We start from the raw sequence: 72089 nt of genomic DNA on the forward strand, positions 1-72089 counted from the left end.
ACAACCCCAGTGGTTGTACTTTATGCCTTGTTACACAGCAGAGGATACACTTCCAAATAAACTCTGTAAGAGCGCTGGGCCTCTCAACCTGCTCTGAACTTTACATTCTCTGGAATGAAATCAATCAGGTCTCTCTGGTGGCTTACGTGGTCCTTCATGTGAATGCTTTTACGGCCAAACACAGAAAAGAGGGAGCCAGATCAAACTGAAAAATACCTCTTTATTTCAATCTGCCCTCAGCTACACTGGCATTTTAGCTTGAATAAGATCAGAGGAGTGAGTGAAGTTATCCCTCTTAACAGAAATGCATTTATGGAATCAAGACAGTCATCTTCCACAACTGCCGTAAAGGACCTGTGATTATAGCTCAACAGCTCAGCCTCGCATACACACAAATCACTCTAAATCTAGCAAAGAAATAAATAAATTATGTACACTTCAAGTACAAAACCTTGTGGTTTATTCTTCTACCTTGTTACCAATTGTATGAACTTTGCTTGATTCACTCCGGTCCCACTGATCGAGGGCACCGTTATATATCTTATGTCTGTCATTTAATCTGCCATTATCACGTCAATCACACTTGGCGAAGGAGGCTTCAAGTTCTTTCTTCCCAGCCCCAGAATTTTATCAGGGAGTTAGTTCCTCTGTGTGTGTGTGTGTGTGTGTGTGTGTGTGTGTGTGTGTGTGTGTGTAGAGGGGCCTATGAAGGAACTTTTCTTGAAATAGCCTTTCTGAATAAATTGCAATTAGCATGGGCAAAGACAGCAACAACCTCTGGAACACACAGCAAATTGTACCAGGACATATATACTTAAATTAACTTGGTAGCGGTTTGTACTACATTTCCACAAGATGTTCCATGATAAAAGAAACACCATAGAGTCTAGTTGTTGAGTGGTTGTTGTTGTTGACCGGGTCCAGGAAACCTCACAGAGACTGCCCCTCCTCCACGGCGCTGTCTCTCCTGCCTCCGCCCAGCCACTCTTCCTCTGAGGGAGCCTGCAGTGACCCGAGCTGGGGGGCTCTGAAGGTACTGAAAGGCACTCTGCCTCCCTACCTGCCTCTCTGCACAGTTAAAGGTGAGAGCGACCCCCACATTGCTCTTCATGACTCGGGAGGAACCATCAGATGTGCCGTCAAAACACCTGCCTAGGGCTATCTCCTTAGCTGTCCGAGGGTCCTGGTCTGTGACAGTGTAGATGCCATAGTTGTGCCCAAGTGGGTCTAATGGTGCCAGCATGGTGTACTCACTGGTATCATTGTTAACTGCTAAGGGGAGGTGGTTGACCAGGTACTCATGTAGCATGCTGTTCACACTGGCCCGGTAGCAGCTGCCCTGGGGGGTAATCTTGACCAGTGTGCGATCTACCCTGTCCTGGTCATAAAGCATCCCACTACATTTGAATTCTAGACAGGCAGATGAGACATTGGGTTGGTCCCTGTCTCGGGTGCTCCTCACATCCCGGATGCCATAGAGTTTCCCGACTGTCTGCCGATGTGTACCACCCATATTTCGTGACCTCACATTTACCTCCATAGGCCCCACAATCTTAACTTTGATGTAGCATGCCCGGAACTCCATGGGCTTGGGCCACCATGTCAGGTAGTCCTCTGTCCAACTCATAGGGTCATCTTCATTGAAGGGGACAGTGTTGTAGTCATACCTGTCTCCCTCTACTCTATAGAACCGGAAATGGGGTGCACTGTACGGGGCTTCTTCACACTCCTGGAGGTTCTCAAAGGCATAGATAGGACCATTGCTTTCCTCAGGTGTATTTGGTCTTGGTTTGGCCATGTTGATCTGGAAGGCCGTTTTCTTGACTCTGGGATCGTCATGGTCTGTCCTTCTGTACTTGAGCTTGTTGAGATAGGGCTGGGGGACTCCAATGGCATTGGGGTTGAATTTGGGGGAAGACTCCACAGCTTCCAGCTCTTCTCCACTCAGGCTTGCCAAAACATAGGCAGAATAGGCATCTGGGGACTGATCATCACAGAATGCAGGCAAACAGGCACCATTGGGACCTGTGATGACACTGTCAAAGCGGCCCCAGGCTCTGGGATTGGATGAGAAGCCACTTTGTGGCTCCAGATTAATTACAGAGACCACAACCCCTTGGACCTGCTCACTGGGAAGGAACCTCTCGCTCCGGTAAGCCCTCACCTTGATGTAGCACCTCCTGTTCTCAGGAACATCAAGATTGAAGAGTCTCCTCTCACGGATCTCCATGTTTCCCACCAGGAAGGTTCGCTCCTCCCTTTTGTTTCTCCTCTTGTTCTCAAACTTGAAATCTCCTTCCTCCTCCCACAACCCTGTGTCAGGGTTCAGTGACCATAGTTTCATCACAGGTACATGCTCGGGCATCTTGACCTGAGCAGAGTCAAGATGTACTTTCACTTGGCCTGCATTGAGCGATTCGGTGGCAGCTTCATCTGTGAAGTCTACAGAAAACATGCCATATGTCCGGAGTGGGAACATGTCCCCTTCATTGTTGATGAAATTCAAATCGCTTTGGGTGGCTGTGGCTGTGGAAATGTTCCGTGGGTCCAGGAAAGTCACACTGGCCTTGACTTTGCCCCTGTAGAGATCCCCATTCTGCCTGTAAAAACTGTTGGAAGGGATTTCTAGCTCTGCCATGGGATCTTCTCCATCCACCTCCCCCAGGGGGATGATGTTGGTCTCTGTAGACTCCAAGGTAACTGGTGCTTTCTTCCTGAGCATCTTAATCTCATGGAATACCGCACTGCCCTTCTTATTGAATGGAAGCACTTTGGTGGTGTTCACAAACTTCTGTAGCCGGTCCACAAAGGTGAGTACCAGCCTCTCAGTGTCCTGGGGCACATGGAGGGTGAAGGTCCCCTTGTAGCCAGTCATGCTAACTCTGTGGTTGCCCATGTAAATGTGGCCAAACCTCATGGGCTCCCCATTATCTGCTGCACTGACTCGGCCCCTGACTATGCTCCTTGTCTCTGTACACTTTTGGCAGCTGCATGCTGTGGCCACCTTTGTAGGGAGTGTGTATCCACTACACTCAATCTCCCGCTCTTCCATCTTGGACGTTCCACAACAGCTTTCTGTAGCATCTTTGCATCTGAGCCCATTGTCATGCTGCCCGGCACACGTCTTGATTGGGCACCTCCCCACATCATAGTAGAAGGAGTTGGTGGCATTCTGGAAGCAATCATGAGGCAGCTGGATGAAGTAACTCTCAGGTGTCGGGTTGCAAGGAGGCTCATTTGGCGCTGTGAAGGTAAATAATGCAAATACCGTAAAAGATTATTTCGTATTCATATACATAGTGCTGGGGTGGAAATTTCCATTTCCCATATCCCAGCACCCTGGACAGAGACAGTACCTAGACTAAACACTAGCTGGGGGGCCCAGGACCTCCTCCTCCTCTGCAGACAGAACTGTATTCTGCAGGTTTAAGGCTAAGGTGGCTCAATAGTGTCTCAGGAGTTTCGCTTTGATTCCCAGTCAAAGGGACCTAGGACTTAAAGTTAAAAAAAGCACTAAAGGGGCAGCTAGGTGGCGCCGTAAGTAGAGCACCAGCCCTGGAGTCAGGAGGATCTGAGTTCAAATCTGGCCTCAGACACATAATACTGACTAGCTGTGTGACTCTGGGCAAGTCACTTAACCCCAACTGCCTCACCAGGAAAAAAAAAAGCACTATGGACAGCCTTAATTTACCTATATTAGACAGACATCATTAGAGAATCTTGGCAACTGAGAGAAAGGAGACTGATATCAATTATCTGCTTAGGACTGTTTTGTTTTTATGAACGTGACAATGGAAAGCTTGAGTGAGTAACCCATATTTAAAGCTTGCCCCCTTCCCTCCCACCCAAAAACAAAAGGACATATGACAGGATTGGTGGGGGGGGGAGAGGAGTGGTAAACTGTACTGTTTGTCACTTTCCAAGGTGTAAAGGGACTGATAATGACCAGAAATCCTGGAATCCCCTACCTGCTGATCTGACAACAAGGAGGTTTTCTGCTTTGGGCAGCTTATTCTATTTTTATACATTCCCCAAGTCAGGGAGGACTCAGTAGTGTCTTAGATGGTGTGACTGGCTACTGTTTCCTCTCTGCCCTTCTCCCAACACCCAAACTAGGAGAATGGACCCTAGGATTTTGAGACAGCATTTACTCTTTCAGGGACCTCAGGCTTATTTGATAAATAAATGCCTCCCTCAAACCACTGAAAGCCAGCACACTGGAAGCAATTGCATTCCCAAAAAGAAAACCCAAGTTAGCAGCAAACTCATGATTTACTATTCTCTGATTTTAATATCTATCACAGCATTTGTTCTGTGAGAATGGGCACTGGGTTCTATGTCAGGAACAATCCCTACAGAATATCCTTGGAATTTATTATATTCATTGTATTTCTTTCTGTGTATGTATGCATATATGTATCTCTATATATTTATATTATTATGTGTGTATGTATATATATGTGTGTACATATATGTATGTATATATATATAGTGCTTTTTTATGTGTGAGGCAATTGAGGTTAAGTGACTTGCCCAGAATCACACAGCTAGTGAGTATTATGTGTCTGAGGTCAGATTTGAACTCAGGTCCTCCTAACTACAGGGCTGGTGCTCTATCTACTACACTACCTAACTGTCTCTATAGTGCTTTTTAAACTTATATTATATTATATTGTATTGTATTGTATTATATTATATTATTCATCTATATTCCCATCCTTCACCTCAGAATGTGCCTCTGTTGGTAACATTTGCTTTTTATTACTATAAAAACTGCTATACTGGCTTATAACCAGTGTTTCATCCAGTCTCCATATTCTGCCCCCTTATGGTGGCACTGAATAATGCATTGTGAGAGAACATGGTTGCCCTCCATTTTGCTGACTTCAAGGAGCCAGGGATATGCCCCCAACTTCTCTGTAGCTGAAGGAGTACTGGACTCAGCATCATTAGACCTGGGCTCAAGGTTCAGCTCTGCTTCTCGTTAGCTGTGTAACTTAGACAAGTCACTTCACCTCTCAATCTCAGTTTCCTCAACCATAGAAATTCAAGTAATATGAATTGCACAGCCTCCTTCATATCTTAGTTGTGAGGATCAAGTATATAGAAGATTGGTTTGCAAACTGAGTGCTTTATGAATATGTGATTCTGCTATTTTTTTTGTATTTCCTAATTCATTAAGAAGCAGAAATAGATAGTGGCCTAACTTCAGTGTCAAGAAAACCTGGATTCATGTCCCATCTCTGGCACATGTTGGCTCAAAGACCCAGGGCAAGTTATTTACCCTCTCGGTGCCTTAGGGAACTCTCTGAGACTAGAAGTTGCAAGGAAAGGTGTCCATCAGCACTGACAAAAAAAATTCCTCACTGGGAATTCACTACACCAATGAACTTACAAGACTGCTCCTAATAATAGTAATGTCATGATGACCTATCTTCCCTGATACCCTTCTTGAACCTCCTTTTATTGTCTTAAAACTACTTCTTTTGAGAGTTAATAAGCTTTGCCTACTTCTAGTATCCCATGATTTAGTGAATGAGTTGACCCCTGCAGGGTCAAGACTGATTGGGTAGAGCCTGTCTTTTTAAGACATAGCACGGACTATTTCCCTCTAGGTGTTATTAGCTGACATTAGCCCTCATTGCATCTTGTCTGGCTCCTTTCCCCCTACCCACTAACAGGCCTCCCCTCCTATGAGCATAATGAAGCATATTTGTCCTCTCAGCTTGACACTTCGGCATGAAGAAAACCAGAGCATCATCTTAGACATCAAAGCTTAATGTAAAATGTGTGCGAATGACTTCCCATGTATAATCTACATCAAACTGCTTACCTTCTCAAGGGGAAAGGAGGGGGAGGGAGGGGGGAGAGAGAGAGAGAGAGAGAGAGAGAGAGAGAGAGAGAGAGAGGAGAGAGAGAGAGAGAGAGAGAATTTGGAACTCAAAATTTTTAAAAACAAATGTTAAAAAAAATTTTTACACGTAATTGAGAAAAAAAAATGTAAATGGAGATCCACTGCCATGAGTGTGCTCAGAGAGTTCAGAACCATTCTTGGCCTTACCTATAATAGAGAGCCGAGCAATCTGTGACTTCACAGCTCCCGCATCACTTTGGGCCTTGCAGAAATATTCCCCAGCCTGCACCTTCTGCAGATTTTTCAATATCAGGTTGCTCTCATGCTTATATAATGAAGGGTCCAGCAGGGTATTGTTGTGGTACCTACAGAGGGTGGAGACGCTGAACTAATCTGGTCCTCCTTTTCCAACCCATTCACCTTTCTTGAAGCAGATGGCTTGACCATGTGGCAGCCACTATGCCCCTGGAAATACTGGAAGGACCAAAGAGGGGGCAGCTACTCAATAAAACAGCCCTGGAAGCAGGGTAAGAGATAACCCCCCTGGTCCCTACAGCCAATTTTAAGACCATTCTTGAACCACATCAAGGGAGGTGCTGGTTTCCCTGGGGAAGTGAATAAGAATCAGTTGGAAGGGGAGGCTATGGAGCTGAATGATCCTTCTTACCAGAAATACTTCTCTGGGCTGGGCTTCCCTGTGGCTTTACAGCAGAAAGACACACTCTGTCCAGTTTTCCTTGCCTTGGTCTCTGGATTCTTCACAATGTAAGGTAGCTCTGAGAGGAGAAATGAACCTTTACAGTTGTAAAATAAGTGTGGTTTTGCCTTTACTCACACTCAGCCAAACACAAGTTACAGAATAATCAGTGAAGATCTCCTAGGCTATGCCTGGGTTACCTGGAGCTCCTAGCCCAAAGGACTGTGTCCTGTAGCTCCACTCCCAACTCCTCCTTAAGCCATTAATCCCCTAGCCTGGGACAGCATCCATATTTGCCACACCCTCCTCCCATCCTAGGTCCCACATCCTCCTACTTGGTACAAAAGCAGAGGCTCTTATGAATGGTTTTTGTGTGTCCTGGGCCTCTTTGGCAGCCAGGTGAGGCCTAGAATGTTTTTAAATGTATAAAATAAAACACACAATTGCAAAGCAAACCAATTCTACTGAAACACAGTTATCAAAAGATGTTGTTTTAAACCAAGTTCATGAACCCCAGGTTAAGAACTCTTACACTGACTTGTATGGTCTGATGCTGAGTGAAGTGAGCAGAACCAAGAGAACTTTGTACACAATAGCAGCCACGTTGTGTGATGACTAATATTGATAAACTTAACCCTTCTCAGCATTACAAGGATCTAAGACATCTCCAGAGGCCTCGTGATAGAAAATGCTGTCCACATCCAAAGAAAGAACTATGGAAGTTGAATCGCTATCATTTTTTTTCTCTTCTGTTGAGTTTTGTTTCCTCTTTCTGATGGTTCCTCCTATTGGTTTTAATATTTACTTACAACTTCACTAATGTGAAAATATGTTTAATAGGAATGTAAATGTATAGCCTATATCAGATTGTGCGCCATCTTGGGGAGGGTGGTGGGGAGGAAGGGGGGAGAAAAATTTTAAACTCAAAAGCATATAGAAGTGATTGTTGATAAATCAAAGTAAACTAATAAAATTGGAAAAAAAAAAAGAACTCTTACACTACAGGTGCTAGAGAAGCTTGTAGGATTCCCAGTGGGCTGGGGTAACCATCTTGGGCAGGGACAGGGTTGTCTCTTTCTCCTCTGGCCCTTGGAGGCCCTTGGAGAAGGAAAATGAGGAGAAAGGGGAATCCTGTGAGGACAGGAGCTTCTTGGGAATTCCCTGGGATCTCTACACATGCTTTTGGCCTATCGCAACTTCCCAGGCTGGTCTATCATAGGACAGCCTCTGTGACCTTATTACATCATTTCTTTGGGGTTAAGAGGAACCTAAATCCCTTCCAACAAGACTGACTACCCTCTGGTCCAGAGATGAACATTTTTTGGTGCAGTCTGATGAGGCTTATAAAGACCTCTCAACCTCAGAATCAGGTTTTTAAAAGCATAAAAATACCTAGAAAACCAGTTATATTGAAATATAGCCATCAAAAATATATTATTTTAAAAAACAATTTCATGTGTCCTAGGCTAAGAATTCTTGTTTTAGACTCATTCCCAACCCAAGAGGGACCAGAGACGTACCTGCTCGTGCAAACTCAGCACTAACAGTGGCCGTCCTCTTGTTAGTCTTGGGCATTGTCAGGACAATGGGTACAAACTTGGCTTTGGTGATTTTCAGAACAGTTTCGCCATCAGGACACAAGCCAGGGATTCGGAACCTTCCATTTCTATCAGTCTGGGTCAGGGGCTTCACTGTCTTGGTCAGCAAATGGACAGTGGCTCCAGAGGCGGGGCCACCTCCAGGAAGAGAAATGGTGCCATGCAGTATGAAATCCTCACACATGCAGGCATCGCAGTCAGCATTCACCTGGCCCATGGTGCATGACATGTCACAAGCTGGAAAAAAAAAAACCCAGTGACCATGGACAGATGGACTGATGGCCCTTGTCATGTCATGCCTGGATTACTGCAATAGCCTGTTGGTGGGTCTGCCTGCCTCAAGTCTCTCCTCACCCTCTTTTTCAGCCACTAAAGTGATTTCCTAAAACTCAGGCTGATCATGTCACTGCACACCACCCCACTCAATAAAAGATGATTTCCTATTGCCTTCAGGAGCAAATATACAAAATCCTCTGTCTGGCATTCAAAGCCCTTCATAACCTAGTCCCCTCCTACCTTTTCAATCTTCATATACCCTACTCTTAGATCCAGTGACACCTCTTGCTGTCCCGTGAACAAGACTGTCTCGGGTTGGGGCATTCTCTCTGGCTGTCGTGCCCCTGCCTGGAATTCTCTCCCTCCTCCACTATGACTACTGACCTCCCTGGCTTCCTTTAAGTCCCAACTAAAATCTCACCTTCTACAGGAAGCGTTCTTCAACCTCCCTTAATTTCAACGCCTTCCTGCTATTAACTATTTCCTGTATGTAGCTTTTTTGGTATATATTTGTTTGCATGTTATCTCCCCATTAGATTGTAAGCTCCTTGAAGGCAGGGACTCTTTTTATTAATTGTATCCCCAGTGCTTAGCACAGTACCTGGTACATAGTAGGCACTTAATATTGATTGATTGACTTTTCCTTCTACCTAGAAGGGAAGAAGTGAGGTGGGATGGGAAGAGATGAGTGAAGAAGGGAAATGGAATTGGGGCAACTGGAACATCTCCATTTCTTTCCACCAATCAGTGCTCTTCCCCTCCTTCAATCCTTTGTTGGAACTTGTGAGGACTTTAGAAATCATCTGATACAAATGACTTATTTTACAGAAAAGGAAACTGAGGCCCAGAAAGTAGTGGCAAAACGAGGTCTAGAACTCGGGTTTTCTGACCCTTGTATTCTTTTTCCTACCCCAAGCTGCCTCTCTGGGAGAGCTGCCCTGATTTCATCTCACCCCAGTGAGATCTTTCTTTTACTTCTCATCTTCCCAGCTCTTATGGATTGGTTTTGTGCTGCCTGCATTTGCACTTAACATTGGACTTGAAGTAAAAAAAACCCTGTGTTTGAATCCTGGTCATTTAATCTCTTGAGCCTCAGTTTTCTCATCTATAAAATGGGGGTAATGTTACTTATATTACTGGCTTCATAGGGTTGTGCAGAAAACAGTTTTAAAATCTTGAATTTTAAACCTTAGAGCTATCATCACTATCATCATCATCACTACAGAGTAATCCTTTTTTTTTTTTTAATATGTAAGCATCCTGTCTCATCGACCTGACTTAAATTTCCTTTGAAGAGGGACCATGTCTCCTCTGTTAGATCAGAAACTGCCTTGGGAGGCAGTAAACAGTTCTTGTTACTGGACGTGTTCAGGAAGAGGCTGAATGACCCCTAGAATACTATACAGAGAATTCTTGTTTCAAGTGGCAGTTAGACATGCTCTGTTCTGACTCTGAGATTCGAGGATTCTAAGAGCCTCTGAGCCTACACACTTACACACACAGAAATTTGGGATTGAAGAAGACTTTAGAAGCTATCTGGTCTAACCCATCCTTGAGTAGCAATCAGCTCTACGGTACCTCTAAGAAGTGGCCATGAAGATTCCCCTTGAAGATTTCCTGTGACAGAGAATATATAGTCTCCTGAGATAATTTATTCTGCTTTTGAACAGTTCTCTAATTGTTAGGAAGTTTCTCCTTGCATCAAGCCTAAATTTACCTCTCTCTATCTTCTGCCAGTGGGTCCTTGCTCCTTCCTCTTCATTCCAAGCAGAACAAGTCTTCCCTCTTTCACACAATAAGTCTACAAATACTTGAAGGCTACTATCTCCACCTTCCTTAGTACATGCCTTTGTACATAGTGGGTACTCAGAATAAAAAGGATTGATGGGCAGGTTCAGGTAATAGGAATGACCCACATAGCCATCACCCAGGGAAACAACTCCCAAGGAGAAGGGTCCAGCCATCCTCATCAGCTGCCAAACAATTGCAACCCACAGGTCAAGCATGGCACCCCGAGGGAAAGACAGGAGGCAGCATGGGCTGGGCAGGTCCAACCACAGTCACCACTTTGATCACCATCTACCCTCAGACCCCTACGGAGAGTGTTCTGAGAGCCTTGGGAAAGGCAATACTTCTAGTCCAGTGCCCATAGGCATCATCCTGGGAGGCAACCACTGTGGAGATGCAGGCTGGTAACTAACAGCTCCTGTAGGTGCTGCAGCCACAGCTACTGAAGACCCAGGAAAGAAAATCCTTGTCACCAAAGTCCTTGACATTGTCAAATGGTTCAACATCAGAAATTGATGTTATTTTCTTGGTGGAAATGACATTAAAGAAGAGGCATGACCATCTGCATTGCCGCTGTACCCTAAGGATCATGGGACCTTTCCATCTGACTTAGAACTGAAACTTTCCCTATGTGTTGTCTCCCCCATTAATTAAAATGTGAGCTCCTTGAGAGCAGGGACTGCCTTCCTTTTTAAAAAAAATTTATTTATTTTTTAAAAATTAATTGTCTGCCTTTTGTACGTGTATCTTCTGTGTGTAACACAGTTTTGTATTTAGTAAGTGCTTAATAAAGGTATTATTCATCCATTCACAGTAACTAACATTTATATAGTGCATTAAGGTATGCAAAGCTCTTTACATTTGTTACCTGATTTGAGCCTTACAGCAGTGCTGTGAGGTAAGTGTCATTAATATCTCCATTTTGCACATGAGGAAACTGAGGCTGGGAGTTGAGTGATTTCTCCAGGTGTCATGCAGCTAATCATTGTCAGAAGCAATATTTGAACTTGGGTCCCCTTGACAGTAAGTGCAGTGATTTATCCACTAAACTACCTAGCTGCAGACAACCTCAAATTGGGTTATTTACGTCAGTCAGTCAACAAGAATTTGTTAGACTCTTACTATGTTTCAGGCACTGTGCTAAGTGGTGGGGACACAAAGAAAGGCAAAAAATACAAATTCTGCCCTCAAGAAGCTTACATTCTAATGGTGAGGACAACATGCAAACAACGATGTACATACAAGACATATAAGAAAGGAAATCTCCGAGGGAAGGCACTAGCAAAGGGGGAGGGGAGGGAGTGACAAGGAAAGCCCTTACAGAAGCTGAGACCTGAGCTGAGCCTTGAAGGGTGAGATCTCATGTTGCCTTCCCTTTCTCTGGAGAGAAGCTTGAGGATTTCCCTTCTTAACCCTCATCCTTCTAGGCTTTTTTGTTGGCCCTCCCTCCCTCTGGACATCCCACCCCATTCCCACCCATTAGCTTCTCATCTCTGTCTCTGTTGGGGGAGGAGAGGGGAAGGAGGCAGAGAAAGATGAGAGGTGTTAGGGGAGCTTGTTTCTCAACCTTGTGTTGATTTTCATACCTAAGGTATGACAGAGCTAAGTAGGAGCATTTCCACCTGGGATAGAGTGCTGGGATGGGCAGGGGAAGGAGTGGCCAAGCTGCTGGTACCTGCACAAGCAGGGCTCACACAGAGCCGGCCCTCCTCTGTGGCTTCGCTGCAGAGCCAGGGTGTCTCTACTATACAATTCCGAGTGCGGGTTTGGACACCAGTGTGACCACAGGAGGCTGAGCAGTCACTCCATTGAGACCAAGGACTCCAGATCCTCTCATTCTCTCGGCGTAAAGATCCTGTGAGATGGCCCAGGTGGAATCAGTAGGGTGCTCTGTTCAGACTCCCCATGTCCCATTTCCCTCATCTCCAAAGGTTAACTGCCCAAAGTCACCCTCAGCCTTTTTTTTTTTTAGGCAATTGGGGTTAAGTGACTTGCCCAGGGTCACACAGCTAGTAAGTGTCAAGTGTTTGGTCTGAGGCCGGATTTGAACTCAGGTACTCCTGACTTCAGGGCCGGTGTTCTATCCGCTGCGCCACCAAGCTGCCCCACCCGCAGCCTTTTAAAGGACATCTGCCAAAGGTCCCCAGTTGGCAGACAGCCAGTTCTCACCATGCAACTCTTCCCCAAGAATTCTCCAGGAGAATTGTCCATGAGAGCTACTACCAAGAAGACAAAAGACCCAGGGGTCTTGTTTAAAGTTGGGAGGCAGTGCGAAGTTTGCAGTGACTTGCATAGAGTGCATGATGTGGTTGAAGAAATTCTTGCTCAGATACAAGTTGAACTAGGTGTACCTCTGAGGTTTTGTGAATCCACAGATCTCTTCTTATGGACTATTTCTACACTTGCAAAGAGTAAGGGATTATTTGCTGAACACAATATCACTTTTAAAAATAGTACATTAGAAAAATAGGCACACTAATGCAGCATTGGTGGAGCTGGGAATTGGTCTAGCCATTCTGAAAAGCAATTTGGAACTATGCCCCTAAAAGCTACTAAACTGCATGCCCACTGACCCAGCAATACCACTAGTAGGCCTGTGCCCTAAGGAGATCAAATAAGGAGGGAAAGGACTCATGTACAAAAATATTTAAGGCAACTTTTTTGCAGGGACAACGAAGTAAGAACTAAAGAAGTGCCCATCAGTTGGGGAATGGCTAAGCAAATTATTATATGTGAATGTAAAGGAATATTATCAGAGCCATGAGAAATAATGAAAGAGAAAGTCTTAGAGAATTCTGGAATGACTTATATGAACAGAGCAGAACCAGGAGTACAGTTCGTACGTTGACAGCATCATAAAGACAAACAACTTTGAAAGGCTTGAGAACTCTGAGCAACTAAATGATTAACAGGGATTCCAGGGGTGAGTAATGCAATCTACCACCCACCCCTGTACAGAATGATGATGGACTAAGGTTGCACAATGAAACATACATTTTTTGGGACACAGGCAATGTAGGCATTACTTCTGCTATATTATGCATATTTGTTACAAGGCTTTTGTTGTTATTTTCCCCAGTGATGGGGTTGGCAGGCCCTGGACCTCCTAACCCAGAGAGCTGAGACACAGAAATAATCATCAATTACAGTGGGGCTTGGAATTGAGACCCCATTTATTCCCCCATCACCAAAGTCTTGGTGAGTGAAGGTCACTGGCCTTCACCAGAAGACCACATGAAGACAATAATAATCTATTCTCATCAATCCAACATTAGGCTGTGTAGCATGGGCAGTCTGGATTTCTGAAACAAGAATTGGAATAAATTGCCCAGAGAAGAGGAAGGCCTACAAGAGGAGCAGCACTGGGCATGGGGGTGGGGTATGTGTAGGCTCCATCTACCAGTGTTATTATCTTCACTCTAAGTGACCTAAGGGGCTAACTCCTTTCTTCACTCAATGACTGCAAAATATTGTGATCCTTGGGGGAAAAGGGCCCCAGTGGTCTGCTGACCAGGGGCTCAAGCTGGGAAGAAGTGGAACAAAAATTAAGTTGATCATATGAACTAGAGGTTAAGGTACTAGACACCTAGGTGCTAGACCTTTACCAGGTTCCCCCGTCAGTAAAACTGAGAGAATGAGTCTTAATTCTGGTGCTCCATTATGGAAACGGCATATGGGTAAATGAGAGAACACAGAGCAGAACCATGTTTCCAAAAAACCCGCAGGACACACTTTTAAATTTAATCTGCATTATTTTCTCCATCCCTTTCTGAATCTAGACAATAAACCAGGCCATAATTTGTAACATTTACAGATTTCTGAAGTGTGAGTACCTGCCTTGAAAAGTTTAAGCAGGGCAAAGGCTTTGAAGAACTCTAGAGACCCACTGACTTGCAGCCAGCCACTCTCAGTTACTCACAAGCTGGTTTCTCCAACCCCTCAGCATTCTCCAGCGTCACTTGGTATACATTCAAAGCATGAGGAAGGCAAATCTGCACTCCAGAGCAAGGCTTTTGGATTATAGGATTTAGAGCTGGAAGGCTCATAGGATCTTATCTTTAAAGCTTGAGAGGACTCTAGAAATCATCTCCAGTGTTGGGAAACCTGCCACATGTGGCCTTCTAGGTCCTTGGGTGCAGCCTTTTGACTGAGACCAAGTTTTACAGAACAAATCCTTTTATTAAGGGAATTTGTTTTGTGAAATTTAGATTCAGTCAAAGGGCTGCACTTGAGGACCTAAAGGGCCACATGTGGCCTCGAGGCCAAAGGTTCCCCACCCCTGATCCTAGTCCAACACTGTATTTTGACAAAAGAGGAAACTGAAGCCTAATGGAGTATAGGACTAGTCCAAGACGACCCAGGAAGTAAGTCGGTAGAGTTAGCATTCAAGGCCCAGTCATCTGACTCCAGATCCAATATACCAGACTGCCTCTGGATGATTGCCCCTTTTCAATTGATAATGCTATCACTGACTATTATGAGAGGGTCAGGGAGGAGTGTGGGAGTATTGCTGTCCCCTTGTGCCATCCAGACCCTCACGTTTTTGCTACCATTGTCTCAGGGCAATGATCTTCTTTCTCTGTCTCATAATATGTGTGTGTGTGTGTGTCTGTGTGTGTTGGAGGGCAATGGACTGCATATCCCTTACTCACCTGGGGGGCAGAAGAATCTGACAGTGTAGTTGGAACAGTTTTTGCCTGGCAGCTGCTCCTTGTTTATGCACCAGAAGCCCTCCTGAGGGCTGCTGTGAACCCTCTGGCCAGTTCTAGCCATGGGTATCCAGTCAGTGGTCCGGGCCTCAAGCCGCAGAGGCCTTGAGCACACTCGATCCCCATAGTAAAAGCGTATGGCATCCAGCCGCTCGTAGTCACCCTGTCCACCAGGGTGGTCAATGTTGAACCATGTTGTCCACTCCCCAGGACCTGAGTAACCGAGACACAGGGCAGGTTTACAACTGGGGGTCATGGAACCTCTGGGAGCAGCCTGTCTTGTTTGGGGTAGGGATAGGGGGTGGGTGGGCAGGAGAAGGAAGAAGATGAAACAATATGGCCCTGAGCCCATAGAAACTGCTTGGTGGCCTGAGAATCTGCCTCTCCTGATTTGAGAGATCACCCAGTCTTGTCAAGAAGAAATAGTAGGGTTGGCTGCTTTTGCTGCTAGATTAATCTTTCTAAACCATGATTCTTATCGAGTCAGCCCTCTGCACAAAAACTTTTAACAGTTCCCTAATACCTGAATAAAATACAAACTCCTGAACCTGGCATCCAAACCACTTCATAATCCATCCCAAACTTACCTTTTTAGCCCTACCTCCTATTCCATACTCCCTAAATACCGCTGAAGCGTCCCACCCCGTGCCTTTGCTTATGCTGTGTCTTCTGCCTAGGGCACCTTTGCCTCCCGCCTCTCCTGCTTGCTCTGCCCAATTCCTAAAAAGCTCAACTTAAAGGCTGCCTCTCTCCTGAAGCCTTCCATGAGTCCCTCCATCTAGAAGTAATCCCTCCTTTCTCTGAACCCTGTAGCACTTTGTAGTTCATTCATGGCACTTCCTTGTCCTACCTTGTGTATGTCTCATTTCTCCTAATAGACAGTAAACTTCATGAGGGCAAGGAATGTGTCTTGTACCACTTTTTGTCGCCCCATAAGGCTGTGGAGAAATGCCTCATAAATACTTTTTTGGTTTTGTAGAGAAAGTGCTTTAAAAAGTACAAAAATACAATAATAATTCATGGTGCCTTTATAATTTCCACTGGACTAAATTCACTCCAGTGCAGGTATGTTCTGGCTTTTCTGATTTTCTGGTCATCTCAACCTTTCCACTTATAGGATGTGGTTGGGGCTCTTAGTAGCTACTGAACCAGTCTTCTCCCCTGCCCTGCCCACTTTTATCCCCCTTCTTCCAGACTCCCACTACCCAGGGGCTGAGGGCCCAGAGAGGTCAGTGACTCACTGTCTTCGGGATCAGCAGGCTTGGCAAAATTGTTGAGGTTCCTTTTCCCTGGCTGCACTCTCCGAACAGACTGGGAAAGCATCATCTGCCTCATCCCAGGACCTGCAGCGGACACTAGATTGGGGATTAGGAGGGCAAAGACACAACTTCTGTAGGAAGAGAGCCTGACCAACGTGCCAGGCACCTGGATGACCATGAGGGTCTGGGTGGGTCCTCCTTCCCAGACACCCTGGCCATTTGTTCTGGGGAGCCCAACACGTCACCCTGAACAAAACTGTGAAGTCTATAAAGTTAAAAGTCTTTGGTAGCCCCAACCTTTCCTTTCTCTACCCTCTCCCTCTCTTATCCCCCGACCATTATTAAACACCCAGTATCTGCATGCTATCTTCTTGTATGGGGGAAAGTAATTAAAGAAACTCCTTCATACTAAAGCATTAGTGGCTTCATATATTCTACCTCCTAGAGGGATTTGCATTTTTAAAATAAGTTTGATCTTGACATTCTTTAGACCTTTCTTTTAGTAAATGAAGACATTATAAGGGTCCTGCCTATAGTTAGGTAGCAAGTCAGTAGCAGAGCTGGGATTAGAACTCAGATCTCCTGGCCTGTCCCCATCCGATGTTCTTTCTACTATACCCTGTTGAATAAAACTAATGGCAGGATTTCAGGGACCCTCAAACCCCATCTATACATGGGACCCCTGAGACACCTTATGTGGGCCTCTAGGGATGTGGACAGACTTTCCTTTAGCACCAGCACAAGTGCCCAGGAGCCCAGGGTATAGAGATGGGAATTTACCAGCTCAGGAAAAGGCCCCTGACCCTACCCCAGCATATCTATTATTCCTTCCCATCTTTCCACACTGCCTTAAGGCCCCTTGACAATACACAGTGACACAGGGAGACAGTGAGATTATAGTGCTGGCCTGAGTCAGGGCACTTGGATTTTAGGCTTAGCTGTGACCCTGGGCAAGTCATTTCACCATTCTAGGCACCCTTTCCCCATATGTAAAATGAGTAGAGGAGAAGCGTTTAGATGGTCTTTAAGTCCTCTCCCAGCTCTGAAAACCTGATTTTTTTTTTTTGGCTAGACAATGGTATTAAGTGACTTGCCCAAGGTCACACAGCTAGTAAGTGTTAAGTATATGAGGCCACATTTGAACTCGGGTCCTCCTGACTCCAGGGCCAGTATTCTATCCACTGTGTCACCTAGCTGCCCCTGAAAACCTGATTCTTTAACAAGTATTGATGAGTCCTACACCACCAGCATGTGAAACACAAGGACATCAATGCTCACACTAGACTTTTCCTGGTCATTAAAAGCTCTCTTATTTCTCTATAGCCTCCCTGGGGAATGGTTAGATAATGACTCTGATGATAATGGATATTTATATAGTGTTTTAAATTTTGCAAAGTACTTTATATACATTATTTCATTTGATCCTCACAGTAAGTTTGTGAGAAAAGGATTATTACTATCCCCATTTTACAGAAAAGGACCTTAAGGGTCAGGAATCAAAGTCACTAATAATAAGAGAAAGAGATTGGGGAATATGTCTATGAACACTATTATTACCTTACCTTACCCCACCCCACCCCACACACATTTGGCCTGGACTGGCTCTGACCCTTCAGCTTAAGTCTTTTCTTGAAAGCCTGGCTTCATACAAAGCCCAAACCACTGAGGATTAAAAATATTCCCCCCTCCCCATCCCTAGGGGTCTATTTTGTAGTGGGACCTGCTATCATATCAGCAGCTCATCTTAAGTTCCAAAGGGAGCATTAGCTGTTGAAGGCCATCCCTCCCTGCCCTCATTGCCAGATCTTATCTTTACCTTCTCTGATCCAAGTGTATGTTTATAATCATAGAAAATTGTAGGATTTAGAGCTGAAGTGGATTTTAGAGTTGAAATGGACTTTTAGAGACCATTTAGTCTAACCACCTTATTTCACAGAAGAAGAAGTTGAGGGAGAGGGCAAGAGACTTGCCCAAGGTCACACAGGTAATACATTACAGAGCTAGGATTTAAAGCCAGGTTCTCTTTCTTATAAATCCACCACCCCAGACCATCTTCCCAGTTCAGAACTGGGGTGAGGGGTGAGAGCAGGAAAGGCAGTAAGGCAGCCTCAGCAGCATAGCAATAGCAGCTTTGAAAACCAATTAACTCTCATGTTCAGAACCCAAATTAGAATTTTTTTTCTGTTGCTTAATTGAGGCACAGGAGTTCTTTTTAATCAAACTAATTTGATTTTCTCCCAGATTGCCAAATGTTTAATTATCTTTTCAAGCTGCCAGCTGTCAGAATGGAAAATATCAAGGAAGAAACTGAGGGGGTTGGGGAAGGGGTGCTGAGACAACATTTGTTCAAGCACCTGAGTGCTGAAAGCTGCCGGGGAATGGCAGCATGGGAGGGGGCATTTAAAAACCACTTACTCCTGTCACCCCCCTGAATACTACAGTTTGGAAAAGGGGATTCTGGAGTCTCTAGCAGCACCAAGGTATTTGAGGAGCCCAGCTAGAGGAGATCCTTTCCCTCTCTTGGGAGCAGAGCGGGGCTGAAGGGAACTTTCTAGTTGGTGGCCTGGCTCTTAAAGCTTGAAGTCAGAGGCTGGGCATGAGTCGGTCCTCAGACCAGGTAGTTTACCAGACTTCTCCTAGTCTAAAGATGGGCACATGTTGCCAACTTGAAACCAGACATCAGAACCCAAATTAAACTGAAAGGATTTAAATGAAAATGGCAAATGGGCCAACACCCAAACTTTTTGAGGCCTTTGCCACTCCTTGGCTAGGGAGAAGGGCTAAAAGTGGAGATTACAGTAGGCCTACAGTTGGGATCTGGGTCAGGCACAGTTAAGTCTAGCCTTTGATACAGTAGGTGGAAGACTTATACAATAACCAAGCAGGACTCCAGAGGTCTTATAATGAGACATGCTACCTACCTCCTGACAGAAGGGTGAGGGACTCAGGCCACAGAATTCAACATGTATTTTTTGGACATGGCCAATGCAGATTCTTTTTTTCTGACTGCATATTTGTTATTAGGGTTTTCATTTTATTTTCTTTTTCCTTCAGTGATGGGGGTGGGGGAGGGAAGAGAAGACAGACTTTTGTTTATTGTGGAATCCTGGGGAAATAGTGGATACTTAGCCTTTACCCAGTTCGAAGGTAACCTCCAGGATCAGGAGGGAGACCACCCACGCCTTCACCACTGCCATAGCTCTCTCTGGCCCCTGGACAGGGAGGGCTGTGAGTTGAGAAAGGGTAGCTCTGGACTGGCCAGTCCTTCCTCTAAAGATAACTTTCCCACAAGCTTCTCCAGATTCAGTGACCTGTAAAGAAGGTTGGTTATATTAGATTCTTTAGTTCTCTAATCATTTATGGTTTAAAAGAGAAAAGCTTCTCATGTTGGGAGGTCAGAAGCATTGCAGTTGGAGCGAGATATCTTCCTCATTGGGTCTAGGCCACACTGAGACCACTGTTCTACCCCTCTCCCCCGGGTTAAATCAGGCAGATATCCCTCCTACTACCATACACACACACACACACACCCTAATTTCTCCCTTGGAGCAAGTGCCCCATTGCTTCTCAGCTCATAACCCTCCACACGCCAGCATCTGGAAGCAAGAGGATCAGTTAGGCTTATTCTCATTACTAGTGCCAATAACATCCAGCAAAAGAACCAGGGCTTCTCTCCAAAGGTAGACTCTGGCTTGAATTATTTAACAGCCCCGCTCTTCTCCCCTGCCCCGTTCGTGCAAGACTCCAGGGTACTATTTATCATCTCCATTCTCTCTGCTCAGATCCTCCATCCCCCTTCACCACACACACCTTTAGTCCCCAGCACTTCAAGGTCGTCAGAATCTGCTTCTTGACCCCAACCCCTGCCCTGGTGCTCACCCTCCCACAAAATGAGGAGGCTTTGGAATCTATAGCCACAACACAGTTTCCACTCAAGGTGTTGTCCTTTCAACCTTTGCCCCCAACCACTCACAGGGGACCGACCGGGAATGCTGAGAGAGGGAGGACAATCGGCATGGAAGGCAAATGAATCAGAAACAGACCCCTCAGCAAATTTATTTCCAGATGTACATGGGTTGCAGCTGGAACAAATTTCTTTCATTTTGTTTGGGAAGCCCCGAGCCGGAGGCCACGCTGGGAGACAAGTAATGAGAGTGAGATAATAAGGAGCTGAGAGGACTGAGCGTGAAAGCAGACTTGCTTCCCAAATGTCCGAGGCCTAGCCAAGCCATGTGGGAATGCTTCATGTCCCATTAGGGGAACTCTTGGGTTTGTTTTTTTTTAAAGACTACTTCAACAAACTGTAAATCGGACTTGTAAAGGGAGATGTGGACCATCAACCATCAGGACGTTTTTATCTCTCCCCCAGGGATTTGGCCAAAGTTGAATCTAGCTGGTTCCTGGAAAACTGGGGCAGAGGGAGATTCAAAAATCCTTAGTTTCAACATCCAAAGTCTAGCTCAATTCAAAGGGCGGAGAAACAGCTGGGGGTTGGGGGATGGGGGTGGGGGTACAGATTCCAGATGGGGAAGAGAGGGCAGGATGGGAAGGGTGGGGTGACAGCCACCCATGAGGAAGAATCAAACCACACCCTTGGTTCTAGAAATCTATTTCATAGAAATTTAGACCTGGTAGGGGCCTTAGAAATCTAATAAGCCTCTAATGTTACCTTTACAACTTACAAATGAGGTAACTGGAGCCCACAGCGATGAAGTAGTATTTTTGCCTAAAGTCACAGCACAATTGGGTGTTTTGCCTTAAGACGAGGTAGAGATCCGACAGAGGGAAACAAAGAGGCCCAAAGATCTGTCAGACTTAAATCTGAGCGTTCTCTCTATAGAGATCAGGGCAGCCTCAGGTACCTTGTGGAAAAAACATTCCCCTTCTGGCAGCTCTGAGAGCTTTCCTAACCACATTCCCTGACTTAAAGTCTTTCCTGCTTCCACAAGTAACCAAAGCCAGTGGACAAAGCAGCTCCAGGGAGCATCACAGAGAGAACATGAGATTCTTCCAAAGGTACCAGGACTCTGAGCAGGACCAAGAGGAAAGGAGACTGCTCGGTTTGCGGAATGGAGGAAAAAAAAACAAGGAGATAAAAGGATAGATAAAGGTAGGACATTACGCTTTCCTACAAGAAACAAGGGCTCCAGTCTCACTGTGCGCAAATTCCAAACAAGCTGGAAAGGAGCTTGTTCAAGTTTGGTCTAGGACAGGGGAAAGGTGGTTGAGAGTGAGGGTGGGGAGCAGGTTCAGTGCTTAGAGATTGAGGATGGGGACGGGCATGAGGATGGGGAAAGCCATTGCTTACCAGAGTCCTCGGCTCAGCTCCTCAGCTAGGGGACTGTCTTCTCCACACAGGCCAGCCGCACCGCCCGGCTTATATAGCACAGCTGGTGGCTCAGCTCGTGGCACAGAGCCACGGGAAGCGGCAGCCGAAACCAGATCTGAGCCTGAGGAAACCTCAGCACCCACTCCCCTCCCCACAGCAGCCCACAGAGGCAATGATTTGACATCCAGACCCTCCCTCAGCAAACACTTTGCAAACGGGGGATAAAGAGCTTCTGGAATCCTAGAATTTGGGAGCAAGAAAGGATAGCACCCCGGGAGTTGACTAGGGCTCTGTGGAACATGAACAGTTCAGAGGAAGGGGATGTGGGGAATTTGACATTTTCTGCTATTTTCAAAGTGGGTCAGGGCATTTTTTTTTCCTGTCAAACTGTGGTTGTCACCCTCTTGCCCTCACTCCCAGAAATGGAGAAGTAATTTGTTTAAAGCTGAGCTCAGCGTACTCTGAACTCTCCTTCACAGACCTGACCAAGCCCAGGGACCCTTGAGCTTATCCCCTGCCTTCGGAGAGAGTCTATTGGGAGAGTAGGTGGCCACAACTTGAGCCCTGGTTGAGAACCTGGAAGGTGTGAGGTGGAAGTCATAGAGAAGTTTTGCCTTCTTATTTGTGCCTGAAATCTCACCCTTGCTCCCCTCAGCACACACACCCTACTCTACCCCATGCCATTTGGAAGCCTGTTTTAACCCCTTCTATACCCCTCAAGAGTTCAGTCCCAACTCTCATCACATGCCACAATTGGGCACTTGCCCCAGCTTCTTCTGAGCCCTCTAGTAAATCTGCCCAGTGCTCCTTTCTGTGAGCATGCATGTGCATGTGTGTGTGCATGTATACACATATGCAGCCAGACTTACCAGGAGGTGGAGTAAATAGTGCCCTACATGGCTCAAAAAATGGTGACATGTGAATGTAATGGAATATTATTGAGCCATAAGAAATGACAAAGATGAAAAATTCAGAAAAGCTTGGGAAGATTTGTATGAACTGACACAAACAGAACTGGGGAGAACAATTTGCATGATGGCAACAAAAATGTAAAGGAAAACAGTATGCAAAGACTTCAGAATGCTGATTAATGGAGTGGCCAATCATAAGATCTGAGAGGCTGATGATAGTGGAGCATGAGGCCGAGAGGTGATGGATCCTAAGTATACAATAAAGCATACTACCTACTTATATAGAAATGTACTGTACCTTGTGCAATAAGGTATGTATTGTCAGATCCAGGTTTTGAAAACTTTTAATAATGGCAGAGATAGAAAAGGGGCAGAATAAGGGCAGGCTTTCTTCCTAGAGAAGAGGCAGAGCTCTCTTGTGCAAGATGCAATTGACAGGATTATAAGATCATAGATTTTGAACTATCTATTCAAACTACCTCCCTCCCCCAAACTATTTTACAGATGAGGACCTAGAGAGGTTAAGGGATTTGCCCAAGGTCACACAGTGATTAAATATCAGAGATGGGATTTGAATCCAGGTCCTCTGACTCCAAAGCCATTGGGGCCCTAGACAGAGTTCAGGAGTTAGTAAAGTCAATCTTGGCAAGGAGCAATACAGTCAGTCTTAGCAACTGGCCTAAACCATTGAAGAAAATATGGATTCGGAGAGAAGACCCCAAGAAAGGAAGCAGTAGATATCAACAAGATGGTCAGGAAGTCAACTCCACCAGTGGTCTTTTATGGTAGAAATGTACTCCCGCCTCACCCCTGGATGGGGGAGGTTCCTGGATACCATCACTTGATTTTCCACACCTGATAGGGTATAATGTGTATGTCCACATGAGAGAGTATATGGATATGTATGCAACCTAACAGTGGATATGTGTATGTTCGCATGAGAGAGGATATGAACACACAACTAGATTTGGATTAGAAGACCAGGTTCCAGTCCCGCCATTTATTCACGTGTTACTCCTTTGGCCAAATCCCTTCATTTCTCTGTGAAATGAGAGGGTTGGATTATATGGTGTCCTTCTCAGCCCTAACATTTTATGATTCTAGAAGTAGTGAAATCTGATTAAAGCTGTATAAAAAGGAACCCAAGAATATGGTGGCACATGAGAAACATTTCTGATCAGTGTTCTTTTTATTTTTATTTTTTTATATTTGGCTGGGAATTAGGGTTAAGTGACTTGTCCAGAGTCACACAGCTAATAAGTGTTATGTGTCCAAGGCCGGATTTGAACTCAGGTCCTCCTGAATCCAGGGCCAGTGCTCTATCCACTGCGCCACCTAGCTGCCCCTGATCAGTGTTCTTAAGAGCCTCACTGCCAGCATGGTCAATGGCAGGGGTCAGCAAACTATGGCTCAGGGGCCAAATCCAGCCTGCCCCTGGGTTTTTTTTTGTTTGTTTTTTTAACAGCTGGGGAGGTAAGGATGGTTTTTACATTTTAAAACATAATTTAAAATGTAAAAATCATTCTTAGTTTGTAGACCATACAGAAATAGGCAGCAGGATAAATTCTGCCCCTGGGCCATAGTTTGCCTACCCCTCCATAGATAATGGTGATCATAGGGTCCTTAAGAACCCTAATCAACCTAAATTTGGCCCAAGAGCCATAGTTTATTGACCCCTGATCTACAGGGACCATATTTTCCAAACCCAAGCTAACAAAGGATATTCTTTTCGTAAAACTTTCTAAAAAATACGTTTTCTTTTCTTGAAATTTTGGCTGTTCTTCATATATGCACCAAATGGTATAGCATCTAAATTTTTGAAGGAGACGCTAAGTTGTAGGAGGAAATAGACAATAAAACTATACTAGTGGGGAACCTCAACTTTCCTCTCTCAGAACTATATAAATCTAACCAAAAAATAAACAAGAAAGAAATTTTGGCTGTTCTGGAAAGTAGGAGACATATGATCACCTTATCCAGGTCCAGAGCTTAACTAGCCATGCTGGGTATGCCTCTGCCTTGGCACATGAGTAAGCTATGGGGTGTGGCTCCATCCATTGGAATATTCCAGGTCTGCCCCTGCTATTCCCCTATTCAAGACGCTTCATTGGCTTCTTATTACCACTAAGATAAAATCCAAATTCCTCTGGCATTTAAACCACTTCACCTTCTGGGTCCAGCCTGTCTTTCCAGACTGATCAAGATATTATTTCTCTTTGTACACTCTCTATTTCAGACAGATTGGTCCACTTGCTCTTCTTTGCATGTGACTTTTCATCTCCTGCTTCTTTGCCTAGGCACCAGGCCAGTCTGCCACGCCTGGAATGCTCTCCTTTCTCACTTCTGTTTCTTGGAACCCCCACCTCCCTTCAGCAAAGTGGTCACCTCCTTCAAAAGGCCCTTCCTGATTTCCTTCGGTTGTCGGTGCCTCACCAAAATCACTATTTATTTTGTACATATCTGTGTACATGTTGTAGCCCCCTATTAAAATATAAGCTCCCTGAGGGCAAGAACTGTTTCATTTCTGTTTTTGTATTCCCATTGCCTAACATAATGCCTGACGCATAGTAGGTACTTAATAAATTTTGGTTGATTGATTGATTCCCCTTTCTACTAGCCCTCTCACTGTGAAGTGGTAGGTCACCCAGCATCCTCCTCCATCCAGCCTTGACCAATGGGGTCCCTCCACATCAAACCCATTGCGGGCATGTTAGCTGATTTCCTCCCTCTCTGCCCTCATCCTGGAAAAGCTGGGGCTCCTCTGGGAAGGAGGGGCTGAACCTATTTCCGGTATTTGTGACTATACTCTGACCTGAGGGTCTGGCTTACATCATAGCCTGGGAACTCCTGTTCTATGTATGAACCAAGAGAGCCTGACACATGTGGAAGCAGCTGGAAGTGAAGGAATTTGCAAGTGACCAGTTACAAGTGCCCTTCTCTAAGTGTCGGGAGTGCTGAGCTCTACATCCTCAAATTCTGAGCCAAGTCTCAAGGCAGAGTCAGGCTGAGGGACAGACAGAGGAGAATCCCATGTACACTCTGGCCTGAGGAGTCTCTTTTTTACTAGATTAGATTATAAACTCCTTGAGGGCAGGGACTATTTTTTGCCCCAGTGCTTCCCTGGCACTTAGTAGGCACTTGATAAATATATATTGAATTGCTATGAGGCATCTCTTTCCACCAAGTGCTTGGGAAGAATGTCTAAATTTCAAACTCTTTCTCCTAGATGGCAGTGAGATGGCATAGTGGATAGAGTACCAGACCTGAAATCAAGAACACCTGAGTGTGAATCTTGTCTCAGACACTTTCTAGATGTGTGACCCTGAATAACTCACTTAACCCCTCTATGCCTCAGTTTTCTCATCTGTAAAATGGAAGAGTTGGACTTGATGACTCTAAGCTTAATCTGGGATACTATGATCCATCCTAGGGGAGACCCCACACGTGCTTCTTCCCAGGGAGAGAACAAGAATGTTAGTGGGGGGTCGGGGGGAGTGTGAGATGATGGCAAGGTGGGAAAGAATTTATAGCTACAAGGGAACAGAGAAAATGGTGTTTTGAATTCTCTCTCTCTCTCTAGCCATGTTGTGTGTTGGAGGTAGGGTGACAGTGTCCTGAATTTGAGCTGTGAGTGAAGCCTCTATCTTGATCAAACACAGCCACTAGTAGAGGCTGATGTCTTGTCTACAGAATTCTGTGGCCTCCACCTGAAACCAGCCCCTACCCTGTCCCGCCCAGTTCTAACCCTGGCCATAATCTGCTAAATCCAGACCCTGGCAGCCCCACAGCCAGCCCAGCCCAGCATCAGGTTTGCATCAAAGCCTGCACCAGGCCAAAAGCCATGGCTGTGGATCTTGTCAAACATCTGACCTGAGTTCTCTGTCCCTGCTGGAGGAAATCAAGGCAAGTGGCCTGAGGAGAAAGGAGCTAGGTGGCAGCCAGAATGGAATGGGACAAAGAACCCTGGACTCTGAGATAGAAAACCCCAGTGTCTCTGGCTCCTTGTTCTGTCTGGGACTAGCTGTGTGACTTTGGACAAGTCACTCAGAAAGATTCTCAGCCTGAGGTAGAGAGGGTTAAGCAATGTTGATGAGGAGTACGGGTCCTTGAGACTGAGGCAGCTGATTGTCATTGCTGGCTGAGAGTTTGATGGTTAGAAGCCTTGGCCGCCACATCTTTATGTAATATTCAGGGTCACTGGCCAAGGCCCTGGGAGCCAGGGGTTTAAGGAAGGGATAAAGGGGAATGTAGCTTGGGACCCTAGAGAGGAACCACATATTTCTACCTCCAAACCTTTGCTTTCACTATTTCCACCTACTTTCCTTTCTCTCTGACAATTCAAACCCTTAGAGGCTACCCTCAGACCCCGCTTTCTTGGGGAAGCCTTCCCTAAGCACTCTAGCCAACAGGGCTCTCTCTCCTTGCTCTGATCCCAGATCTCCTGACTCTCAGATCAACAAAGGATAAATACTTGGTGTTTCTGACCCTCACTTGGCAACCAGATACCTGGTGCTCTTCATTATGTTTCATGTATGTGTCTTGTCTCTCAGAGAAAACGAAACTTCTTTAGAAGGGAGATGATTTCTTGCTTTGTATCAGTCCTCCTCCTCGGCAGTCCCTACGTGCTTATGGATTGGTTGAACCAAAGAGGGGAGGAAGCAACAATGAACCAAACTCCAACAGTCTCTACCACTCTCTGCCCTATTGACCAGATGCGTTTCCACAAGGAGATGGGGGAAGCTGGATCTAAGTACAACAATGATATAATAATACGACCTGGCATTTATGGAGTGCTTTAAAGTGTTCAAAGCACCTTACAAATATTATTTTATTTTATCCTCACAGCTGCTCTGAGATGTAGGTGATGCTATTATCCCCCTTATACAGATGAGGAAATTGAAGCTGGGGTTAAGTGACTTACTCAGAGTCACACACTCAGTAACTATCTGAGGCAGGAGTGTTTAGTTTTCTCCCAACATCAAAACTGAACAGGGTGCTCTTATCAGGCCCACCCCTAGCAGAGGCCATCAAATCCACTCCCTTCATTTTACAGATAGAGGAACTGAGTCACAGAAAGGAAATGTGATTTGCCTGGAGTCACACAGCCTGCCAAGATCTGAAGTGAACTTTGAACCCAGATCCTTTGATTCCAAGATCACTAATTCTGTGCTTGCATGCGTCATTGTTTCCTAGCACAGCATTTCATATATCGAAGGAGATTAAATTAAATATGCACCATGTGGACAAAGCCTTTTAGAGATCATCTGGTCCCTCCCTTGCTTCCAGGAAAGAGAGTTCCTTCCTATCTCAGGCTCCAGAAATGTAGAATTTCTTCTTTGTAAAGACCTTTAGGGAGAGTTATGAGTCTATCCTCTGTACAGAGCCATAACTAAGAATTTTTGTGCCTGGGACAAGTATCACAAACAATATGCTCATATGTGAGAGGTGGCCACCCTGGGGAGACAGAGATACCAGGACACCAGCAGGCCACCATTGCTAGGCAGATGTTCATGGGGGTGTGTGTAGGCAAAAGAATAGTGGGGTGCAACTGGGAAGGAGCTCAGTTCGCCCCATTCTCCATCTGTTATCTTCTTATGTTAACTAATTACTGTTGCTAATTAGGTGCTAAATTCTATCAATTCTATGCTTCTGAAGCTCATCATTTAACAGGTGATATAAATGCCAGTCTCAATTTGGTACCCTGAGGCAATGCCCAAACCTACTGCCCTACTTATGGCTCTTCTTTTTCATACAGCATCCCTCTCCTAGGCAGATGAGGATCAGGAAACACAGTATTGGAAAATCACCTGTCCACCACACTTATCATAGTATTCTCTCATCTTAAATTTGGCATAATAAATTCACCACATTTGTGTGACAAAATGCTCCTCTATTTATTTTCTAAGGGGTGCTGTATTCTATCTGGAGGCAGTAGAAAACCCTATCTTTGCCTTTGTTTTTTCCCTTGGTCTGGAGAGAGATGGTTAGGTAGTTAATGGCTAAGTCAGAACATGGTCAGAGCACCCACCAGCCTGCTATGCAATCCAAAAGTTTCTTCATAGCCTGATTCTGGAGTTGAGGTAGGGGCCACTGAGCTCAGGTCAGAAAGCCTAGGTGAGGAAGAAATGGAAACGCATAACTAGGAAACAAACTAGATAATCCAGACCCAAAAGCAAATGAACAGTTTCCCAGGGTTCATTAAACCTGAGAACGCAAACTGTTGGGGGAAGGACTCGAGATTGATATATACAAAAATTACAGTGTCACTGAAGGCAATGCTCTAAGGCAGCTGATATCAGCAATGACCAATATTGGTTCAGGAGGACGAATGATGAGGCATACTTTCCTGCTCAGGAGAGAGGTAAGGTTGGATCAATGTGTGTGGAATAAGCCATAGTTGTTGTACTGGTTGGTTTGATTAAACTGTTTTTCTTTGTAACAAAAGGAAAGTTTTTAAGGTGGGGAAGGAGAATTAGGAAATGATTGTAGTGAATCAACCAGAATCTATCAATAAAATGCTTAATTTTTTAAATAAAGGGAATAGTATGAAAGTGTATAAAGCTCCATTGAGGCTTTGAAGATGGTTATATCTGCATAGGAAAGTGTCAGGAATGTGGAAGAGAGAATGAGTTTGAAGCAGGAGGGGGTAGGGGTTCCATTGGCGTTGTCTCTGAGTCTTTTCCCTATTTATTCACCTGCATGGAAGAAGAGAAAAGGCTTAAGGTTCAAAAACCAGGGAAGGCCAACCCCCAGAAATGTTTAGTAGTTATTAGGCAAATAACCATTACTCCTGCTAGGTCTGAAAGGAACAAGATGGGAGAACTCTAAAGAAAGGCTTTTTTTTCTGGTCCCAACCAAGAGTTTCTATCCTTTTCTGAAAGAATTATAGCAAAAAAAAAACCTTATAAAAATTAAAAAAAACTAGCTTATGAACTTCATGATACAAAAGTATCTCAGCTCCCATTCTTGTCTTGAGAAAGAGATAAAAAGATTTCAGATGAGCCAGAAGATGGAGATGGCAAATGATGTCCAGCCAAACTATGTCCAGCAAAGCAGTGTCCAGCGGAGAGTACACGTCTGGCTGAGAATCATACATCTAAGCAGCACTCAGCAGAGCAGAAAGGAGTCTGACATAGTGGAGTAGTTCCCTGTGGCTAAGCATCCATCCAAGCAGTGTTGTCCTTCCATGTATGTACACTCTCCAAGTGTGCTCCCTGAATGTGGGCCTCTCCATCCACATATATGTTCCTTTTGCATGTGACCCTGTATACGTAGTCCCTATGTGTGTTCACCTTTCCCAGTAATGTTGCGTGTATTTATGGGAGAGTGTATCCTATATTTGTAGGAGAAATACTTTGTTGCTGATCTTCTACTGCAATTATGTCAAGCATCTTTGCTTTGAACTTATTGTTTCCTCAGGCTATCCATAAAAGATAAAACCCATTGGTGGGAGCTTGTGAGCTATTGTTTAGGGAACGTACACCTTCAGAGTACTCAAATACTCAAATGGATCTATAATTCTATTGATTCGAGACTTCCCTTCAACAATGTAAATTGGGACTCATTCCTACTTGCCCATCATGAGCAACTATCATCCGTGTTCTTCCAAAAGTTCACTGTAGGGACTCCAACCAAACCAGTGTGCTAGAGGCCTTCCTCACTTTTTACCGATCTCATGAATATAACAGCAGAGCATTCCGGATGTCCACCCATCATCTCTTGCGTTCTCCCTCTATCTAGCCCACCGTTCCTTGGTGACATCCTTTACTCCTGCTCTTCTTCAGAGTTCCTTGTTAGTTCTATCTTGCAGCTTGCTCACTCCCACCATCTTCCTCTGTGTGATGCTTATCTTTGGTTCTCTGGAACCAGCAAAGTTCCAGGTCTCACTGCCAAACAGCAGTACAGGTAAAATGTTTGTATTGAAAAGACGGCTCTCTGCTTTTAGGGGAAACTTGAGGTCAGTACAAGTGCTTTGCAACTTCCTCAGAACAACCGAGACTGCTCTTCTCTTCCTCCTCTTGTTCCTCTGAGCCCAGCTCATGGCCCATCTGTACTATCTGTTTCATATATACACACACTTGGACAAGCATTCCTTCATATGCATGTTGAAATCTGGGCCATAGACATTCTTTGTCCTTTTGGTCTTTTCCTGTGTAGGCAGACAAGCCAAACTCCTTTGAGTGAATACGAGCCTCTTCCAGGAGACTCTGCAATGTGTTGGAGTCTGCTATAATCAACATAATGTCACAGACAAACAGGAGCATCTGGAATATCTCATCATCAGCTGGGGATCCTTTAACCTGTATTTGATGCTGGATCACCTCCATCAGTGGCAGACGCTTTGGGTTATATAGCTAACATTTCTATAGCCATTTACGGTTTGCAGAGCACTTGAATAGGTTATATTATTTGAACTTCACAATAATTCTTAGATGTAGGTACAGTTATTATCCCCATTTTACAGATGTGGAAACTGAGGCTGAGAGATTGAAAAATGCCTTAGCCAGGATCATGCAGCTAATAAAGGTCTGAGGCAGAATTTGAATTCAGGTCTTCATTACTCCAAGTCTAGCACTCTATCCACTGTGCCATACATTACCCTATTTTATCCTCACTAGTTATATATGATTATAGTGTCATTGGAGAGGGTTATTTCTGTCATTACATCTTCAAAGGAAACTTGAATGATCTTGATTTATGGATGGGAGACACTTTGCTTTAAAAGAGGCTGTAAGACTGAGTTTTGCGTTTTGTTTTACTGAGTGGAGTGATTTTTTCATAATTAACAAACAATAAATATGGTAGTACCCATTCTCTACATCTCCTAGTGAATTGTAAGATGATAACAATATGGTCCATCATAGAGTATATTTTTTGAAAGCCTGCTTGTTCCCCAATAATACTTTATGAAGGATACGATGACCCACATAAAGATTTGTAGAGCTGGGAGAGTTCTCTTTTATATATTACTTCTAATTACTTTAGTATTTCGTATGTTCTCTCTGCCTTAGAAAAGTAATTCTGGACCAGAGGTGTCAAACTCATGGGTGCCGGAAAAACTCCTGAGTGCCTCCAAGCCAGGTTAAAATGTTATTGGAAAATGTTTAACAAAATAAATAAAAATACAGTGTTGTTCAGTTGTATCCAACTCTTTATGACTCCATTTAGAGTTTTCTTGGCAAAGATACTAGAGTGGTTTGCCATTTCCTTCTCCAGCTCATTTTATAGGCAAGGCAACTGAGTTAAACAGGGTTGAGGCCAGATTTGAACACAAAAAGATGAGTCTTCCTGACTCTGGGCCAGGAACTTTATCCACTGTGCCACCTAGTTCCCTTGCCCTTGCAATACAGTACAACATAGATAATGTTAATTTGTGATTTTCTAAGTCAATATGCAGCCTACAGAGATTGTTTCTATTTGAGTTTTAGTCCTCTACCCTACACAACCATTCTTGGAGTATGAATTGCGTAGTAGACATGGGAAGGCAGAAGGGAAAGAGGCAATAAATAAATGAATGCTGGTTAGAGCAACATTCTCAGTGTCAGAAGAAAGGAAAAACATAGGTGGCTCAGTGGATAGAGTGCTAGGCCTGGAGCCAAGAAGACCTGAGTTCAAATCCAGTCTTAGATACTTACTTGCTATGTGACCCTAGACAAGTCTTTGACCTCAGTTTCTTCAACTATAAAATGGGGATAATAATGACACCTACCTCCTAATGACACCTAAGGTTGTTGCAAGGATCAAATGAGATAATGTTTGTAAAGTGCTTAGCACAGTATCTGTATGCTATGTAAATATTATTATTATCAACCTAGGTAATTTAGGTATTAATAATCTAGGTATGTCCATTAATCTATATTATTATTATTATTAACCTAAGAAGCCAAACCAGCTCAGGAATCCAGGAGGTCAAGAGGTTCAGTCTTGTGATTTGAGGATCTTTAGAAAGAAGGAATACTGAAAGTCTCGAAGTCAAAGACAGAGGTCATCTGGATCATTTCTGTAGAGGTGCTGGAAGCCCTGAGAAGCTAGTGTAAATCCTTAAGGCTTAAAGCCCAAAATTTTCTTACCACTGGACCCTGATGGCTCCAAAGGAGAAAGTGAGGCTGATGACTTTGTGCTTCAGTGAGCCCTCCCTCACTTCAATCCAATTCACAGGCATGTGATGGCATCACCTCCCTGATGTCACGATCCTCTTCCAGAATGAAGGACAAACAATAACAACCATACCAACCACTAGTGACTTCAATATTCTATGTTCATTGTTTTTGTCATTATGAGCTAATTAATCACAAGGTGGTCACCATCATGCAGTCACTATAATGAGCTCACTATTGTGATCTTATACTGAATCGGTGGATCCAGCACTTGGGCCTGCATTCAGGAAGACCTGAGTTCAAACATGGCCTTGGAAACTTGTTAGCTCTACCCATAGGGCAGCGAGGTGGCAAAGTGGACGGAGCTCTGGACCTGAAGTCAGGAAGACTCCTCTTCCTGAGTTCTAATCTGGCCTCAGACACTTACTAGCTGTGTGACCCTGGACAAGCCACTCAACCCTGTTTGCCTCAGTTTCCTCATCTGTAAAATGAGCCAGAGAAGGAAATGGCCAACCACTCCAGTATCCTAGCCAAGAAAACCTCAAATGGTGTCACGATGAGTCAGACACTACTGAAAAACAATTGATTAACAGCAAACCTCTACCTATTTCCTATTGTAAGATGGGGATAATAATAGCCCCTACCTCCCAGGGTTGTTGTGGGGCTCAAATGAGGTAATATTTGTACAAAGCACTTAGCACAGTGCCTAGCACAAAGTAGATGCTATACAAATGCTTATTCTCTTCCCTACAGTGCTTATTATATTCACTGTAGTGTGATTATTATTGTAGTCTTCCCATGTTCACACTGAAGCCAGCAGCCACAGGTTTGAATGCTGACTCTGGTACTTAACTAGTTGTGTGATTGTGGGCAAGTTCCTTAAAACCTTTCAGCCTCAGTTTTCTTATTTGTATAATGGGCATGATTGCTACCTCCCTGTCACAAGGTTGTTTTGAAGAAAGTGCTTTGTAAACCACAAAGTAAACGTGAGTTGTCTCATTACTTGGCCACCAAGTGATGAAAATTTTTGGCCACAGCAACTCACAAAGACCATCCACTAAAACAAGGAGGGTTTGTGATCTGTGTTAGCAGAAGGGGTCCTCCCACCAATGAAAGTGCAGACCTTTTGTTGTAGGATTACTAGAGTACTCACCACAGTGTGCTTATCTATTCATCTGGGTGGCCCAGAGGATGGAGTACTGCATTTGGAGTCAGGGAGACAGGTTCAAATCCTGCCCTAGACACATCCTAGCTCTGTGTCCCTGGGGCAAGTCACTTAAACTCTTGGAGTTTCAGTTTTCCTATCTGTAAAATGGGACTGATAACAGTAGCACATCCCCCACCATAGAACTTTATGTAAATGTTGGTTATTATACTCATGGCACAAAATATTCACCGTCTTTCTGGGTGTCTCTGCTCCTCACATCCAAGTTCCATGTCCTTTTTTCCAGGCATGGTTTCCCCCTGGGGAGGCCCAGGTGGCTTAGGATGTGAGACTGTTTTTGCTGGCGCAGGAGAATTTGTGGTGAGGTGGGGCCTGGGGTGGTGCCCAGAGCAGCTGCCCTCCATAACAGTCCTGCTCCCAAGCATGCGTGGGCATTTTATGGGCCAGAGCTGTGGAAAGCTGTGAGTGTAAGAAGCACCCCTTGTTCCAGAAAGAGCCTTCTACGCACACAACAACCTTGTGACAGGGAGGTAGCAATCGTGCCCATTATACAGATAAGAACCAGGCTGAAGGACTGGGATTGATCAAGGTGGCCAATAACCCCTTCACAGGGTCAGAGCCAGCAGTCCTGAAGGCCAATTCTAGGGAGATTCCATTGTAAGCTCAGGCTTTAGGGCAGGTTTCCCACCCCTATGGAGATTCTTCATGGGCCCCAGTAGACTAGTTGCTGCTGTCTCCACCAACTAGCCATACAACTAGTAAGTCTCATGAAGTGATTTCAGATCCAGGTCTTCTGACTCCAAATAACTTCAATGCCCCTTCCCCTACATCATGTTGGTAGATCAGGAGAATGTTATAGATATCATTTACCAAGATTTTATCAAAGGACTTAATAAAGTCTTTCATGCTCTTCTTATGAAAAAGATGAGAAGATGTGGGCTAAAAGATAGTATAAACAAATGGATATGGAACTGGTTGAATGACCATATTCAAAGAAAAGTCATTGATGGTTCAATGTCAACTTGGAAGGAGCACTTCGTTGAAGTGCCTCAGGGATCTGCACTTGACCCATTGCCATTTAACACTTTTATTAATGACTTAGATAAAGACATATATAGTGCGCTTATCAAATCTGAAGGTGATGCCAAGTTGGGAGGGATCACTCAGAAATTTCTTGGCAGGCTGGTACATTGGCCTGAATTCAGGAAAGCGAAATTTAATAGGAACAAATGTAAAGTCTTACACTTGGGTTCAAGGAATCAGCCTCACAAATAAAAGATAAGGGAGACCTGGCTAGACAAGTTTGAAAAGCTCCATAGGTTTTGGTAAACTGCAAGCTCAAATACAAATTAACTAGAGTGATTACCATAGTGCGCTTATCTATTCATCTGGGTGACCCAAGAGGGTAGAGTACTGCATCTGGAGTCAAGAAGACTTGGGTTCAAATCCTGCCTCAGATACATCTTAGCTCTGTAATCCTGGTCAAATCACTTAAATTTTCTGATCTTCACTTTCCTCATCTGCAAAATGGGATTGATAACACTTAGATATAGCACTTTCCTCACCACGTCATTTTGAGGATCAAAAATGCTTTGAGAACCTTATATAAATGTTGTTTATCATACTCATGGCACAAAATATTCACCGTCTTCTGAGTGGCAATATGGCAGATATGGTCATAGAGTGATGTGGCAGCCAAACAAGGCAGTCCTTTTACTCCTCCCTAATTGATTCTGTAACCCACTTCCCAAAAGGGCTGTTCCAAATCATCTCTTTTCTCCTCAAGCCTCCTCCTCTCATCCTCTTAGCTGATGATTTTCCCTCATGCTTTACTGAAAGAATAGAGACGATTTTCGAGTGAATCCCTCTTCCCTTCTTTACATCTCACAACTCTGACATCATTTCCTATTCTCTCCTCCTTTATTCCACCCAGTCTCTGTTGAAGAGGTGACTTTTCCCTTCACCCTCTACCTGCACCCTTGATCTCATACTCTTCTGTCCTCTTGAGCAGATTGTTCCAACAGTCATCTGCACCCCCCTCCAATCAGCAACATCTTCCTATCTAATAGTTCCTTCCTTGTTGCCTAAAATTTCCCGAATCCTTGAGGGGAAAAAAAAACCTCACTAAACCTTGCCATTTTCTCAGCCATTACCCTGTATCTACCTTCACCCTCACAGCCAAACTCCTAAAAAAAAAAAACCCACCTGTCTACAGTCAGTGTCTCCTGTTCACTCACTACTCTACCCTTTATGTAACCTGGTCTCCCATCTCATTATTCAATTGAAATTGTTCTCTCCAAAGTTATCCATGATCTTTTATTTGCCAGGTTTGATGGCCTTTTCTCAGTCTTCATATTTACACTGTTGACCCCCCTCTTTCTTCTTCTAGATACTCTCTTTTCTCTGGGTTTTCATTCTTTACCTGTACAATCACTTTGCCTTGAGTCTGCTTTGCTGGTTCATCATCCATATCTTTGGATATTCCCCCAACCTCTAACCTGGGCATCCTTCTCTCTCTACCCTCTCACTTTGGTGACTTTATTGATTTCCATGGGTTTAATTCTCATCTTTACGTGGATGACTCCTAGATCGCTATAACCAGTCCTAATCTCAACTCTGAACTCCAGTCCCACATCATCAACTCTCTATTAAACATTTAAAATGCTTCATAGGCATCTCATGTTCAACCTGTCAAAAACAGGGCTCATTATGTTTCCTCCAAAACCTAGTCCTATTTCTGTAGAGTGCAGCACTACCCTTCCCATCACCTAGGTTCACAATCTTGGACTTGTCCTAGATGCCTCATTGACTTTTAGTCCATAATCATTTGCCAGATCTTGTCATTCCCCACCCAGTTTATGCTTTCATTACCTATTGCTTGGACTACGTAGCGCTAGGCTCCTAATTGATCTCAGTGCCTCAAGTCTCTCTGCACACCAACCCATCTTCTTCACAACTGCTAACGTGATTTTTCCAAAGCACAGTTCTGACAATTTCAGTCCCCTACTCAATAAATTCTAATGACTCCCCATTTTATTTAGAACTAATACAAATTTCTTTGTTAGGTTTTTAAAGCTCTTTACAACCTGGCCTCAACCTACCTTTCAAACCTTGTTATACATTATTCCATTTCCTGCATTCCAAGACCAGATAGGGTGGCAGATGGGGGACATGACTGTTGTCTTCAGGTACTTCATTTGAAAGTCTGGCATGTGGAAGAGGATTCAATTTGTTCTATCTCATCTCAGAAGACAGAACTAGAAGCAATGGGTTATAAGGGGAATTTGAAAAGTCAGATTTAGCCTTGATATAGCTGCTGTAGGGCAGATAGGTGGTGTCACGGACAGGGCGCCAGGCCTATAGTCAGGAAGATGTTCCTGAGTTCGAATGTGGCCTCAAATATTTACTAGCTGTGTAACCCTGGGCAAGTCACTTAACCCTGTTTGCCTCAGTTTCCTCAGCTGTAAAAGGGGCTGGAGAAGGAAATGATAAACCACTCTAGTATCTTTGCCAAGAAAACTCCAAATAGGCTCATGAAGAATTGGATATGACTGAAAACAACTGAACAACAACAGGAAAAATTTCCTAACAACTAGAGCTATCCAAAAGTGGAATGAGTTCCCCCTCATTAGGGGATCTTCAAGCAAAGGCTGGATGATTGCTTGTTGTAAGTGTTGCCAGGTATGTGTTCAATTAAATGTTCTTCTATGATTCTTTGAACAATTTATTTTAAAATTCTCTCATTACCCAAAGCACCCTAAGGATTTATAATAAACAGAGGATCATAGGTAAAATCAGTTATTAGCCCCATCCTCTTCCCTGATCCCTCTAGAATCTTCTGTTCCACTAGTCAAAGAATATCTCATAGAATAAAAATGTGGTATAGTGGGAATGAACAGGAGGAACTCTTTGATCTGCTAAACTGGGGCACCTCTCACGGAGCTGGGCATGGGTCCTGGGCCCTCTCTGTGGGGCATGTACTGAAGGACATGTTCTTTGTTGAGGTGATGCAGCAACTCTTGGTAGGTTTCCAGTGACAGGAGTTGCATTGAAGCTAATTGACCACAGAGTCATCCACTCCTGGATTAAGAAGAATCAGCCCTTGGGGCAGCTAGGTGATGGCAGCAGTGGATAGAGCATAGCCCTGGAGTCAGGAGGACTTGAGTTCAAATCTAGCCTCAGACACTTAACTAGCTGTATGATCCTGGCAAGTCACTTAACCCCAAATGCACCCAAAAAAGGAGGAGGAGGAGAAGAAAGAATCACTCTTAGTTCTCTTATTTGGGACTTTTCTAGGGCTTTTTGTCCCTTGGACTTCCAGGGGATGAAGAGGGGATTTCTCTTCCTCCTTTCCCCTAGTGGCAATGAGGGCTACACAAGTACATGATAGTGACAGTATCTGTCTTTGGTCGCCTTCCTTTACTTTTTATTTTCTACCCTAAGCACAGGCAAGTGATGAGCACTCCTGAGAAACAGAGGTTTCCTTCACTGGTGGCAGCCTTACATGTTTGAGAGGTAGAGAGATCTTGAGGCGGATTGCCCAGTGTGTGTGTGAAGCAGGGGGTGGGTCATGACCCAAATATTACTGCTTCTCTGAAGATTAGACCCACAACTTCCAGAAATGTATTGAAAGGACCAAGAAAGTCCGAGTTATGCCCTGGCTAGCCAAGAGATACGAACCTTGTGATTGAGTAAGTCAAAGAGCGGAAGTGTGACATGAACAAACAGCATCTGAAATACAGTCCCCTGAAGGTGTCTTTACCTTTCAGGAAAGTTAAGGCAGTTGGGAGGTAATTGATGGGCTCTAATAGTTTTATATTTTCCTGTATTTTCTAAGATGCACCTTCGAGTTCTTGTACGTTGTGTCCTATTTCTTGGAGAAGGCGGAGGACAGTCCACATGACCCTTACACAGTTCCCACTGGAGTGGCTCTCTCAGCATTAAAGGACACTGGGGATCTGTCCTCCTAAAACGACAGCTCCCAAGTTCCCATCGACGTCTTTACCTTTCGGTAGTCAACCAGAAAACACAATTAGCAAAGGCATTTACTGAAACAGCATGGTAAGGAAAGAAGCCCACAAACCTGGGCCATGTTCTCCCACAAATAGATCTGGTAGTATCAGGTAGAATAGACACACATAGAAGCCACGAGTAGGGAGGCAGATAGGTAGAGGCCATGGGCGGCCAAGGCGTCTCCTGTCTCCAGGACCACGGAGCTTCAGAGTCACTGATGGCTATGCTACTCTCACTGGCCTCGGTATCCCAAGTTCCTCTGATCACTGCTCTGCTGGACGCTTCCAGGTGCTGTCCTAATGGGGAAATGAAGAAGAAGGGACCGCCCCGTTATTAAGTACCTGCTAAGTGCCAGGCACTGGGCAAAATGCTTTACAATTATCCCACTTGATCCTCACAACCCTGGAAGGTAGGTGCTATTATCACACTCATTTTACAGTTGAGGAAACTGAGGGTGACCAGTTAAGCGATTTGCCCAGGGTCACCCAGCTAGTGTCTAAAGCTGAATTTGAACTCAGAGCAGCTAGATGGTGAAGTGGATAGAGTGTCAGGCCTGGAGTCAGGAAGACTCATCTTCTTGAGTTTAAATCTGGCCTCAGACTCTTACTAGATGTGTGACCTTAGGCAAGTCATTTAACCCTGTTTACCTCAATTTCCTCATTTGTACAATGAGCTGGAGAAAGAAATGGCAAACCGTTCAAGTATCTGCCAAGGAAAGCCCAAATGGAGTCACAAAGAGTCAGACATCACTGAAAAATAACTGAATTGCTTGCACTGAAACTGCTAGATGAAATATTCTTCTCTGCAACCAACCCAGGGGTGAATCTCTCTAAGTAAGCTAGGCAATTCCTGGGACAACAAATGTATAGTCTATCACTAGACCCACAGTTGAAGCCTTCCTAACTTGGAGCAGTGGAGACCGCCAGAATTTTGCGCACACTTACATAGCCTTGGAGAACCTAGGATCATCTCCATACTGTGATGAGGCTTCAGAAGAGAACTTTATTGGAAGGCAATGTATTTCTTTAGATATAAAGAATCCTACATTCCTCTCAACTATAGTTCAATATTTCAATGCTATTTTAAGGATTTGTGATTTCATCGATGATGGGTCTCCTTCCACTAACAGAACTCACATCCTCCCACCCCTATAGACCTGTTGTAGTGTGATCAGGGGAGTCTGATCAATTAAGTCTCACAATTCACTGGATGAAATCATAGTGTTTGCAGACTTGGAGTGGCCCTCACTTGCCAGATAGAAGGATCACATTACAGAGATCCTGAGACAAAAGGACATCTATCTTTCAGACTCGGAGCAGCCATGTTTGCGTGTAAAAAGGTTAGGAATGCAGTGGAGTACAGATGATGGACTCCCCCCCCAGTTGCTTCCTTTGCCTTAACGCCTTCACTCTGCTCAAGCCAACTGACATTTCTCAAGCAAACATGGACTATGTGCCAGGCACGGTGCTAAATCCTGAGGACATAAAGAAAAGCAGAAGACAGCCCCTGCCCTCAAGGAGCTCATAGTCTAATGCCCCAAACAGCTATTTAAAAATGAGATGTGTAGGGGCAGCTAAGTGGCTCAGTGAATAGAGCACCGGCCCTGGAGTCAGGAGGACCTGAGTTCAAATCTGACCTCAGATACTTGACACTTACTAGCTGTGTGACCCTGGGCAAGTCACTTAACCCCAACTGCCTAAAAATTATTATTAATAATAATAATAATACATATATGCAGTATAAATTAATTATACAGATAAATAGGAGAGTCAGAATTGAATTGAGAAGAGAGTCAACTATGGAGGAAGATCTCAGCTATTGGGACAGAGCACACAGGCAGTGGAGACAATCATTTGTATGCAGTCTGATAAGGGCATTTAAGGATACTGGTTTTTGGACCCCAACCTTCTGAATGGAGGGTGGGAATCAGGGGAAGGGATTCTATATGATCTCAGATACTATACTTCTAGCAGAGAAAGGTAGTGAGTATATGAAAGTGGGTTTGAACTCAAGAAGATAAGTCTTCCTGATTCCCAACCCAGTGCTGTATCCACTGTGCCACCTAGCTGCCATATTTCAGCTAGAGCAACTCTTAAAGACCATTCTTCAATCAATCAATCGATGAGGTTTTTGGGGTTTTTTTTTTAAGCACCTGCTATATACTAGTCACTGTGCTGGGCACTGGGGAATACAAGGACAAAGAATGAAATAATCCCTACATGCAAGTAGCTTACCTTTTGAAGTCATGGAGAGGTTGTGATCAACTCACATGGAGGCAATGTTGAAAAAAGACTCAAAAAGCATGTACTCTGGAGTCAGGTGACCTGGGTTCGAAACCTTGTACAAGTCATTTATCTTCCTTGGACCTCAGTTTCCCAATCTGTAAAGTGAGGGAGTTGGACTACATGGCCTTTGAGGTCCCTTCCAGCTCTATTCTTCTGATCCTGTGATCTTCTGATGGAGGGAGTATCCATATTGACCAAATTTAGGTATTGATGTATATACACCCACAGAATCAAACAACAAACATTTACTATGTGCCAGGCACTGTGCTAAGTGTTGGGAATACAAATATGAAAAAGACAGTCCCTGCCCTCAGGGATTTTATGATTTGGTGGAGGAAGATAATACACAACAGGAAGTTATGCTACTCAGCAAGTCCCTTCCCTTCACTGGGCCTCAGTTTCCTCAACTGTAAGATGAGAAAATTGGAAGAGATCTCAAAGGAACTGTGTAGCTCCAGTGTTCTATGATTCAATGTAGGATTCTAAATCCGTCACCCTGTGTACATGTATGTATGTGTATATTGCTGTAATGATATACACGTATGTGCAACTGTATATATAATTGTGGTAATATGTTGTTGCTTGTGTGTGCCTCTGCGCTCATCTGTATATACCTGTTGTGTGGTCTTAGAAGGAGATGTGATGTTTTTCACACTGAAAAATATAAAGAAACACAAATACAGATAGGCCCAAGCACAGATGCCTCATCCACATGTTCATGGTCATGCACATCTGTATACACATATGGTCATGACTGGTATCACTCGGATGCACCAAGAGTCACAAAGACGTGTCTACACAGAGGGTGACTGTCCTGGTACTCACCTATCTCCAAAGAAGAAGCAAAGAAAACCATGAAAGCGAGGCAAAAACATTGTGACCATCAGGGAAGGGAGTTCGTTTTTCCACTTAGGGGTCACTACTCCATGGCCTTTCCAAGTCATAGGAAAAACTCATCAAAAGTCTAAAGATGATTTTGTTAATAAAACCATATTTGGAAGCTTCTGATGGGTGTTTTCCTTGGTTGTCCCTAATATCCACAATGTCCTACGAATGTAAAAAAAGCAGGACATCAAAGGAAGGGCCCAGAAGTTCCCTCCTAATTCTTGGCCTTGGCTTTTGGCACCAACATGATTTTCATATTTTCCAATCCAGGCTGTTATACAACATCTCACCTCAAAAATGTTTTCTCCCCCTTGCCAAAGGAGAAGTCTTCCCAGCAAAACAAGCACACAGACTTCGGTGGCCTATACTGGACCCCAGGGAATGAGGGTGTCATGTTCCTGGCCATTTAGGGAGAAAGAGATGGCAAAGACACAAACACAGGGCCCATGGATGCTCATAGGCTCCTACATAACTCCATAGACCAGGCTTGTTTTAAATATGGACAGAGTAGGAACTACTTACTATAGTTTGAGGGGTAGCAGCAAGGTCCCTTCCTTCCTAAAAGTATGATACCCCTATTAATGTCTGAAATGCCACCATTAGAACTTTATTCCTTTGGGTAAAGTATTGTCCTCCCCAACCTACTATTGAAATGTAGACCCGCTAGGAAGAGTCATTAACACCTTTGTATGAGTAAACTTATCAGATCTCTTTCCTCAGGGGCTATAAAGAGGAAGATAGGGCACAGAATAGGAAAGTAGGGGAAAGAATGACCAATCTGGAGGACAACAGTTTTGTTGAAAGCAGCTCCTACTCACATAGGCAGACAATCAGCTCCTCCAAGCTTGTGAACAAATCTTTGTCTGGGAGCTAGGAACCCTGCTGCCAGGACCCGAGACTCTTCCCAAGATCTCCGCCCTAAGGCCCCCAGCCACGTAGCTGACCTCACCCCCTGACCCTGGGCAAACTGACCACCAGGCCCATAGAGCAAGGTTATGGGGGTCAGCAGCTCCCTGGACTTTTTCCCTCCTCTGGGGGCTGGAGTGGAAAAGCACAAGGAATCAGATGTCAGGGAAGGCATTTTGACCTGTGCTGAGGGCAGACTGGAGGCTGGGGAATAGAGAAGTTATGTTAAGGGGCCAGGAGGAGAAAGCTAACATCTGGTTTCCTCATCCCACGGAGAAGATTTGCAGAAAGTTCAGTATTATAAAGGAAAGAAAATAGTCCAAAGGCCAGGCTGCCTTCAGGACCAGGATCCAGGAGGCTGATAGAGCCTGGCTTCTTGCAGCCTCATCTTCTGTCAGCAGGAAAAAGAATAGTGAACATTTGTGTAGAAATTTATAGTGTAGCTGGGCATGGTGGTGCACGGATGTAGTCTATCTGTGCTGCTAGGGAAACAGAGGCTGGTGGATTCGTCGCTTGAGCTCGGTTCGGGGGCTCTGAGCCTGAGTAGAGACAAAGCCAGTCGGGTGTCTGAACTAAACCTCACACTAAGATCATGAGCCTCTGGGAGCAGGGAGGCACCAGGATGATGTAAGCGCTGCCCAAGAAGGTCCAAATTGGCTTAGGTCCAAAAAGTGGAGCTGGTCAAAGCTCTTGTGCCAATCATTCTTGGGATCAGGCCCATAAGTGGCTGCTGCCCTTCTAGCCAGGGCAAGTTGGTGAGTCATGCCCATGATATCACTTGAGTCTGACAGCCACCCTGTGCCAACACCCAGTGTAGCATAATGAAGGAGTATTGAATGTGGAGTTAAAGGACCCAGGTTGGAACCTCTGTTCTGCCACTTACTACCCATGTGACTCTGGACATCACTTCATCTCTCTGTGCCTCAGTTTCCTAAAGGGGGCTATATGAGAAGGGGGTTGGACTTAGATACTCTAAGGTCCCTTCCAGCTCTAGAGCTATATTCTTATGATGCTGTAAGTAGGCAGTGCAATTATGATTATCCCAATTTTACAGATGAGGAAGCTGAGGTTTAGAGAAGTTAATTGACTTGCCCAAGGTGACAAAGTCCTTCATACAGTCTTTGCAGACAAGATGGAGGCATAGGCTAGAGTAGACGATAGTGCAAGTTGGTAGATTTAGCACTGGTTGAGATGATGGATTAATGGGCAGAATAAGAAAAACATTTTTTGACATGAACCATCTCTGCCAGCAAAACTGTTTTGTTCGGAATAGTCCAGATTTATGTGAACATGACACATTTTGTGTGAAGAACCTCTCCCCTCATAAGAGGTCAGTTTTTTTGGTAGAGGGGGAGTTAAAGGAAAAAAACAGCTACAAATTTAGGCTTGGAAAAAGTTAATCTAGTATCATAATTAATAACCTAAAAATGTAATAGGTCTTAACCTTTTTATTTTGCTTAACTGTTTTTCTTTTTTTTCAAATTTATTAATTTATTTATTTTTAGTTTTCAACATTCACTTCCACAAGATTTTGAGTTCCAAATTTTCTCCCCATCTCATTGCTCCCCCCCACCCCAAGATGGCATGCGTTCTGAATACCCCTTCTCCTAATCTGTCCTCCCTTCTATCTCCCCCCTTCTTTTATCCCCTTCTCCTTCTATTTTCCTGTAGGGCAGGATAGATTTCTATACTCTATTGCCTGTATATCTTATTTCCCAGTTGCATGTGAAAACAATTTTCAACATTTGTTTTTAAAACTTTGGGTTCCGAATTTTCTGCCTTCCTCCCTCCCCACCCACCCTCACTGAGAAGGCAAGCAACTCGATACAGGTTATATATGTGTTTGACTATGTTTTTATGATAAACGGATCTTTTCCTTTCTTCCTTCCTTGAACAAGAAAAGCAATAGTTCTAGTGGTCTAACTACATTTGAGGTCTTAGGTGGAGTTCTGGGTACCACATTTTAGGAAGGACATTGATAAGCTGAAAAAGCATCCAGAGGGGAACAGCCAAGATGGTGAAGGGCTTCTTGTCCATACACATGAGGATCAATGGAAGATATTGGGAGTGTTTAGCATGGCGAAGAGAAGACTCGGATGGATAGTTCAAGAATTTAAAGGGAAGAGATGTTAGATTTATTCTGCATGGTCACAGCCAGTGGAACTGGGGGCCCTGAGTAGAAGTTCTATAGAGAAGAACTTTCCAGACAATTAGAACTCTCCAAAAGGGCACTGGGATTCCTCCTGGGGTAAGGGGTTCCCAAACCGGGACATGTTGGATGACCATTTGGCAGATGTAGGAGCACAGAGTTAGAGTTGGAAAGACTTTCAACTCTGTTTGACACAATGACCAGCAGCAATTTCAGAGGGCTGATAAGGGAGAACTCCCCACCTTCTTACAGAGAGGTGATGATGGTTCAATACGCAGAAGAAGACACACGTTTTTGGACATGGCCAACATGGGAATTTGTTTTGCTTGGTCCTATTTATTGCAAGGGTTTTCTTTCTCGTTTTGGGGAGGGAGGAAAAATAATTTTTTTAAAAAAGGCTTTTAAAGATTGTTCAGTCCAGTTCTCTCATTTAACATATTAGAAACCTCAGGTCGGGAGAGACTGACTTGTCCAAGGTCACATGGCATAGTAGGATGGAGCGACTGTTAAATTTTCAGCACAAGCTACAAATCGGGGCTTGATTTATTGTTTTGTTGATTGTCAAAGTTTAAGAAAATGATGGGGAAAATGTTAATAATACAGTTCGTCTATAAGCATTTATGAAGTACCTACTGTATGTCTGACCTGTGCCAAGGGCTGGAGATACAAAGGGAGGCAAAAGACAGTCCCTGCCTTCAAAGAGCTCACAATCTAACGGGGGAGACGACATGCAAACAGCTACGTGTAAACAAGCTATAGACAGAATAAATAGGAAGTAATTGAAGGTAGCAGAATGCAAGCTGAGACTCAGCTGAAACCCAACATTCTCCTCCCAACAACTTTAAAATAATGCATAAAATCAACTTTCGGAGTGGCAGAGCCAGCAAAAGTCCAGAGGGAGTCGTTTTTTGAGCCTGATTTAGGAGGTCCACAAGGGTGGTCTATAACAGCGGGTGGACACAGGCCCAGAGCGTGGCAGGAGCACCAGCACTGGGCCTTGGAGGCTGCGACAGCAAGAGCAGCTTCAGGAGCTCTCATCTCAGAGGCGGTAAGGAAGCTGGACAGAAAGAGATTACAGGTAGTCTTTTGCTGGCACTGGGTGCAGCTGGCATGAATTGGCAATTCTACTGCTCACACGCGGTTCGGGGTCACAGTTCCAGGGCCAAGAGGAGCACGAGCACTTTCGGCTGCAGGGGTGCAGGGGCCTTTCCTAAGTAAAGACCAGAATACAGACCCAGAGAGCAGTGACCACACCTCTCCTCAGATCACACCACCCTGGAAGCATCAGAAACTTGCAGACCTCCAGAACTAGCTCTGGAAACAGCAGCACAAAAAACCCCCAAAACCGAAAGCTTGAGACAGTGCTTCCCCACCCCCAGGGGAGCAGAGCCCAGCTTTAACATAAAGTTCAAAGTAAAAAAATGTGCTGGGAAAATGAGCAAGCAACAATGACAACCAAAAAAAGAACTTGACCACAAAAAGCTGTTATAGTGGCAGGGAAGACCAAGACATAAAATTAGAAAAAGACAACAGTGTGAAAACAGCTATAAACAAAGCCTCAAAGAAAAATGCTAATTGAATCCAAGCCCAACAAGAATTCCTGGAAGGGTTAAAGAAAGAGATAAGAGTGTGAGAGGAAAAACTGCAAAAAGAAATGAGAGTAATGCAAGAAAATTATGAAAAGAGAATTAACAGCTTGGTAAAAGAGGCACACAAAAAAATACTAAAGAAAAGAACACCTTAAAAAATAGAATTGGCCTAATGGTAAAGAGGCACAAAATTCACTGAAGAAAAAAACTCTCTAAAAAGTAGAATAGGCCAAATGGAAAAGTAGATACAAAAATTTACTGAATAAAAGAACTTCTTAAAAAGTGGGGAAAAAAGGGTACAGAAGCTCACTGAAGAAAATAATTCCTTAAAAATTAGAATTGAACAAATGGAAGCTAAGATTCCATGAGTCATCAAGAAACCATAAAGGAAAGTCAAAAGAATGAAAAAAATAGAAGAAAATGTAAAATATCTCATTGAAAAAATAACTGACCTATAAAACAGATTGAAGGGAAGTAGTTTAAGAATTAATAGTCTACCTGAAAACCATGATCAAAAAAAGAACCTAGAAGGGGAAGGGGATAACAGAAGGGGGAGAGAGATAGAAGGGAGGGGAGATTAGGGGAGAGGGGATTCAGAATGCATGCCATCTTGGGGTGGGGTGAAGGACGAGATGGGGAGAAAATTTGGAACTCAAAATCTTGTGGAAGTGAATGTTGAAAACAAAAAATTAATTAATTAATTAATTAAAAAATAAAAATAATATTTGCTCAAAAAAAAAAAAAGAGAGCCTAGGCATTACATTTCAAGAAATTATAAAGTAAAACTGGCCTGATACCTTAAATCCAAGGAATAAAATAGAAATGGAAAGAATATACTGATCACCTCCTGAAAGAGATCCCAAAATGAAAACTTCCAGGAGTATAATAGCCAAATTCCAGAGTTCCCAGGTCAAGAAGGAAATATTGCAAGCAACCAGAAAGAAACAATTCAAATATCAAGAAGCCATAGTCAGGATCACATAAAATTTAGTAGCTTCCATGTTAAAGGATCAGAGGGTTTGGAATATGATATTCCAGAAGGCAAAAAAAGCTAGAAAACAAGAATCACCTACCCAGCAAAATGGAATATAATCCTTCAGGGGGAAAATAGATATTTAATGAAATAGCGAACTTCCAAGCCTTTCTGATGAAATTTGACATTCAAACAGAAGACTCAAGAGAAGCATGAAAAGGTAAATATGAAAGAGTAATCATAAGGGACTCAATGAGTTTAAACTACTTGCATTCTTATATGGGAAGACGATACATGTAACTAAGTACTTTATCATTATTAGGGCAGTTAGAAAGGGTCTACGTAGACAGAGGGCACAGGTGTGAATTGACTATGTTGGGATGATCTTCAGAAAAAAATGTAGGACTGAGAAAGAGGGATGCACAGGGAGAAGGGGGAAGGGAGAGGTGGAATGTGGAAAATTTTCTCACATAAAAGAAGCATACAAGGAAGAGCTTTTATTGTAGAAGGGGAAATGGAGGGAGTGGCAGGCAATCCTTGAACTTCACTCTCATCAGAATTGGTTCAAAGAGAGAAGAATATGTATACATATTCAGTTGGATATAGAAATCTTACTTACCCAGTAGGGAAATAGGAGAGGAAGCTCTATAGGAGCTGGTGGGAGGACAAAGCGGGGGCATCTGTGGTGTGATAAAAGGGAGGGCAGATTAAGGAAATCGGTGGTCAGAAACAAAACACTTTTAAGGAGGGACAGGATACAATGAGAGAAGGATAAACAGAAGAAAATGTGATGGAGGGAAATATACAGATAGTAATCAGAACTGTGAATGTGAATGGGATGAGCTAAACCATAAAATGGAAGCAGATAGAGCAGATTAGAAACCAGAATCCAACAATATATTTTGTATAAGAGACATGTTTGAAACAAAAAGACACACAAACTTAAAATGAAGGGATGGAGCGGAATCTATTATGCTTCAGCTGAAGTAAAAAAGGCAGGGGTAGTAATCATGATCTCACACAAAGCAAAAGCAAAAATATGACAGGGAAACTACATTTTGCTAAAAGGTACCATCGATAATGAAGTAACATCAAAACATTTTACAGCAAGTTTCCCTGACAAAGGCTTCATTTCTCAAATATATAGGGAACTGAGTCAAATTTATAACAATAATAGCCATTCCCCAATTGATAAATGATCAAAGGATATGAACAAGCAGTTTTCAAAAGAAGAAATCAAAGCTCTCTCTAGTCATATGAAAAAATGCTCTAAATTACTATTGATTAGAGAAAGGCAAATTAAAACAACTTTGGGGTACCACCTTATACCTATCAGAAATGACAAATGCTGGAGAGGATGAGAGAAAATAGGTGTACTAAAGAATTGTTGATGGAGTAGTGAACTGGTCCAGCCATTCTGGAGAACAATCTGGAACTATCCAAAAGAGCTATAAAACTGAGCATACCATTTGACCCAGAAATACTGCTACTAAGTCTGCATGCCAAAGAGATAAAAGGGAAAGGAGCTATATGTACATTATTTATAGCAGCTCTTTTTGTGGGGGCAAAGAATTGCAAATTGAAGGCATGCTCATCAACTGGGGAATGGCTGAATGAATTGTGGCATATGATGGTGATGGAGCACTTTGTACTATACAAAATGATGAGGAGTGTAGTTTCAGGGAAAAACAAAACAAAACATGACAAGACCTATATGAACTGATGCAAAGTGAAGTGAAGAGAACTGGAGACCATTGTGCACAGTAACAGCAATGTTAGGATGACGACCAGCTGTGAAGGTCTTGGCTACTCTGATCAATACACTACAATCCTCCATATGCCCTATACTCCATAGAAAATGAGGTATGCCTCCTTATCACTGTGACTTTATTAATGCCATTTCCTGGAATGTCTGCTGAATCTCTGCTTGTGTACATCCATGAGATTGTAAGCTCCTTGAGGGCAGGGACTGTCTTTAGGTTTTTTTTTTCCTTAGCGCTTAGCACAATGCCTGGCACATCGTAGCTACTTAATACGTATTGATTGATTGATCCTGCCAATTTTTCAAGGCTCAGATCAAATACCACTTCCTCTAACTTCCCTTTCCAGGGAAGGGAGGCCTTCTCTGATACCATCCTCCACCCCCTACCAAGTATGATTTTTCCCCCATTCTCTGAACCTCAAGTATTTAAAAGGTGTTTTTTTTGTCCCTCCCTTATGGCACTTAGAATCATAGAGTCAGAGATGCAAAGAACCTTAAAGATCATCTGATTCATTCCCCTCATTTAACAGATTAAAAAACCAAGGTCTAGAAAGATTAAGTCATTTACCTAGACTCGCACAGTACATAGGACTCAGCTATTCAAAAAGCTAACACAATCTTGGGCTGCATAATCAGATCATATCTGGAATTGTATCCAATCCAGGGCACCTTCTTTCAAGAGAGCCTTAAACTAGAGAGAGTTCACAGGAGCAATAGTTGAGGAAATTAGTAATGTTTAGTTTGGACAACGGACAATTTAGGGAAGACATGATAACTGACTCTTCTTTTTGGAGGCAGTTGGGGTTAAGTGACTTGCTCAGGATCACTCAGGTAATGTGTCAAGTGTCTGAGGCTGGATTTGAACTCAAGTCCTCCTGTCTTCAAGGCCAGTGCTCTATCCACTGCCTCACTGTCGCATGATAACTAACTCTCTAAGGACTTTCTTGTCAAAGAAGAAATAATCTTGCTCCATTTGGCTCCAGGGGCCAGGACCAATGGGAAGAAATTACAGAGAAACTAGTTAATGTAAGTAAGAACTTTCTAATGACAAGAATTTTCAAACAGTAGAATGTATTCATGATGAATCTGGATCCCCAGTGCTGGAAGTATTCAATCACAGTCCAGAGGACCATTCATCCAGGATGCTACAGAGTTGATGACTGCATATTGTGGGTGATGGGATTTATAATGATCCTCTAGTTCTAAGATTTGATGATGCTGTAACCCCAGAATAACCCTAATGATGGATGGGATACAAAGATTCCGGGACAGGTGAACTTCTTGGTGCCCCATAGGCCATACCTGAAGATAGCCACCCACTCCACTTTGCATAAGGAAGGTCTTACACCATACTGACCCCTGGGACCAAATGCTTTGTTTTTCAAAGCCTTTCATAACTTATCCCCATCCTACCTTTCCAGTCTTCTTACATTTTACCTCATACCACACACTCTGATCCAGTGACACTGACTAAACTAAAATCCCATCTTTTGCAGGGAGCCTTTATCAACCCCTCTTAGTTCTAGTGCCTTCCCTTTGTTAATCATTTGCTATTAATTCTGTATGTAATTTGTCTGTACATAGTTGTTCTCTCATTGTCTCTCCCATTAGATTGTAAGCTGGGACACCGTCTTTAGTTTGTTTTAGTATCTCCAGCATTTAGCACAGTGTTGGGCACATGGTAGGCACCTAATAAATGTTTATTGATTGATTGATTGATTAGGATCTAGTAGTCCCCTTTGCAATTGCTAGTGCCCTATCTTATACCTTTCTGTAGCTCCTCCTCCACTACCTCTAACCCTATGCATGTATATTTTCTGGAGCAAGTGCATGAATGAAGAGCACCTCGAGGGAGGTGCTGGACCCAGCTCCTACCTGCTCCAGAGCCAATTGTTAAATTTTCACTGTGAGTACCTACATCTGAGAAATTAGCAAATGCTAAAAATTGGAAGTTGATTTATTGTTTTGTTGGTTATCTACCGTAGACTTGAGAATGTGGTGGAGAAAATGTGAATAATGCAGATTAGACTTAATCATGCTTTTTCAGTGTCATGCTTTTTAGACAGCTGGTTGTTAAACACTTACCAGCATACCAGATGAACACCTTCCTTATTTCCCTAAATCACAGAGCTAATCCTATCACTGCCCTACTCATTAAACTTCATGGGCTCCCCTGTTACCACTAGGAGAAAGTACAAACTCCTCTTTTGGGTATTTAAGTCAATAAGAATTTATTAAGTACCAGGCACTATGTGACCAATCTATCTATCATTTATCTCTGTCAATCATCTATTGACCTATCTCTATCTAGCATCTATCTATCTACCTCTCTCTCTGTCTCTGTCTCTGTCTCTGTCTCTGTCTCTCTCTCTCTCTCTCTCTCTCTCTCTCTCTCTCTCTCTTTCTTCTGTCTCTTTCTCTCTGTCTCTCTGTCTCTTTCTGTCTCTCTTTCTGTCTCTTTCTCTGTCTCTTTCTGTCTCTCTCTCTGTTTCTCTCTCTGTCTCTCTCTCTCTGTTTCTGTCTCTCTGTCTCTCTCTGTCTCTGTCTCTGTCTCTGTCTCTCTCTCTCTCTCTCTCTCTCTCTCTCTCTCTCTCTCTCACTCTGTCTGTCTGTCTCTGTCTCTGTCTCTCTGCCAATGTGAGATATCCATACCACAGACACTTACCCTGATAGGGGAAACTAGAATCCCAACAATCTCAGACTCTCAGAGGTCCTTGGAGAGAACCTTAGAGGTCATCTAGTCCAGCCTGGACTTACCCAGGAATCCCCTTTAGCACATCCTTGACCAGTGATTATTCAGCCTCCATCTGGAGCTTTCTGATGAGGGGAAACCCAGTGCTTCCTTAGGCTGCCTGTTCCACTTTGGGGTAGCCTGAATTGTTCAGAACTTTTCCTTACATCAAACCTAAATTTGTCTCTCTGAAACTTTGAGAAAAAGTCGTCTCTGACTACCGTATGATTTTTTAAAAAAAACTAAACCTGCGATCTCTTTGGTGTAGGGAGCTTCCTGTAAGCAAATCCCTCTACCAGAGAAATCACAGATCCAGTTTAAAAAATTATATGATAATATGACCATAAAGCAGAGTGCCATTTGCTCAGCAACTTACAGCATCAGAGAGTTGTCTATGAGAACCCTTCAGTAAGGCAACTGGATTTGAAGACATCTGTCATGTACCCCTAGATATTCTGTTCTCTAGGCTAAACATCCAGAGCCCCTTCAATGGATCTCCACGTGGCATGGTCTCTCACTATTCTAGTTAGCCTCTCTTGGAAACTCTACTATTTTCCACTTCTGAGAGTAACTCTCATACCCCATGCCCTACTTGCCTAAAGGGGTTCTTGTTTCTAGCTTCTGCTCCCCAGCCCAGCTGACACTTCCTAGCCAGAGGATGTCCACCTCTAATTGTCTACTAAACCCACTTTGAGTGCCAAGGCCTGCTGATTTTATCTTTCTAACCTTTCTTGGATATGTCCCCTTTTCTCCTCTGACACTGCCACCACCCTGATGCGGGCCCTCATTATCTCACACCTTGATTCTGCGCTAGCCTGCTGGTGGGTCTGCCTGCCTCAAGTCTCTCCCCATTCCAATCCATCCTCCATTCAGCCACTAAAGTGGTTTTCCTAAAGGGCAGGTCCGATCATGTCAAAAAAAAACCCCCCACCCCTTCAGTAAGCTCCAGGGGCTCACCACCACCTCCAGATCAAATATAAAAGCCTCTGTTTGGTGTTCAAAGCCCTTAATGACTTAGTCGCTCCTACTTTTCCAGTCTTCTTACACCTTACTGCCCAAAATATATTCTCTTCCATCCAGTGACACTGGTCTCTTGGCTATTCCAGAAACAAAACATTCCATCTCTCAGCTCTGGGTATTTTCTCTGGCCATCCCCTGCCTTGAATGTTTTCCCTCTTCAACTCTGTCTACTGACCTCCTGGCTTCCTTTATTTCCAACTAAGATTCCGTCTTTTACAGGAAGCCTTTCCCAACCCCTCTTAATTCTAGTGCCTCCTCTCTTTTCATAATTTCCTAGTTTTCCTATATATAGCTTGTTTTTATATGCTTATTTGTTGTCTTATTAGATTGTAAGCTCCTTGAGGGCAAGAGCTGTCTTTTGCCTCTTCCTGTATCCCCAGCACTCAGCACAGTGTCTGGCACATAGTAAGAGCTTAATAAATGTTTATTGATTGATTGGTTAAGCCAAGAAGTGAAAGGCACAGGGGTACCACAGAGAGAACATTAGATTTGGGGGTCAGAGGGCCTACATTCAAAAACAAACTGGTGCTCACTACCTGTGCAGGCTTAAGTACATAATTTATCATCTCTGAGCCTCGGTTTCCTCATCACTAAAATTACAGGCCATCTAGGATGGCCTCCTAGATGCCTTCTAGTCCTAAATATATGACCCTGTAACCTTTCCCTTGGAGAATTTCTGTTGATCATAGGATTATAGATACAGGGCTTATTTTCTTCCTTTCCCTCTTCAAACCTACCAGGGTAGCCCTCCTCCCACCCTCTCAGCTGAGAACTTTGCCCCATATTTCACTGAAAAAAATTGAGACTATTAGCCTTGAACTCCTTTTTCTCCCTCCTCATCTTATACCAATCAGATGCCTTCTACCACTATCTCCTCCTTCATTCCTGTCTCATATAACAAAGTGGTCCTTCTTATTGCCAAGGCTAACCCTTCTACATGAGCAAGTGACCCTATTCTATCTCATCTTCCCCAGCAGATTTCCCCTTCTACTTCTTCTCCTTCTAACATCCCTACTCCCTTACTATTCTTCAATCTCTTCCTGTCTACTGGGTGCTTCTCTATGGCCTAGAAACGCATCTGCATTTCCTCAGAAAATCCTCTCTTGATCTGTCCATCCCTGCTAACTATCACCCAATGTTTCCACTGCCTTTGGTGGTGAAACTCTTTGAGAAAGCCGTCTATAATCAGTGCCTCAACTTTCTCTAGAATCACTCTCTTCTTAATGCTGAGCAGTCTGGCTTAAAGGTACCAACTGACAGATCTAGTGGTCATTTCTCAATCCTCATCTTTCTTGACTGTTCTTGATCTCTCGTCAGCCTTTGACACTGCTCATCACCCTCTTCTGCAGGGCCAGATCCCCTTCTCCCATCGGTGAGTTCCCCATAGAGTCTCCATATAGCACCTACGATGTTCCAGGCACTAAGAGCTTTTACAAATATTATCTTATTTGAAATAATGACTTCAAAACTGAACTTCTTGTCTTTCCCTCTAAATCCTCCCCACTTCCTAATTTCCCTATTACTCTTGAGAGTGACACCACCTCCCACTCCTCAGGACTAACCTAGGTGTCATCCATCTCACCCCCCCATATCCAATCATGGCCTGTCAATTTTACCTTTGCAGCATCTCTCTAACACAACCCCCTTCTCTCCTCTGATACTGCCGCCATGCTGGTGCACATCTCATCACCTCACACTTGGACTATTTAAAGGGCCCACTGGCAGTGATCTGCTTTCTTCAAGTCTTACCCCACTCCAATCCATTCTCTGTCCAGCCATATGCTGTACATATTTGTTTGCTAATTGTCTTCCCCGTTCGATTGTGAGCTCCTTGAGGGCAGAGACTTGTCTTTTGTCTCTTTTTGTATCCCAAGTGCTTAGCATAGTGCCTGGTACACAGTAGGTGCTTAGTTAATGTTTATTGACTGATTTGCTCCTTATAACAACCCTCCAAGGTAGGTACTATTATTGTTCCCATTTTTCAGCTGGGGAAACTGAGATAAACAGAGACAAACTGACTTGCCTGGAGTCATACAGCTAGTAAGTTCTGAGGCTGGATTTGAACTCAGGTCTTCCTGACTGCAGGCTCAGTGCTCTAACCACTTTGCCACTACCTGCCTCTGAAAAGATTTAGAAAAACTGCTGTACTGAGTGGTATAGTGAATCAATTAGGGAAATGTAAAAAGATTGCCTCGATGCAGGGAAGGTCCAACTGAGATTATGTAACATAAATCTGGAGAAGATCCAGTGTCCTAGAGATTGATAGATCAGGACTGCATGATTGATTTGGATGGCATGAATCTCAAAGAAGGAGAAGCTGCTTAGTGAAAATGGTAGGGGGAGGGTCTGAAAGTGGCATTGGGGAGCAAAGGATATTCCAAGTCCTTCCCCTCAGCCAGTGAGTCTCCGGGTATGAGTGAAAGGGAGGCCAGTGCTAAAAAGCGTAGCCAGGGAGGCTGTGTCAGCTGAAGGGACCTAGGCGTCAGTGAGGACCAGGAATGGGGAAAGGAAGCAAGTTTGTTCCTTATGGAGCCACCTTCCAGAGAGCGCAGTGGAAGGGGTGGATAGCTTTAGAGGGAAACACTGCAGGGGAGTTGGGTTGAGGGGAATGGGAATAAAAGAGCAGGCAATGATAGAGAGTGGGGTTTGAATAATGGTAGCTGGGCAGGAGGGAGGTCATGGGAGTTTGTTAATCATCGAGGAATGGATTCAGGAAATCGATCAATATCCCTAAAGGTTCTGCTTCAGGGTGGAGACTACTCAGGGTGTTGAGCAGTGGTATGTAGCTGAAAAGCTCAGAATTAGGGTGTTGGGGAAAAGTACAGAGAGGAGAGACTACAGAAGGTGTGTACTCCAAGAGTACTCTGTTGAATGACACGGAGTCTCTACTCCCTTGCATGGAGTGCCATGGTACTCCATGGAATGTCATGGAATCCCCCTTAGGCAGGGGACTGAAAGGAGCAGGAAATATTCCAAAGCTATAATTAGGTCAGAAGCAACAAGGACTTTGTCCCAGGGTGCAAAAATTTCTAGAGGCATGTTGTTGTTATTCAGTCATATTTAACTCTTCATGGCCTCATTGGGGTTTTCTTAAAGCAAAGGTACTAGAGTGGTTTGCTATTTCCTTCACCAGCTCATTTTACAGATGAGGAAACTGAGGCAAACAGGTCTAAGGGTCTTGCCCAGGATCATACAGCTAGTAAGTGTCTAAGGCCGGATTTGAATCCAGTTCTTCCTAACTCCAGACCTAGAGCTCTATCCACTGCACCACCTAGCTGCTGCCCCCAGGGATATGCCTCCTTCCCAAGAGGTCCGCTGTCCCTACATTTTACCCTTTGCCCTCCCGTGCCACAGCATGACTTCCTCCATTCCCTTGGTCATCCCTTACCCTCTTCTCCATGTTACACTCCACTTCCTATAGGCTGCTTCTGAATCTACTGTAAGTTTTGGGGGTGACAGAGGGTCAAAGATGAACACCATGTCTGGCCCGCCCCCTCTCCCCCACTTCCTTCCTCATTTAATGGTTGGGAGTGAGGTCAGCAGTTGCAGATGAAGTATCAGAGCACAGACTCTTTGAGAGATAGGGCATCCCTCCACCATCACCACTGCACTGGCCTCTACAAACCACTTATAGAAAAGCTGCTTAGAGCAGGAAGAAAGTAAAGGCCCACTCCTGCTGGAGGTGGGATCCTGAGCTCTTCTCATAGTTGGGATGAGCTCTTCCCTAAGTCCAGCCCTTCATGGCTCCCTTCTTCCACAGGCAGAGAGAGCTCTCTCCGAGGTCTTCTTCCCCTACCTCTAACTTATCCTAGACATCGCAATTCCTAGTTAGGACTGAGGGTACTACCAGACTTGAGAACCAGCTCCAGAACTCAACGTCAGTCCCAGTCTCTGTTACTTGTACCATTGACTCATCCAAATCTTAATATCTGCAAGGGCTCCATGGCTTCAAAACCCCATAAAAGTGGTAGCTGGGTGCCACCGAGGATTAGGAGGAATTAATGTCTGACCAGGTACACTACCCTAGTCAGTGGAGAATGAAGACACAGAGGGTGTATTGTAGGCTATTTTTCCCTCCTGCCCTTGACCTGGGTTCTGCTTATGGAAAAGACTCCCAGAGATAGAAGGAGGGCAGACTAGGGGAAAGGATATTCAGAATGCATGCCATCTTGGAGTGGGGGGAGGGGCGAGATGAAAATTTGAAACTCAAAATCTTGTGGAAGTAAATGTTGAAAACTAAAAATAAAAAAATTTAAGAAAAATTTTAAAAAAAGTCTCCCAATTCTGGAATGAGATGCTATCCTCCTGGGAGAGACAGGAATGATCTCAACACCAAATGGATCAAAACACAGGTTGCCTTTACTCCCTGCTGTTCTGGAGACCAGGCTTAGACGCAGGCTCAAGCTATCTGCTGCGACCAGTCCATACCTTTGAGCTCTGTCCACCCTCAATATGCCCTCCCTGGAGAACAGGGTTAGCATGGGCTGTTCTGGCTCATTTCTTTGACTGAGGTAGATGGGATAGAAGAGAGAAGATGCATTGGGTACCTTTTCCACCTAGGCATTTAGTAACTCTCTCATCTTTAGGCTGTGCCCCCACCACACCAAAGCCATCCAGAAAGCGTGGCTATGGTGCACACGTTCAGTTCTTTGGGATGCCCTGCAAGGAAACCACAGGACACTCTCCCTTCTCCCACCCCAGCTCTTCCCATCTGAACTTAGAAAGGGGTTCAGAGACGGATGTTTGGGAACAGAGCCCAGGAGCGCCTGTTTCTAATAGCTCAATCATAGTTTTAACTCAGAAACTCTGCGGCCAGTAGGAGCAGTCAGGCCCAGTGGTGACATCATCCCTCCTCTCTGGCCAAGGGAAATGAGCTCAGGGGGCGGGCAGTGCATTGTGTTTACTCGAAAAGACCTTGGTTGTCAGATTGCTCCCTGACTAGACTTTCTGTGTCCTGGCCAGCATGAGGCAGAACTTTCCTTAAACACATTACTTTTGAGACAACCCACTGCTCTCCAACTCCCATCCTCCCTCTCTCCACTTTCTTAATTTGAAAAAGAGGAAAATGTCCATGTCACTTTGTTATGGCCCAGACCTTTTAGGAGTAGAGACAGTCTATTTGTGTGTACAATTATGTGTCTCCTAATGTGAGAGGATGACCTCTGGGAATTGCAGATTTAGAACTGGAAGGGACCTTTAAGGTCATCTATCTAGCCCAAATCCTTCATTTTGCAAATGAGGAAATTAAGGCCCAGAGAGATTCAGTGACTGCCCAAGGTGACAAAGGAAATAAGTGACAGAATCCCAATTCAAACCAACTTCCTTTTATTCCAAACCCAAGCCTTCTTTCTACTGTACCCCAGGGTCTCGGGCAAACAATTGCCTTTCTCCCCACCACATACCCACCAGGATGCTTGTAGCACCCACAACTTCATTTGAGCTAGAAGAATCAATCAATGAATCTGTAAGTGAAAAAGCATCTATTAAACACTGTGACAGGCTAAGCTCTGAGGAGATAAATGGAACTAAGCAAGAAAATCCCAGTGTTGTAGGAGTTATGGAGGAATGTAGCCCATAAAGGGAGGTCCTATTCTTGCATATCTGTAGTGAAGAGAACTTTGGATTTGGAGGCAGGAGGCCTGGGTTTGAGCCCTGGCTCGCCACTTACCCAGGAAGCGGGATGGGCCTGGATCCCTATTACTGGTGGTGTGTGGGCAGTGGATAATCCGGTGCCATCGGTCCTCTTTGCAAACAAAGGCCGAACAACAGAACAGACCAGGTTCCGGCAAGGTCTGAGATGCTACAAAGATGACATTGGGCAAGCGGCTTAGTCTACTACTTCCCAGGAAGATGAGGGGGTTGGACTAGGATGGTCCCTCCTGGCTCTAAGTTCCTGCCATCAATTAATCCCCCAGCACTTACTAAGCACCTGCTTTGTGCCAGGCTCCATGCTAGGCATTGGGAATACCAGTCCAAAGAATGACACAATCCCTCCTCTCAAAGAGCTTACATTCTAATAGGGGAAAACAACCAGACCATATGTAAGTTATACACAGACTGAGTATGAAGGGGTGTGTTTGCAGAGGTGAGGGGATGACCTCCACAGCCTCAGCAGCAACCACTCCCAGCTCCATTGGGTGGGGACGCCATGCTTGTGACTTCTTTCCTGACTCCCTCCCCTGGGGCCTCTCCTGGGCTGACTCTTGAAGTATTCCCCTTGCTCAGCACGTTTGGTCGCCTCACCCTCACCCCTCCATACCCACCCACTAGCATACAGGGATATTTTAGAAAGTTGCAGGGGGCCCTGTCAATCTCCCTAGGCTTCTGGGGGATTCCCCAGGAGTTCATGTGAATCTCCCCACTGATCCCTGGCAAGATCCCTAATTCTGGGGGCTGAAAGGCATTTCTTCCTTTCCCTCTTTCACTCCCCCAAGGCCCCTCCACTTGGGGTTATTTCTTTGCCCCCTCCCATTTGAACTAAGAACCAGAGGTAACCCTGGAAGAGTGAGTGAGTCGTGATGGCCTCTGTTGACCAACAAGGTGAGACCCAGGCATTCCTGGGCCCTTCAGAATAGTCCCAGCTGAGGACAGAGTGCCCAACCTAGGAGTGCCTTGGGGACATCAATCACGGGAGATACATGGGGACTTGTGTGCCCTCTGCCTGGCCAGAAATTAGCACTACTTGGGTGGGTTGGACAGGTCCAGACAAGACTGGGGAGATGGAAATCTAAGGGAGGGGGGAAGCCCAGAAGAGGACAGGAGGAAAAGCAGCCTGCTTAGCCCACATGGCCCTATTCCAATCCAGCCCTGCTAAACTCAGCTGCTCTCCCCCTTCCTTGGCTGCAACCTTACAGCAAGACTTGAGCTGGCAGATTGGCGTGGCCCTCTGAGGTGTGTCTCTGGAGGGTCTGTAGGTGGGAGGATGTTCCAGGAAACAATCCAATCCCCCTCCTCCTTCATCTATTGCAGAGGGGTCCCTACTTCTTTTAAGCCTGTCATTTAAATTAACTCAATTTAATTCGGGCCAATCAATCAACGAGTTTTTATTACTGTGATCTGAGCCCTGGAGCATGCCAGGAAGAGGTGAAGATATGACTCCCCCCCTTGGAGAATTTACAGTCTAGCTGAGGAGACAAGACTCCCACACAGAACAATCAGAAGACAAGACAAGATGGGACAGACTGAGCCTAGTCAAGAGCCCAGATGTAGGACAGACGGCAAGGACGGGGAAGGTTTCGGAGTGGTCTGGAGCTACATGCCTCCTGACCCTGGTTGGAATGCCAGTTACTTGTGTTCCCTAGAACAAGTAGCTTCCTCCTCAGTTTCCCCATCTGTAAAATGAAGGGGTTGGATTAGAGTAATAGTGTCAAACTCAAACGCAAACAGAGCCACTAAATGGTACATAAGGATCCCTTCAGCTGCATAAGGACCAAGAAAACCACACATTATCTATGTTCGATTGCACTTCTACTTTAATTTAATTTGTACTTTTAATTTGTTCAGTATTTCCCAGTTACATTTTAATCTGGGAGTGTGGCACTGCACAGTCTAGGGCTACATGACTCACAATGTCCCCTCTAGGCCTCAGTTTCCTCATCTATTGGACTAGATGACTTCTGGAGTCCCTCCCAGCTCCCATATTCCTTAATAAGTCTATGCTCGATTCCCTTTCCACACATACACATCTCCTAGGAGAAGCCCTCCCTGATGGCTTTTTGGTAATAATCTTATGCTTTTGGGCAGCTAGGTGGCACAGTGGATAGAGCACTGGCCCTGGATTCAGGAGGACCTGAGTTTAAATCCAGCCTCAGACACATAACACTTACTAGCTGTGTGACCCTGGGCAAGTCACTTAACCCCAGTGCCTAACCAAAAAAAAAAAAAAGACTTAGCAATAATCTTATGCTTTCAACTTCACATAGTACTTGGCTTGCAACTCCCTAATGACCTTGTCACGTATTATGATACATTATAGTTACCTGTATTTGTATCTTATTCTCTTTCTAGACTGTAAACACTTCAAGGGCAAGAACGTGTCTTATCTAAACTTAATATCTCTCCCAGTGCCTAATACAATGTTCCATACACATCATGTACTTAACAATTGTTTGTGGAATTAAAATTTGTTGTTGTTTGGTTGGTTTTCGTTCCTGTCCTATTCACCATGACTTCATCCGGGGTTTTCTTAGCAGAGGTATTGAAGTGATTTGCCATTTCCTATTCCAGCTCATTTTATAGATGAGGAAACTGAAGCAAACAGGGTCAAGTGACTTGCCCAGGGTGACACAGCTAAGAAGTGTCCGAGGCCAGACTGGAGCTGAGGAAGATTGACTCCAGGCCCAGGGTTCTGTCCACTGCGCCACCTAGCTGCGCTAGAAATTAGAATTTAGAGACCATTAATTAAAAGGGCAGCCTCATGTATGGAATATACCAGAGAGATGTACTCGTCGTAGAGCTGACCTATGCAGTCAGAATGACCTGGGTTCAAGTTTTGACTGACAAATACTGGACGTGTGACAATGACCAACCTCAGTGTCCCAGGCAGCTCTTTGAGACTATAAATTGCAAAACAGTTGTCTGTCTACTTTAGTAGACAGTTTGCTCACTGAGTTCCCTACCCCAGTGAAATCACAGGTCTAGACTTTCCCCCCTAACAACAACAACAATGACAACAAACAGCAAATCATAAAGGCTATTCAGCTCCAGGTCCTGGAGACTGGGGGTAGGGGTGGGATTTGTCTCTGTGTCCATAGTGACTGGCGTACAGTGGGGGTTTAATAAGTCCTTCTCGAGTGGAATGGCAAGAGGAGGAGGGCAGCCCCCCCCCAGGAATGCTCTGCACTTCGTCTTTGGGCCCTTCCCAAGGCCTGGCAGCCTGGACAGGGGCTGGTGGGTCCCGCTCAGCCCCTGAAGGCTTCTTGCTGCTCAGGGACAGGATAAGATGATTTAGGAGCAGCTGGTGAACCATGCTTTTCCGATGTGGAGAGCGGCTCTCCTCCACTGGGTCAGGAAGTGGCTTAGCCGCCAGACTAATGTGGAAAACAGGCCTAGCAGCAAAACATGTTCTTCACCAAAAACGTGGCCTGCCTGGGGGGGAGCTGGAGACACTGGGGCACCGAGGCCCGGCTGCTACCCCCTCCCACCCCTGGACCAGCCAAAGTCCTCAGGAGGCGGCTGAGGGTCAGGAAATTTGGGCTCTGCTCCTCACTGGGCTGCTGTCCGCCTCCGTGACCCTGGATGATGAAACCCAAAACAAGAATAGATAGTACATCTCTAACGGGACAAAATAGCATAGAATCATAGATTCCAGGCTGGAGGGGACCTTGGAAGTCATTAAGTCTAACCCTCTCATTTTACAGATAAGGAAACTGAGGCAGAGAGCTGTTAAGGGACTTGCCTAGGGTCACATGGATAGCTAGTGTCTGAAGCTGGATTTGAACTCCGGTCTTCCTGACCCCAAATGGCAAACCAAGAAAACCCCAAATGGGATCACGAAGAATAGGAAATGACTGAACAACTCGCGGACTCCAGACCCAGTGCTCTGTCCACTGTGCCACCTTGCTGCCCACGGAAGGTAAGACTATCAGATCTCTAGGATTCCTTTCATTCCCATTTCCCAAGATGAAAAAATGGAGGTGACGATACTTTAAAATCACCTGCTGTGAGGGGCTGTTGTGGGACTCCAAAGATACTTTACAGTCATAGAGGGAGCTGTCAGTGGGGGTCAGGTAGAATGAGGATTCTGTTTGGAGTCAGCTGTCCTCTGCTTTCATCCAGGCTTGGGCAGGTCCCTGTCATTCTCTGGGCCTCCGATTCATCATTTTGTAAAATGAAGAGGGTAGACCAAATCATCTTTTAGATCCTTCCCAGTCCTAAGGCCTTTGATTCCAAGATGATGTTGATGACTATTTTAGTATTCACTTCAAGCCTTGGAAGAGTAAGGAGAAGAGTTTGCTTTTTGTTGTTGCAGGTGGTGAAAGCTGGGAAAGGTCTGGAAGGGAAACCCCCAGGGCGCAGTCCTCCTCTCTCCATCCTCCCCATCTCCCGGAGGCAGGTTACAAGACTGAGTGTCCCGGGACTCAGATCTTCCCAGTTCTCTTCCCGACAAAGTGTTAACGTAGTATGGAGGGAAGTGGAGGAGGTAAGAAGCAAGGCAGGAGAGGGGAGCTTACTCAGTTGGGGAAAAGGCCCAGGAATTGGTGCAGGTCTAGGGGCTCTATATCAGGTTAACCTGAGCAGAGGTCAGACAGAATAATGGCTTCTCTCCTCATCAGAAGAAAGGATAACAGGGTTGGTTACTCTATGGCAGGGGCAGGGCAAGGGAGTGACCAGACCATACCAGACCAATGAGTATTGATTGGAATGAGTGACATCAGGGTGATGTTAGCAGGGATTTTTAACCTGGGGATGGTGAACTTTTTTTTGTTAGTTTATTTTTAGTTTTCAACATTCACTCTTATAAGATTGTGAGTTTTAAATTTTCCCCCCTTCCTCCACTCCCACCTCTCCAATCTGATATAGGTTATACATGTACAATCATATTAAACATATTTCCACATTAGTCGTGTTGTAAAAGAAGAATCAGAACAAAAGGGGAAAACCACAAGAAAGAAAAAAAAAGAGAAAATAGTATGCTTTCATCTGCATTCAGACTCCATAGTTCTTTCTCTGGATGTGGATAGCATTTTCCATCATGAGTTTTTGGAATTGTCTTAGATCATTGCATTGCTGAGAAGAGCTAAGTCTATCAAAGTTGGTCATTGCACAGCATTGCTGTTACTGGGTACAGTGTTCTCCTGGTTCTGTTCACTTCACTTAACATCAGTTCATGCAAGTCTTTCCAGGTTTTTCTGAAGTCAGCCTGCTCATCATTTCTTATAGCACAATAGTATTCCATTACATTCATATACTACAACTTATTCAGCCATTCCTCAATTGATGGGCGTTCCCTCAATCTCCAATCCTTTGTCACCATGAAAAGAGCTGCTATAAATATTTTTGTACATGTAGGTTCTTTTTCCTTTTTTATAATCTCTTTGGGATGTAGATGCAGTAGTGATATTTCTGGATCAAAGAGTAGGCACAGTTTTATAGCCCTTTGGGCGTGAACTTATTTTTTTATAACAATAGTTCAATATAATTGGTTTCCTTTGTAATTATAAGGATTTTATCTTACGCATTTAAAAATGCTATTCTGAGAAGGGGTCTGTAGGTTTCACCAGACTCCCAAAGTGGGCCATGACATACAAAAAAAAAGCATAAGATTTAATTTAAGATCTTATGGGAGAGATAACAAGTATGTATAAAAATAGAGATAGCATAGATATAAAGTTAATAAATGCAAATATATAAAGTGACTAAATACAAAGTAGGTCGATAGCTAGGTATCACAGTTTTGGTTTTAGGCAGTTGGGGTTAAGTGACTTGCCCAGGGTCACAGAGCTATCAAGGATCAAGTGTCTGAGGCTGGATTTGAACTCAGGTCTTCCTGATTCCAAGGCCAGAGCTCTATCCACTGCACTACCTAGATGCCTCTACCTGGGTATCACAGTTGTTAGATCTCTAGGCCTAGAGTCAGGAAGACCTGAATTCAAATCCAGTCCAGAAGCTTTCCATCTATATGAGCTTTTAACATCTGTCTGCCTCAGTTTCCTCAGTGGTAAAATGAGAATAACAACAGCTCCTACCTCGCAGGGTTGTTATGAGGATCAGATGAGATAACATTTGTAAAAGCTGATTTAGAGAGACAGTGGAGCATAGCAGAACGAGTGCAGAGATTGGATTCAGGAGAGACCTGGCCTCAAATCCTGTCTGGGGCACTTACCAGCTCTATGCTAAACTCTGAGACTCAGTTTCCTCATTTGTTAAATGTTAAACTGCATCCGTAACATCCCCTCCAACTTCAGAACTGTGATTCTCTGAGTCTCTGTATGTGTGAGATCCAAGGGGGAAGGGAGATGCTGCAGCTGGTGAGGGGCGACAAGCCTCATCTGGGATTTGGCCAGATGACTAGAGAAAGGCACTCTGCCCGGAACCTCCACTGGGGGGACGCACAAGGTCTGAAAGCCTGAGTCAGGGAAGAGGGTGGGGGGATGTAGGCGGCGGGATGGCTCACCCAAACCAGAAGTGAACAGATGGATAGAACCTTCCCTCCCCAAGGGGCAGACTGAGGCCCCACCCAGACGGGCCAGTCGGGAAGACAAGAACACTACTCTGCACAGCTGGCTGGACTAGGGGCGCCTGCTTATTATCCAACACCAGGACGTCTCAGACAATCGGGGGATTTGGCCGCTGATGGTCCCTGGTTTAGAGGCCTCAAAGAATGCAGAGTAATGAGAATAAGATGAGGGAGCTGTTCACACATCAAGTCCGGGTCTGGGAGGAGGGTTGATCCTTCCCAACCCAAGCAGACACCATCTTCCTCAGTATGTTTCCCTGGAGAGCAGATACTCCAATCCCCCTGTAAAAAATAACTCTGTTCCTACTCACACCCCTCTTCCCACCCCAGCATTTGACTGCTGTGCTGGCTAGGAGCTGAATGAGTCCCAAGCTGGGTGAAAGCTATCTCCAGGATCAAATATACATTCCTCTGCTTGTCATTTAACGCTCTTCACAAACTGGCCCTCCACCTTTTCATTCTTCTTACAGCCCTCCACAGTCTTTAATCTAGTGACACTGGGGTACTTGTCCTTCCCCCACCACTATCTCCTATTTCTGTGCCTTTGTATTTAATTAGAGGAAGGAAAGGAAGGGAACAGGCATTTATATAGCACCTACTATGTGCGGTGCTGTTCTAAGTACTTTTACAAATATCATTGGTAACTTTGGAGAGAGCAGTTTTGGTGGAATGATAAGGTCAGAAGCTGGATCTTAAAGGGTTAAAAAGAGAGTGAGAGGAGAGAAAGAAGAAGCAGTATAGTCTTTTCAAGGAGTTTGGCCCCAAAAGGCAGAAGAGATGTAGGAGGATAGTTACTGGAGTTGGAAGGATTTAGTAAAGGGTTTTTCAGGATGGGGCTAAGATTGAGCATGTTTGTGAACAGTAGGAAATAAGCCCAGGAGACAAAGAGAGATTGAAAATAAGTGAGAGAGAGCAGGGCTGAGGGAGGAGGCAATCTGTTGGAGGAGATAAGATGGAAGGTAGAGAGGTTAGCTTTGGTAAGGGGTAAGTCCACTTCATCATGTAAGACAGGAGTGAAGGAGGAGATGGTGGCAGAAGGCATGAGGGATATAAGATGAGGACTAAGAGAGTGGGAGGGGACAGGGGAGCCATGGGAGGTTTGAGGAGGGATGACAAGGTTTGGAAGAGCCACTGTGGAGTGTGGGATAGCGAGTTGATAAGGCAGGTAGAGAAGGATTGCCTAAGATGATGAAGGCCCCGTCGAAGTTGTGTGACATCAATTTATAGTGGACATACCTGGTCAGAACAACTCTGTGTGTGTGTGTGTATGGTTTTTTTTTTCTGTTTTTGTTCAGCAGCACATGTGTAGGAGTGAAGGGACACATGGTGGGAGAGATCCAAGGCTGAGGCATGGCCAAGCATGATTGGCAAAATGATAAGGGGACCAAAGATTCCAGAGAAGAGGATAGTATACAGTTGAATTGGTTCACCAAGTGATCAAGATGAGGAAAAAAGGAGAGTGACTAGAGCAGGTGAAATGGCCTAGGGGAGAAGTGAAGGGTCAAGGGATTGGGAGCCACAGTGCAGAGGAAGATCAGAGTTTGGTAAAAAGAAGGCAGAGGGAGGGGTGAAAAGCCAACAGATTATGGTTGGATAAGGGGATTTCAGAATTCCTGAATATGGATGTGGTGCCGTGTGGGTGATGATCAAAAGCATGACCCTTTTTGTGTGTGGCTGAGATGGGGCGGAGGAGTAGCTTATGGGAAGTGAGTAGGTTAAGGAACTGAGTGGTTAGGGTGTTTGAGGGGGGCTCAATATGTATGCCGAAATCCTCAGGAGTTGAGGAGAAAAATTGTGAGGGAAGTGACCTGGAGGTCTTTAGACAACAGCTACCAGGATTTTGATTGGGTGGTACGTATGAATAGCATGAACCTCAAAGGAGAGTTTCCTGAGTGATAGAGGTAGGAGGAAAACCTAGAAGTGGTGATAGGAAGCAAGGATTATTCCAAAACTCAGCCAGTGAATGGAGGGGAATGAGTGAAGGTGTAACCAGTACAGGAAAGGGTGGCCAGGGAAGCTGTGTCATCTGGGGACAGCCAGGTTCAGTGATAGGTAGTAGATGGAAGGAGTGGGAAAGGAAGAGCTTTAGGATGAAGGGATGTTTGTTGCCTATGGAACAGGCAATCCAGAGGACACAGTGGAAGGGCTGGGTGGTGTTTGGTGGAAACTTTTGGGGTGAGAGTTGATGGAGATGGGAATAAGGAATTTGGAGGTGGGGGCATTTGCAGCATATCTAATGAGAGACTGTTGGGAAGTCCAGCAAGAAAGAGGAAATGTGAAAGGTCAGAGCAGCAGAGCCAGAGTCAAGGAGAGGAGAATATAACCCTACTTACTAGGAAGTTGATTTTTACCCCCTTACATCAAGCTGAAATCTGCCTGTTTTTAATTTCTACCTACGTTCCCAAATCTGCCTGCTGGAGTCAAACCGAACAGGTCTCATCCATTTTCTGTTCAGGGATTCCTAAACTTTTGCCACTCGAGACCCCTATCAGTGCTTCTTAAACTGTGGGCCACAACCCCATATGGCCACTCTTCAAATACTCGAGGAAAACTATCATGTTATTCTCCCCACTCCGCACCCCACCCCACCCGACCCGGTCCTTTCTTCTCCAGGGTAAACAAACGGAGTTACTTTGCTGGTTCTCAGCATGGTTTCCAGTTCCCTTCCCATTGTCATCATCCTCCTTTGGTTAAAGTCCTTCTCAAAACATGGTGTTCAGAACTGAGCGCAGCTTCCATCTGAAGTTCTCAGCCCTGTGAGTTGGGCAGGGGAGGTGTTACTGTTTTCATTTTATAGATGAGGAAACTCAAGGAAATGAAATGATTGACTCAAGTTCACATTTGCAGAGCTAGGATTCAAAATCAGGTCTTCTGACTCCAAAAATGGGGTGCTTTTCACTACACCCCCAACTGCCTCAGAGGCACGTATCTATTCCTTTTGGCCCTAAATACCCAGTCTTCTCATACTGCCCATTTGTTGACTATTCCCCCCACCATCCACTGAATTGCCCTACCCAGAGCTTGTACTCCAGTGCTCCAGATTTTTCTGTCTCCCTTTTTCCCATTAAAATTTACTTTTCTTGTGTCTCATCCACTCAGGGCCCTGATCTCTGATAATTTTATTGTTGGTCTTTAGTAGGTTAATGTATCATTCCCCCCAGACCACATATTCATGTAATGGTGAGATATTGAGGCAGCATGGCAGGCCTTGTGGGTCCCTTCCTATATCACTGTAGGCTTGGGTTCTTAACCTGGGATCTGGGAACTTGTTTTTCGTGTTTTAAATTTTGATAACTATCTTAATATGGTTTCCTTTGTAGCCTTACATATTTTATTTTGTGCATTTAAAATGTAATTCCAAGACTTCAGCCAGACTGCCAGAGGTCCATAACACACAAAAAGTTAAGGAGCCCTGAAAGGTTCACAGGGGATTTTGTGAAGATCACATGAAACAAGGTCGTTCCAGAACTACAAAGTGCCAAGGACATGAAGAGTTGTTATTACTCATATAGTAGTAATAACGATGATAAGAACTAATAACGATAATGGTAAGTCCCTTTCATCTTGGGGCCCTCAGGGTCAGGTTGGCAATACTTAACACAGTACTTGGCACATACTAGGCGCTTAATAAATGCTTATTGACTGGTGGACTGATTGACCACATCTTTCCCATGGCCTGCCATTTGTGGGAAAAGCTGAGCTCTGGTCAAATACCCAGCTCTGGTGGTGGCAGGAGGATGATCGTGCTTGTGAAAGTTGATTTCCCAACCTGTCGCCAAACAGAGGAGGCTGGGATCCATCCCCAAAGATCTTCAATGGAAAGCTAGATGGATGGGATGCAGTGTGGTACACAGGAAAAAGCACTGGAGTTAAAGGCCCTGAGTTCAAATCCAGCCATTAACACATTACCTCTGTGACCTTGGACAAGTCACAACCTCCATGAACCTCAGTTTCTACGTCTGTAAAATGAGGGGGTTGGATCAGATGGTCACTAAAGTCACACGCAGCTCTAGATCTGTGGTCCTATATAGAGGATTCTTATTTAGGTATACATTAGGCTAACATGATCCATGAGATTCTTTCCAACTTTGACATCCTGTGATTCTGAGATAATTGATGTAAATTTCTTACGTAACCCATAAATAGAGTGTTTGTACAAACTTCAAGCAAGCATCCAGATATGTGAGGGAGATTGGAGGCTGGCATGTGGGATTAGTATAGAGGGGCAAGGGAAGAAAAAAGACTGGGGTATGGTATGCCTACCATGGATTGCTAGCTGTTACCATACATTGTTGTTATTCAGTAGTGTCCAACTCTTTGTGACCCCCTTTGGGGTTTTCTTGGCACAGATACTAGAGCAGTTTGTCAATTCCTTCTCTGGCTCATTTTTACAAATGAGGAAACTAAGGTAAACAGGGCTAAGTGACTTGTCTAGGGTCACACACGGCTAGTAAGTGTCTGAAGCCACATTTGGACTCAGGAAGATGATCCTTCCTGACTTCAGGTCTGGCACTCTCTCTATTGTGCCACTTGGCCGAGCATAGAAGAAAACCCCCAGACCAGCTTCAAGAGCCCAGTATGCTTACATTGTCCTCAGGCCCTACTCCTATATACCACTATGATGGCAAAGGGTCCCAACCACTCTTGAGTGCTAAGACTAAGTGCCCCAATACATAGTGAAGAGCTCTTTTTTTTAAACAAAAAAAAAGTATCCTCCTTTTCTTGTGTTCTTCCCAGAACACAAGACATTTTCTATGGGCATTTTGTTTTTCAAAGCACTTAAGAGTTTGTTGTGGAAAATATAAAAGAGGTTTGGCTTCTCTGCAGTCATTTACAGAATCTTGGAAATAGATTTCTTGGGGGATTTTTTGGAAAGCAAATGTAAAGGTAGGCTAATTTCCAATGCCATTAAAACAATTAACATTTGTGTGCTATCTCCTCTCCAAAAAAAAAAAATCCACTTCCCCGACACCCAGCCAAAGTTATTGTCTCAGGCAATAATGAAGTGACATTTAAAGAGGGTGCCCAAGGCAGCCTTCTTATCATTTTCCAGCCTGCTGTACTCCTCTGAACTTCATCATCCTGCAAAATTACATCGACCCTGAAACTCACACCTCCTCTGTACCTCTTATCCCTGGGGTCCTTCCCTCCCTCTGATTGAAGAGCATGGAGAGAAGACAGCAGAGAACTCCTTCCAGATCCTCCCATCAAAGAGGATGTCCAGGGTAGTAATCATGACCCTGCTGGGCACCCTCCTCCCTTCCCCAGGCTTTTCAGCTCTTTTGTACATGTTGTCTTCCCCCGCTAAATTTGGAGCTCCGTAAGGGCAGGGACTATATTTTGTATAGTGTTTGTGTCCTCAGCACTTAGCACAGTGCCTGGTGTGTGATGGGCGTTTAATAAGTTTATTGACTGAACAAATGACTGACACTATTATCTCTATGAGGGAGTCAGGGAAGGTATGTAGGAAACAGGTTAGAGAAGGGGAGTGACTTGCCCAATCAGGAACATGGGTCACAGTGTAGTCTCTGATGTACTTCTGGCTCTGATCCACAGCTGCTACATGCAGCTGTCTCTCTGGTGCTCTTATCTTCTGGACTCTGGTGCCTAGACATATGGCACCTGCCTGATCCTCTGCCTGCCTTACCTGACTTTTCTGGACTTGACCTTTTGCCTGTTTTGACCTCTGATATCCAAATGATCTTTCTAGCCTCATTAATCCTCTTGAAAACTCAACCTATGATCCACTCCACTTAGAAGACCTTCGAGTTTCTTCCTGGCTAGAGACTGGATTCTGGACTTTCTGACCAGTTCTGTGGTCAGGTTCTGTAGCTATTTATATCCTTTCTTGTTTACATTTCTATGTTTACATACCCTATGACTGCTTATTATTAACTGAATTCATCAGTTCAACATTTATAAAGCACTTACTATGTGCAGTGCCTCTACTAAAGTTCTCCTCTGGTGCCTCATCATGGTGTGAAAGGGACTCTAGATTCTTGAAGACTAACAGACCCTCAAAGCCCGGGCAGATCCTAACCAAGCTGGAATGACTTTGAGTGTGGCCCAGGAGACTGTCTCCTCAAAAACCAGCCTAGTGACAATGGAGAGGCTCCTCCTCAGAGTAGCTGGAGAGTGCAGCTTATTACCACTTACTTAGGTTTCTGATGTTGAAAGTAACCCAGGGGACTGTGGGTATGGAACATATGCATGGTCAGATTTGGTTAATACATTGATTAGTTTTCCTGAACTGATTTTTTTTCTTTTTCCTCTTTCAATTTTTGTTATAAAGAAGTGAAAGACTTTCTGAGGAGTGAAGGAAGAAAATATTTGGAAATATATGTGATATGAAACAAAAAGATCTAACTTTTTAAAAATAGTAACCCATAGAATCATCAACTTTGAGTCTTATAAGTATCAGAGACTCAAAATGTATGCACACGTGCATCTGTGGCCAGCTCTGACAAAGGCTCCTATGGCCTTTATTGCTTACATTTCTGTGTTTGCATATCCTATAATTGTTTATATCCACCAGTTCAACATTTATTAAGCCCCTAAGAGTGTATATACACACATATGTGTATACATACATGTTTGTACATATACACATATATACAGGGTTTTCCAAAAGTCTTAGTGCCGTTTTAAACTTTAATGGCTTAAAATTTCATTAAGATTTTTTGGGACACTCTGCATATATTAGAGAATATATATGTATATGTTAGGGAATGAAATATATGCATATATACAGTATGTAAATATATATTTGGGGGGTGCTGGACAATGGGGTTAAGTGAGTTTCCCAGGGTCACACAGCTAGTAAGTATCAAGTGTCTGAGGCTGGATTTGAACTCGGGTCCTCCTGACTCCAGGGCTGGTGCTCTATCCACTGCGCTGCCTAGCTGCCTCTATGCA

At 44.3% G+C, this 72089-nt stretch overlaps 1 protein-coding gene across 1 annotated transcript; it reads right to left on the bottom strand.

Annotated features, from left to right (window-relative positions):
• Positions 1 to 200: 200 nt before the first annotated feature.
• On the bottom strand, positions 201 to 21565 carry CILP (cartilage intermediate layer protein). The gene is made up of 9 exons (XM_020983352.1): positions 21490 to 21565; positions 19318 to 19492; positions 16164 to 16277; positions 14866 to 15135; positions 11889 to 12068; positions 8072 to 8386; positions 6522 to 6630; positions 6062 to 6219; positions 201 to 3243 (listed from the first exon to the last, which is right to left on the bottom strand). Exons 2-9 carry the CDS (start codon positions 19376 to 19378, stop codon positions 887 to 889), a joined length of 3564 nt encoding a protein of 1187 aa, XP_020839011.1. The 5' UTR covers positions 19379 to 19492; positions 21490 to 21565; the 3' UTR covers positions 201 to 886.
• Between the last annotated feature and the right edge of the window lie 50524 nt (positions 21566 to 72089).

This window comes from Phascolarctos cinereus, unplaced genomic scaffold, assembly GCF_003287225.1.
Source record: "Phascolarctos cinereus isolate Bilbo 61053 unplaced genomic scaffold, phaCin_HiC Scaffold_3;HRSCAF=262, whole genome shotgun sequence".
Classification (NCBI taxonomy): Eukaryota; Metazoa; Chordata; class Mammalia; order Diprotodontia; family Phascolarctidae; genus Phascolarctos; species Phascolarctos cinereus.

What these genes read in the sequence shown, in the direction of transcription:
- CILP (XM_020983352.1), bottom strand. Translation starts at nt 19,378, where the DNA reads ATGGCAGTGGTGAAGGCGTGGGTGGTCTCCCTCCTGATCCTGGAGGTT. An exon ending in TGCTGAGTTTGCACGAGCAG is followed by an intron (nt 6,631 to 8,071) that starts GTACGTCTCTGG and finishes TTCTCCTCTCAG; the next exon opens with AGCTACCTTACATTGTGAAG. An exon ending in AGCCCAGAGAAGTATTTCTG is followed by an intron (nt 6,220 to 6,521) that starts GTAAGAAGGATC and finishes CACCCTCTGTAG; the next exon opens with GTACCACAACAATACCCTGC.